Source organism: Vitis riparia, chromosome 13 (genome assembly GCF_004353265.1).
Source record: "Vitis riparia cultivar Riparia Gloire de Montpellier isolate 1030 chromosome 13, EGFV_Vit.rip_1.0, whole genome shotgun sequence".
Lineage (NCBI taxonomy): Eukaryota > Viridiplantae > Streptophyta > Magnoliopsida > Vitales > Vitaceae > Vitis > Vitis riparia.
The window spans coordinates 11,337,621-11,409,709 of record NC_048443.1 but is presented as its reverse complement, the minus strand read 5'-3'; the positions used below and the strand labels follow the sequence as shown (position 1 = coordinate 11,409,709).

General features: G+C 33.3%; 1 protein-coding gene across 1 annotated transcript; it reads left to right on the top strand.

The window, feature by feature from the left end:
- Positions 1 to 23,396: 23,396 nt before the first annotated feature.
- On the top strand, positions 23,397 to 48,522 carry LOC117929110 (3-hydroxyisobutyryl-CoA hydrolase 1-like). Its single transcript, XM_034849323.1, has 14 exons — positions 23,397 to 23,499; positions 24,559 to 24,639; positions 38,287 to 38,355; positions 38,754 to 38,817; positions 39,078 to 39,157; positions 39,251 to 39,334; positions 43,615 to 43,699; positions 43,889 to 43,974; positions 44,092 to 44,213; positions 44,332 to 44,392; positions 44,508 to 44,606; positions 44,747 to 44,848; positions 44,933 to 44,974; positions 48,296 to 48,522. The coding sequence occupies exons 1-14, from the start codon at positions 23,461 to 23,463 to the stop codon at positions 48,431 to 48,433; spliced, it is 1,152 nt and encodes a 383-aa protein (XP_034705214.1). The 5' UTR covers positions 23,397 to 23,460; the 3' UTR covers positions 48,434 to 48,522.
- Positions 48,523 to 72,089: the final 23,567 nt, after the last annotated feature.

The window sequence follows — 72,089 nt, the reverse complement described above, 5'->3', positions numbered from 1 at the left end:
TCAAAGGATGGAATAGATTCAGGGTCAGTAGCCACAGGATCAACTGTGTACTTCCGTTTTAACCTGTGCAAAATGGTTCACCATATGGTCGTCAAAATCCATTCCTCCAAGATAGGCGTTTCTAACAGTGGCCTTCTCTTCAAAATGAATCAAGATGGGCGTCTTTTGAACCTTGCTGCCCAATAATTTGAATATTCCAGTCCCCAACATGGTATATGACATTGATAGGATTGAATTTTCGAATTTTCAACTGAAAGGCCTTGGGTGTTAGCTGGAAGTTATGAGGTGGCACACATGGACGGGTAGTGGATGAAATAATACTTGAATTTCTTTGAACTTTCCATTTCAATAGTTGGGGAGAATGTGTCTTCGAATAACTCTTTTGCACTATAGATCAACTCGGCCAATATTCTGTAAAGCTGAACATTTATCAATAACAGCATCGGACGCCTCTCAACACTCCACTGCATTGTCGAACAACCTGGTTATCTCGGTTCTCGTCATTGGCCATATCCAATCATTGAGACTCCCCGAATCACTATGCGTAGGAGAGCCAGCATGTGCTGAGGACAGCTTCGCACACTCAACAATAAAATTCCTTGCATTCAGATTCATGCATCCCTCTATAGGACTGATTAAAACTGTTACTGAAGGTGAATGGCCCAGGTTGCTTTCAGATGATGTTAAGAGAACCTCTTCTCACAGATCTGATGGAAATATCGCAATTATTGAGACAGTATCCATTTCAACTGGTTAACTTTCCAGTTCCTGTGATTGATGTAGCCTTTGTGCTTGAAAGTAGAGTACCACAATATTGCTCAAGTTGAACATTAGATAATGCAATAGGAACCCAATACTCAACAAATCTAGAAGAGTCTGACTTGCAATCATATGCAAAAAACTGTGACAACCTCTCCTTTAATTTACTAACACGGTCATTGTAGTCAATTTTCAAAACATTGCCCCTATTTACATTATTGCCAGAGTCAAGAAATGACAGGAGATTCACAAACTCCAACGTACTCTCCTTTATCTAACCATTATAAAGAAGAAGCCTTAAATCAGCCACAAACATCCTATATTCTGCAAAATGTGATGAAATTCTGGGGCGTTGACATTCATCAATTATGACAGCTTCCCATTTTGATTCATATTTCCATTCACTCTATCATTGACATTGAAAATTGGGTGTGTAATCTTTACAAGGGTAGCAGGTGGCACATTGGCAAAATGGTCATAGTGAAGGTGGTCAGCTGCCACTTCTCTAAAACCTCTCCCCTCAACCCTCACTGAACCTTTCAGGCCTGATTGCCCAAGGGTTTTCCCCACCCAACTCTTTGGGTTATTTGGGGAAAAAGGCTCCTCATCTGTTGGCTTCACAATGGTGACATTCTCACCATTACAGTTTCTAAAATAGTATGAACTTCCAAACCCACCACAAACAGGAATTGGATCAACACCATTCTCTATTGCCTTACACAATGTTCTTCACCGGTAACTTTGTTGGAGCAAAGTAATTTGAGCACCCCGATATTTCAATTGTACCACTCTTTCATCGTCATTATCACCAACAGAGTTTGCATTAATACTGAATCTTCCACTTGAATCTGTTCCAATTCTGAGTTGTCGGGTTCAATTACTTCAGCCTACAGAGTCAACCCAACTTCTTCAAATTCTGGATTAATCTGTGAAGCCTTTCCGATTGTAAATCCCGAAAGCATCATGCGTAATCTACATTTCTGGAAGCTCTTGGGGAATATTTTCTTCACTGAGCCTTTGTCGTTTCTTCTTCACTGATTTCAAAGTGATTCAATTTGAGGAGTCAGCTTAGCATGCTACATTGCCACTTCTCGGACAGGTGCTCAGCTCATTTCAATAGCAGGAATGTTTCTCAAACATTTTGGGAAGTCATAAAGAGATTTCTCATTAATCGATTCACTGTCCTCCATCAAAGTCATCGTATATGCAGCAGCATGACTACCAAAGATACACTTGCGGTGAACATCGGCTTCAATTTGTTTGCTATCCTTATTGAATTCAGCAAAGTCTTGTCACAACTATATGAGTGCCATGGTTCCATCCTCAGAATCATCAGGTTTAAGCTTTGGGTCCGTGCCTGAGCTGCTCAGTTAAGTTTCTAGAAATACTCTAGTCAGGGGCTTCCCTAGCTTGTCGAGTGAATGCTTGGTGGCTCCCCTGCTGCTGTGGATTTCCAGAGTTTGAAAATCACTCCGCAATCTGAAATTCTACTTCATTTGCAGTCTCTCTATCGTCTTTGGATATAACTTCCCATTGAAGAATAAATAGCACTCAGAAATCATTTTTTATGCTTCATTGAACCGTGTCCTTCTCTCTTCGGGCGCATTGGAAATCCGTATTCTGGTTGCTGGCATAGTACAATAATTCACCAAAATTTCTCATGAGCACGCTGAGCAAGATTCATAGAGGCGGCCTTATTGAGAGTTTTGGGATTTTTACGGTCTTTATATTTCAACTCCAGAAAATTATCTATAATGGACATTACTTCAGCACACTGGAAAGAGTTCAAGACGAATCTGCATGTCCACTCCTGAGTGGCTCAAAGATGGTCCCATCCGAAATTCAAAGCCTGTAGAATTCTCCAGCAGCATGCTCTGCTTTCTCAACTGCTATGAGAGGAGATATTGTCCTGGACAAACGCTTCCAGCTTCAGAACTGCAATCTCCTTGGTCAGATTCTTAGAAGGCCAGGCACTAAGCTTGCATTTTTTATAGCATTTTCATAATTATGATCTGTGAAAGACCTGACAGTATTCAGCTCATTTTCTGACTTCTCCATTGAGTCTTCAGGACGAAAATTCCTGATTTCTGCCATTCCCAAACCTCAACAAAAATTGGATAAACATAACGCTTTGATTCTGATTGGATACCGACATTATGAATGATCTACCTTCACCTTTCATATCATTCTTTCTTCTCCTAATACTCTGCTTGGAAGTAACAGTGACTTCATTTCTACTACCTTGTTTAGACCCTCCTGGACCAATATCTACTTCATCTCTCACAAATTCTGGTTCTTCAATATGGTGTCTTGATTCAAGTGCTTTCATGCCAATCAACAATGAACTGCATAAAACCAGGTTTATTTACTCATTTTCAACAAGAACTTTCCTTCCGTTCTTTCTTTCAATAGAGCAAATACGAGAAGATTTCCAACAGACTGCTGGCCAGCAAGCGTCCCAAAATTCCTTTTTTGTGTCTTGCTTTGAATTCCAATCATCAATCTCCATAAGTGAAGCACGAGCCCTACTGACTGTAAAGCAGTTTTCTGGTAGCTGTAAATGAAGTCAAAACTGATAGGAATACCCCATGTCCGTAGAAGCAGTTCATCAGAACAAGGTTATGAGAATATAATCATATTACAACATGGACAACACAAGGACATCTACTTTTATATTCAGTCTTTGAAGGCCAATAGCACGGCCAAGGTCATAAAACTGATTTTGAGGATCAAGGATTTGGGGTTTGATACTCCATCCTGATATTCTCTTTCTCAACAGCGGGTCAAGAAGCTGCACAGAGGAGTTGGGTCTTTGCTCTTCATTGGCGTACAATTCTGATTCGTTGTGACTCATCAAATGAACTAGCATCATCACCTTCTGCCGGTTGACTATCATTGGACAGAGGAGCATCCAATTATTGATTATGCTGAAGTCCTGAACTCTGGGTTTGCCATTTAGCATGAGCGTTTGCTGGAGCAATACTGCGTAATTGTGATATGAAATGCTCCTCTACTGCTTGTGCGATAATGGTAGCCTGACGCCCATCATCAAAATCAACATCCGAGATTGGCCTTCTCATTTTGCAGCCTGTATCGGAACATTCATTTCACGGGATGGATTGTAATAAAAACTAATCTCAATCCCAGCCATGGCAGCGTCCTCACTTGATACCCTTTTCTCCATATTCTAGAACAAAGCAATGAACCCTCAAAGGCTCCTTGGGATCAGACTTTAGGGACTGTCCTTCAAGAACACGAACGACATCAATTCTGATAAGCTGTGACATTGCATCTGAGCCTTTTGAAGAGTGATTTTAGAAAGGACTTCAAAGCAGAATTCTGAACTGCAATGTAATGAGCGTGACAGCCTTGGAAGTCCTACCAGGAAAAACTCAAATTTCCTCCATTGGAAGCCTCAAATTCAACAACACTCCTACGATAAGGAACACCAGACTGTATTTTCTGAGATGTAAGCAATGCCCTTAGGTAAGCTTTCTGAAGTATGGGAAAATCTGTACAAGAACTATCCAAGCATTCCTGGCCCATGGTTACTAGGTGCATTAACATTCAAAGACTGAGATCCCTTTTAATCAAACTGTAAGAGAGCGTCTGTATCTTTAGACTTGATATTCCGTCTTGCATCAACTGGACAATATTCACTGACAATATTGACTCCTGCCTAGATGTCTTAGTGGTCTTCTTCGTAACTGAAGGTCTTGTACCAATTTTCTGGGATTGATGATGTTACATGTCATAAATCACTCTGACAGAACCACTTTAAGCGGGGTTCACAAGCAATGGGATATTCTTTCCATAGAACTTCAGCATGCCATCTAGTTGCTTGTCCCATTTCCAAACACACCTCACACAATCGATCCAGATTCATAAAATAAGCTCCAGTTATGGAGTGTCGGCGGGGCCCAAAGCTGAAAAAACTCAAACCACATATTCACCACTTTTCTGGTAACCCGTGTCTCAATCAGTGTAAAGCAATTTTTTTTTTTCGTGGAACAGCAATCAGATCAATAACTACCGAGCCCGCTCTCTTCTTCCAAGCTTTGGTATCAAGTTTCAGCAGGCATTATCAATTGGTGAAGCATATATGATTATGCACCCAAAATTCCTCAAAGAAAACAGAGGGAGACAACCAAGTTATGATCTTAAGTTATTTTAATACATATGTTTAATCTACTTAATGACTTAAATTAAGTCTTAAATTAATTCATTAACTCATCATATTAAATTATTAAGTTGATTTATCAAACACCCTTTAAGTCTTATGAATAAGAGTAATTCTACTTTCTATATATGATTCCCTACGTGACTTCTTGGGAAAAACAAAGAATAAACATCTTTGGTCTTGCAAAATTATAAAGCATGTCCTTATTATTGTAGGGTAAGCCATCTAAAACCCATTTGGAGTAAGTTTTCATTGAATGGGCTTGATAAGGTATTTCGGTTATCTGATACATAGGAAAATATTTATTAACATTATGCACTGTCAACTAGATTTTTCCATGTCAGATGGCATTCATGTACATCTTCAACCAAAATTAACGTCAGGAGGAGGTGGTATATGTATGGGATTGATGGCTAGGAGGAAAAAACTTCCACTTGGATGAAACTATTTCATCTTTCTCTCTACACTTCAAAGATATTTTTATGTATGACCTTAAAATGATATATTTATCGATATAGGACCTTGTCATTTTAAGTTAACCTAACATTCTTCCAGGATAAGGCCTTTATTATACCATAGGGAAAATCTATATATTTTTATTTAGAATCATCTTTGTTTACACTGCTTGAAAGTAACATTATTTTAGCTTGTTCTTTGCCTGATTTCTGACAGTGTGAGCCTTCAAAACTAGAGCTGGTTAGTGATGAATTCGTGGATCAGTATTTTGAAAAAGTTGATGATGTTGATTGGGAATATCTGCAACTTCCTGCTAGAGCAAACCTTGCCAAAACATGGGAATCAAAACTCTAGCTAGCTGGATTGTGAAAGATGGTAAAGGAATATAAGGAGCTATAACTCCAATTAACATTTACAAACTTTAAACTTAAATTAATATCATACTATAGTTTAATTGTATCATATTATTAAGCTACTTGACTGTTCTACAATAATTGTATTATTAATCATCATGTAATGGGAATTTCAATTTATTTAAGTGGTTTTACCAACTGAAAAAAGTTCCCTGATTTGTTGTTTGAAAATATATATATATATAGCTAATAATCTTACCCTGGTTTTATCAATCTGTTTATATGAGAACTGAGAACCAAAGAGTACTGAAGGGGGTTAACATGAGAATCATAGGGCAATTTATCTATTGGTGCTACTGTGATACCAAAATAATGGAGAAAACAAAGGGTAAGATTACAATGAACTCCATTGGGATACATAAATCACCACCCTTTGAGTCAATTGAAAACTTGAAACTCATCACTCAATGGAATCCATCAAAGTGATAGAGTTTTTTGAGAAAATTACTCTCTACTAAACTGAAGATATCTTCTTTCCAAATGGCAAGAAAAAGCTCATTCGATGTATGTCAAGACTTATATAGCCTACACTTGGAACAAACCTCTAAGAATAGGCTTCCAAAGTACTTGATTTACATTCTCAGCACAAACTAAGTGAAGTCCCAAAAGTTTTGTAACCGAAAATAAATGATGTCTTAAAGGACCTACAGAAGGAATGAAATTTCACCTAAGAAATTGAAAAAAGTAAGAAAATGAGGTAAAACTACTTAAATGAAGCAGATCCATTTTACCAAAAATCTGCTAGATTTTCATTTAAAGAATTCTGAATGAAGTATTGACTTTTAGAGATTTTCTAAGTTATAGAATAATTTTGGCCAGATCAACACCAGCTTTGCTATAAAGATTTCTTAAAATCTGGTTCTAATTTTACTTAATTGTATGAATTTAATGTGGAAATCTGAAACCCATTTGATTCGAATTCTTGAGCAATGGAGAAGGACACTCTAGTGTTATATTGATATGTGAAAACCAAAGGGAAATTTATCTATTTCTGCTACTGATATGAGGATTGAAGGGAACAGAGGGGTTGACAAGAGAACCAAATTGTGGACCCACATTTTTCATGTGTTCCTACTTGATGGTGAGACTCGCTTTTTATTTACGATAAACTTAATTATTTTTAAATGTTTGAGTCGCCACTTATTTTTGTTTAGTTTTAAAAAGGAAAACAAAATAAGAAAGAAAATCCTAAGTGTATCTGCTTTAAAGGAAAAGCATGTCTGCAAAAAACGAAGTTTAGGTTTGGGGGTTACTCATCAGGAAGGAACCATATGGTAGCACGACTCTAAGCTCAAATTGAGGTAACTATGGAAATTGATCAATCAAACATGGATACCAAGAAGCTAAGTGTATATCAAAGCAAAGCATAGCAAAAGGCTACTTAAACAAGGCATGCATATCAAAGAATCAAATAAATGAGAAGGAAATGAAACATACCTCAACAACAAACCAAACGTTTTCATAAAACAATTGGGTTGGCTCACAAATAATAATAATGAATAAGAAATCATAGGCTAGGTCTCACAATGAATATAGAATATGCATATTTCAAATATGAGAAGTCATCCTCCCAAGCGATATTTGCTTGGCTTCCAACTCTCTTTTCTTCCTTCTCAAAACCAGAAAAATCCATTGAGCTCCACTCTTCTCATCTCCTTGGTTCTTTTCTTCATCCTCAAGTTTTCTTTTTCTCTCTAACAACTCCAACGACAAAGTATTCCTTCTACCTTCCTTTTCTCTTTCTATCTACCATAACAATCCAAAATGTCTCCAAAACTTGAAAATAGCCCCCATAAAACAAAAGGCTAAAAAGACCTTTAAAATGAGGAGAGAACAAATGAGATGAGGAAATTAAAAAGGTTCTCTAAAACCCTAACCCTAACTAAAACCAAACTAAGACTCGGGCAAGAAGCCTAAACCAAGGCTCACCAACAAAATCCAACCTAGGCTAAACCTAAGGGGCCTTTAAACGTCATGCTTTTTTACCATAATAACTTCCTAATTTTCTCCAAAATATGGCTCAAAAATCAATAGTGAGTCAAGTAACTACAGACCAATAAGGAATGTGATGAATGACTAAGCAAAGGGATCCTAGGCATGCACTATAAAGGAACACAAGGTGGGGGGAAAATGAATATGATATGATATGTGCTAGAGGGAAAAATGGTCTACAAATGTGCCTTTTTGGGTGTAGATCGCGAGGATAATGAATGCGAAAAGTGAAACATGAGTGATGAATGGAATGAAGTGAACTACATTGAAGAATAAAAAGACCAAGAATTTTATCCTAGCATATGACAACATAAGCTTTAAGGTTAGTCAAATAGGAAAAGAGGGACTTTGGATGAGTATGATGACAACATGAGGAGCATTTATGCAATGAAATGGGAAGAAAGGCAAATGTGAAATTGTGAGGAAGAGGTATGCAAAACTGGTAACCATGAATGTTGAAAGCCATGAATCTGAATGCTAAGACTAGGTATAAGTGTGAATCTGGATGCCAAGACTAAACAAAGAATGACTCTAAATTCCAAAACTAACAAAGAATGGCTTTGAATGCCAAAACTAAAAAATAATGGCTCTAAAAGTCAAAACTAAAAAATAATAGCTCTAAACGCAAAAATCTACAGGTTTGAATGCCAAAAAAAAGCGACTCTAAATATGAGAGCTAAAGTTCATTTCTAAATTTATTCTCAAGGATTTAAAATATTTTTATTAAACTTATTTTTAGTATTCTTGAAGAATTAAATCTTTCCTAATTGGATAAGGTGCTCTTAAGTTTTCAAAATTTTATAAATTGGAATTTTCCTTATTACATTAGAGTTTCTAATTTAGAAAATAAATATTGTGTAAATTTTCATTAGAAATAATTTATCATTAAAGGTTATTACCAAAAGGATTAGTAATTTGATGGAGATAAATTTCTTTAAAAATATTTCCTAGATAAAATATTTATTAATTGGAATTGTGTGAAGAAGAAGAATATTTATACAAATAAATTTTAAAATTTGAAAAGGGAACATTTTTTCAAATTTCATTTTTGGATAAAATACTCTCATTGAAATTTTAAAATTTTCATATGAACATTCTCTTATAACATTAGGTTTCCAATTAGGAAATAAATATTTTTGGAAATTCTCAAAGAAAATAATTTATTCATCAAGATAATTACTAAAGTTTTAAAAAGGTTCTTATTTAATTCAAAAGATCAAGTGGGAAAGGGCCATAAATAAGCCTGTAGACTCCAAGATCGAGCCCATCTTGATTTTGGGCACATCACCATCTTGAAGATGGGGTGGCCTAAGGAATCAAGGGATATGGACTATCCTATATGGACAAGACTATATATATTTTCTAATGGGAGTGGCTATTCCTAAAGATGAACTCTTCACTTGGTAACATTGATGTCAAGGATCTTGTTTATACACTTAACTTAGACATGAAGTAGAATCACCTTAAGTAGTCTTGCTTGCATGGATAAAGGGCTAAATTAAAATGTATGTTAATCATTCATTGCCTTAGGATAACCTTTTAAGGTTTAAGGAAGGTCTATTAATCAGAGAAGGTATCTACCCCAATAATTAATAAGAATCATGACATATTGGAAGTAGGCTTGATTCTTATGATACTAGGATACCTTGCAAAAAGACATGTTGTTTGAGAACACTACTAGGTTAGTTCATAAGAAATAGCTAGCTTGGGTCTTTGGATAATGTGTTGCAATAGCAACACATTTTTATTGTCATGGTTAAAGATATTCTCTTTAAGGTTGCAAGGACTATTGGTGACAAAGGCGAGTCCACTAGATAAGTTGCCCTTAGAACTATTATAAACACCATGGTCTATGTGATCTTAGAGATCTTACCATATTGGAAGGGTGTTCATATGAGAATCATGGGTTCTACAAGCTTTTCCACCAAAGAGAAGAAGAACAATACCAAATAAGGAAAGTTCAAGAAAGGAAATAAAAGAGCAAGCTAAAATGTAGGTGATTCCTTTATGACCTTTTAGGACATCAGAAAAGGAATGCCTAGATTGCTTAAAGATAGGCAAGTACACATCATATTCTCATTTTTGAATAAATAATGATAGATTCATAGTAAGAAGGTTAAATGATTTAATAATACTTACCTTAGCTTTAGTTTACAAGGATAGTTGTGAAGGTTAGTGGAAGGTATTACATCTTTTATGTGAGACTCCATTATCACTTCGTTAAGGAATGAAAATAGTTAGTCTCACTAAAAAAGAGAACCTAGCTAGAACTAATTAAATATTTGAATTCTAAAGCCTAGGTTATTTTAACCTAAACATGATCCAAAGATTGGTTAAGTCTGGGCATTATGATTCCAGAGGATCTTCCAGTTTGCAAATCCTATATAGATGGTAAAATGACAAAGAAGTCTTTTATTACAAAAAGACATAGATCTAAGGAATGTTTGGAATTAATGCATATTGATGTGTATGAAACTTTTGGAGTTCATACATGGTGTGGCTCATTAGGTTTCCTCAATGAAACTTTTTCAAAAATATTAACATCTCTAACTATTAAAATCTCTTCAATCTCTTTCCTTAGAAGGGTTATAATGAGGTATTTATGGACAAATATTTTGAAGAGGTTCAGTATCATAAGGTTTCAAATAAGATTTGTGTGAAAGTCTTAAAAATATCTTCCAAATCTCAGTAGAACAGTCATGAGCACTCGAACTCTTGAGCGATGCTACCCACTTGAGCACTCCCAACACTTGAGCATTGTTGCCCACTTGAGCATCTCCTATTTCTTTTAGCAATTATAAAATATCAATTTTCATTTATTAAAAAAGTACCATTCTTTTTTATTCCTCTTAGGAGTCTAACTTGCCACAAGTCAAACCTTCTTAGATGTACTTGTGACTTCCCTGTTAGACAAACAACAACCCTTGATCTTTAATGGAAAGTAAGTCACTATCTAAAAAGACTTTTATGACCAAACATTAATTGGACAAAATTGCCAACATAAGGATAAGACTCAATGTCCTAATAGTGCTCATAGCAGAACAACTGAAATGGGTAACTTAAGAGATTGCTCCACCCATTCCTAATAAACTTTCCACATAGGAAGAAAAAAAAGTGGTAAAAAGCAAATGAGAAGGCCTTGTTGTATTATACTTAGGTCTCTCAATAATGTGTTGCAGCAAAAACACATGGGCATTCCCACTGCCTATGAGATTTTGTTGAACCTATAGGAGATGTTTGGTTATAAAGGTAGGTTAGCTAGGTAAGCTACCCCAAGGTCCATTATTAATATCAAGTAACTCTCATTAGAGATCATATGATTCGTATGATTGTCCTCTTTAATGAAATGTAGATTCTTGGTGCTGAGATTAATGGAGAAACCTAGATCAATATGATCCTAAAGACCTTATCAAATTCCTTTAAGCAGTTTAAGCTCAATTACACTATGAATAAGTTAATGATGAGCTTCCTTGAACTCATAAGGAAACTCAGATAGCTAAGGGGATTCTCAAGGTTGCTAGAGGTGTTCACATGGAAGTAAAAGATTCTTTAGGTTTTTCCCACAATAATAAGAAGAAAAATATTTTCAAGAAAACCAAACAATGAAATATTAAGGCTAGGAAAGAAAGGTTTGCCTTATTTACTTTTAGTTGAATCATGCTTGGTAGTGGATTCCACTAATTCATGGTGAATAGATTCTGGGGACACTGACCATATCTGTAATTCTTTACAAGGGTTTTAACTAGGGAGAAGTATGAATGAGAAAGAGATGTATTTGACTCTAGCATCTGTTATGAGGGTAGTTGTGCAAGTAGTGTGAAATGTTCCATAGTATTTGAAAATAATACACATCTAGAACCCAAGGATTGTCTTTATGTATTTGAGTCTAGAAAAAAATTGATTTCATTTTCTAGTTTAAATAAATCATATTAGTCAATTTATTTCAATAGAAATGTTAGGACATTAAGTCTTGTTTATATGTTGAAAATTTTATTCCTTTTTATGTTTGGCCATAGAAGTCTTTTTGGATAGTGACTTACTCTCTATTAAAGATCAGGGGTTGTTTGTCCAACCGAGAAGTCATAGGTATGCTTAAAGAGGTTTGACTTGTGGCATATTAGGCTAATTTGAGGTACAAAAAAATTCGGTATCATTTTTAGACTTAGCATGTTTTAAAATGATTTTTCAAAAGAAGTAGGGGCCATTCAAGCAACTAATCCCGCTCCAGTGGATCGCTCAAGCAGCGTAAGTCTGCTCAAGCGGTCATGTCGGTCATGTTGAGATTAGAAATGAATTTCACTCAAACTCTATTTTGGAAACTAAGAATACCAAAACTCTTTATGGTATTACCTATAAATACCTCATTATAACCCCTAAAGGGTTAGAGATCAAAGATTGAAGATATATAGTTGAGAGATCTTTTATTCCTTATACAGGATCTCTTTGAGAAAGCCTAACATGCCACATCTTTCTCAATCTCTCATTCAAGGATTTGATCTTTGGTTATTGGATTGAAGACCATCCCTTCAAGGTGGTTGAAGGATCTACTAAGAAGCAACAAGAGGTTGCAGACGTAAATCAAGTTATAGGTACTAAAGAGTAAGCCTTTAAGGTAAAACAGTTAAGTAAATTTGTGTAACTTGGTTTCGAATAGTGGATTTAGATTAGCGGTCTTATACCTCGTGGTTTTTTTATCTCCATAGTTAGTGTGGGGTTTTCTACGTAAAAATCTTGTGTCTTATTGAATATCTTTATATTCCTGTTTATATTATGATTAATTATATTGATTTCCTTTTATTGTTTTGTTGGGTCGTTATTGAGTTTGTTAGGGTGGTTATTATTATCCCTAACATTTCTTAGCATATATTTTAAATATTAATAATTATATTATTTTATCCCTAACTAATCATAGGATATTTCTAAAAGGTAAAAATCAGTTCTTTATATATCTAAAGAATTTAGGTGTAACTCATTTAGTTATTTGAGATATCCTTGATATCTATTTGGTTAAAAGAATTGGGTATAATATATAAATATTTATTGAAAATTTTTAATCACCCATGCACCTTCTCCCATCCCCTTTAAATGTTCCCTATTTAGCTTTTGATGGTTTTCCAAGAAATATTTTTATTAAAAAGAATGATTTTTTTATTTGCTCAATTCCATTAGTTGACAATCTCTTTTGTCTCACTACTATTTCTATCTTGTTTATTGTTGAAAATCATCATATCTCATTAGAGAGGAAGACACATAGCACTGATTAAACATATTTATGGCATCTATGCCTAGGTCATGTTAATCTAAAAAGGATCCAAAGAGTAGTTAAATCTGGAACATTACACTCACTAGTTTCGGAAGACCTTCTAATATTTGAATCTTGTATAAAATGTAAAATGACTAAGAGACCCTTTAATGTTAAAGGGGTTAGAGCCAAAGAATGTTTGGAGTTAGTGCATATTGATGTGTGTGAACCTTTTATTGTCCAAGCATGTGAAGGGTATAAGTATTTCACCACTTTTACATATGATTACTCTAGCTATGATTATGTTTACCTTATGCACAGGAAATCCAATGTCTTAGATAAATTCAAGGAATTTAAGGCAAAATTAGAGAACTAACTGAGTAAATGCCTCAAGCTACTTCAATTTGATTGATGTGAAGAGTATATGTTAGTAGAGTTGATTCTTTCGTTAAGAGCACTACATGCGACTCACATCATAGCGCAAAAAATTATGGATCCAATGGCAACTATTCTCATTTCTAGTACATTGATGCCTTGTCATAGTGGAAGTTATACAACTAAATCGATTCATGTACTTGAGAGAGACTTTCAAGGTCATTGTAAAGGAACATGAGATCAATCCCACAAATTATGATGAAGTGATAAATGATGTAGATAGACATCTTTGATAAATAGCTATCGAGGCAAAGTTAGAATCTATGTATTCTAACGAAGTTTGGGAACTTATAGTAGCACTTGAAAGGATAAAAAACCATAAGGTACAAGTGGTTTTACAAGAGGAGAAGGGGTGTAGATGGAAAGGTTGAGACCTATAAGACTAGGCTTTAGTGAAGGGTTATAGTAAAAAACTTAGTTTTAACTATGAGGAGACTTTCTCATCAGTAGCCATGCTCAAGTCCATCAGAATACTCCTATCTAGTATAACATATCTCAATTATGAGATATGGAAAATGGATATCAAGATTGCATTCTTGAATGGCTATCTTGATGAGATCATCTATATGATGCAACCAAATGGTTTCATAGAAAAAGGCTAAGAGCCTATGGTACGCTAATTATATAAATCTACTTATGAATTAAAGTAAGCATCACACTCATGGAACAAAGGTTTCAATCAAACAGTCAAGGCCTTTGACTTTGATCAAAATAAGGATGAACCTTGTGTGTACAAAAAGGTGCAAGGAAGGATGGTGGTCTTTATGATCTTGTACGTAGATGACATTCTACTCATTATTAATAGTGTAGGGCCATTGTCATTAGTCAAGATCTGGTTGTCTACTAATTTTAGGTAAAGGATCTAAGAGAAGTATAGTGTATTCTTGGGATTAAGGTCCTAAGAGACCATAAGAATAGGAAGCCAACACTGTCTCAAGCCACCTACATTGACAAGTTTTTGGTCAAGTATGTAATGTGGAATTCCAAGAAGGGTTTGTTATCTTTCATGCATGGAATTCCTTTTTTCCCATATCAATGTCCTAAGACACTTGTGGAGAAAGAGTGCATGCAAGCAATACCTTATGCCTCAGCAATGTAAGACATGTATGCGATGTTATGTACTAGATCAAATATTTTCTTTCCAACAGACATGGTAAGTATATATCAGTCAAATCTGGGTCTAGAATATTGAACAATTGTCAAGCATATTCTTATTTATCTTAGGAGAACGATGGATTATATGATTATATTCCAGAGTAGTGAGTTAGTACTTAGAGGACACATGGATTCAAACCTTTTAGTGTAATAAGGATTCTTATTAGTCCACCTCTGGTTTTATATTTACTTCTGGTGGCATGATTGTTGATTGGAGAAGTATGGAACAATCTTATATTGTTGACTCTACTATGAAAGTCAAGTGCATTGCAACTTCTAAAGCAACGAAGGAAGTTGTTTGGCTTAAGAAGTTCCTCATAGGACTTGAGGTAGTACCCTTGGCTATACAACCCATTATATTGTTTTGTGACAATAATGGGGCTATGACATAATCTAAAGAATCAAGAAACCACTAGAAGGGTAAACACAGTGAAATGAAGTATCACTTCATTCGTGAGATAGTTCAAAAGGGTGATACAGTGGTTGAGAAGATACCTTTTTCAAAAAACCTAGAAAATCTCTTCACCAAAACATTGAAAGAGAGAGTTTTTAATGGTCACAATGATAGAATAGGTGTTAGATGTGTACCTGGTTTGCTATAGTAACATGATGCTTCAAGGACTAATGGGAGATTATTAGGATAAATCCCTTAAAAGCATGACATGATGTAACAAGTTTGGAGTTTATTATTTATTTATTGAAGTTCCTATTTTTCTTTAATCTATCCTTATTCTATATATTGTACCTTATGAGAATCCAGGGCTATATCTCTTGCATTATTCATAACTTAGGTGCATTAGGAGTTGCATAAAAGATCCAAGTCATGAGTTCCTTAAAAATAAATAATTTGTTCAAAGTCAGTCCATGGACTTAGGCAATCCATTGGAGGTTATAGTGCACTACCTCCTAATTGGAGGAATGGCTAGTCTTAGTCATCTGGATGGATTTCCTATGGTGAGTGTACTAGTCCATATGGTTACACATTGGATAGAATCTACGGTAAGTCATGATGTAAGGCTATCAGATAGTCATGACTTCGCCGAGCTACTATATTCTATTGTCCCTCAACCCTGAGAGAATATTGAGTTTTCCAAAGTTACCAATGATTTAACCTACAAATAAGATCTTAAAGTGATCATATATTCCATATGGATTGGGTCATTGTTGCTGGAAGCTAGTTGTAACAACATTTTCAATAGAGGAACCGTGATATTTCATGGGATTGACATAGTATGTCCCCTTAGGTGATCCTAAAGAAATGTGTTCAAGTAAACTATGACCATAATAGTTCCTTAAATGAAACCTGATATAAGATATTTATGAGTTGGAATATCTAAGTTGATCACACCATAGGAGGATCTAAAACTTAAGGATGATAAAGGTAATCTTGAGGGGTTGATAGCTTTCACCTTGTTAGATTATGAACACTACTTCATGGGGAGACTATGTACAATGGATAGTAGGTCACAAACCTAAACACTTAGTATCTCGTTGTTATTTACATAGGATGTTAAAGTGTAGTTGACTTTTTGTATTGGGATGATGAGTCAACTTCAGAATTGGATCCTTATTCTATGAGGGAGCCAATACTATCTTATGGGTCCTAATGGTCCCCACTTGAGGTCATATACCTTGATGACACAGTTTATGAGGGTTGGATCAACTTTTAGTTCACTTATGTGTATAAAGACATTTTGGTAATTTCATAAGGTTGCATAAGGGTTAGTGAATATGTGGACCGACATTTTTCATGTGTGCCACCATTAATTTTTATTTATTTTTAAAAGGAAAATAAAAAAAGAAATAAAACTCTAAAAATGACTCATTTTTTTGGAAAAGCATGTCTTTGAAAATCGAGTCTAAGTCCAAGGGTTAGGTTACCTATCAAGAATGTACCATAAGGTAGTACCCCTCTATGCCCTAAATAAAGGTATCTACTAATTAAATTAAGGTAATTGTAACAATTGATTTGTAAATCATTGATACCCAAGAATTAAGGGATGTAAAATCAAGACAATAATGAAATCATAATTTACATCACTAAAAAAAACCATGCATACTTAAAGAATCAATAATCAAGGAAAAGAAGGAACGCACCTTAATATCATGTTAAGCACTTTCATAAAACAATAGAGTTAGTGCACAAGCAATATATAACAAAAATCTCATATCATACATAGTATGCATTTCACCTAAATCAAGAAACAAAGAAATAATAGTATATGAAAAGACAAAGCAATAAGTAACAATCATAAGAACAAAGACTATATGTTAATGGAAACAAGTAAATAATGAAAAGAGGAAGCTTACTTTGATAGCATATAAGTGGCTTTCATAAACCATATGGTTAGTTCATAAACAAAATAAAGAACACAGAATCATGACAAGAATCTCATATAACATACAACATGTATGCAACTTGAATTAAGAAGCAAAGAAATGACAAGGTAGAAAAAATATGCAATAACCAAGATCAAAGATTCAACATTTCCAATAGATATACAATTTCAAAAAAAATCTAAATAAAATATCAAAAGAGGGTTTATGACATAAAGCAAGGTGCATCTATCATGTTCAATATGTTTACAATACATAACAAAGGTCAAAGAATTTTTTAAACAGGCTAAACCAAGTGAAATTTAAAAAAAACAAAAAAACCTACAGAACATGCGACATCAAGTTAGAACAGGTTCATGCACAAGATAAATCCAAATAAAATATGTAGACATGGTATTTCACTAAAATAAAAATTCAACACTATACTTAATAAGTCTAGAAGACATTCCAACTGACCAAATAGATTAATCATGTCTCATTTAATACCAGAATTAAAATAAATTAGCATCATTCAATCTATAGAACATTCAACATTGGTTAGAATAGAGACACTTGCAAAATAAATCCTAAAAAAAAAAAAAAAAATTAGAAATGGAATTGAAGCATGAAAAATATTGGAAAACATCTACTAGTGTATATATTACAAGCCAAAAAGCCAAATCATTAAATTATATCCCGTTTAATACTAGATTTAATCATAAGCACATTGGTAAGAAACACAACAAATTTCAATAGCATATCAATACGAATTAATTTGACTAATCTATAACCATGATAAAATCAAGAAAAAAATTATACAATACATTCAACATGTTTATATAACAGGAAAAATAGCAACATGATTAAATCACAAAAGGAGAATTTCTAAACTAAGCCAAACAACCTGACTATAGAATAGGGTTAGTGCAATAGGTGAAAGAAAAAACATTTTTTTAGTCCACCTGGGGAATCCATTTTCATTGAAGCAAGGTCCTAAAATTAAATTTAAGAAGGAAGTATCAAACAAAATTAAAGAAGTCGTGAAAGAATTTAGTTTTTCAAAATCGGCTCAGGTATCCCAAATTGGGTCAAAATGGGAAGTTTCATCTTCTTCTTTGTCATGATAAACTAGAATATCATGTTATAGTTTATGTCAAAGAAAGTTATAATATCACATGTTGGTGCAATAACTAAAGACAAAAAAAAAATAAATCATCCACAAAGGCATATAAAGTTTTAATGTGGTTTGATCAACCATGCCTTCATACACCAATGAAAGGACATAATTTCACTATACTATAAAGAATATTGTGGAAAATATATTATATATATATATATATATATATATATATATATATATATATATATATATATATATATAACCATTGAGTCCTAAAATGTATTATGTTTTTTTATTCTTTATATCTTTACCTTAAACCATGACCCTTCACTCTATCATGTATCTACCACTCTTCCTCACATCCTTATTCGGTTTACTCTTTACATGCCAATCTTTATGTCATAACTCCATCCCCTTCCCTCATCCCTACCTTCATATTCTAGAAGATACATAAATATAATTCTAACAACTTTCCTTATTCCATAAGGATATCTATTTAGAAGGAAATACCAATATCTAAAGAATATTTTACCAAAATATGCCAAATAGGAATTTGAGACACTTTTAACAATTTTCACCTTGGATCAAGTTCTATTAAGTCAATCTTTTGTCTCTCCGTGGTACATGACTTCATGTATATTTGCTTAATATCTTTTTTTTAAAAAAAAAAAACAAAAAACACACATTCATTCATAAGCATGATTGCTTTGGTATTTCACAATTAAGGTAGTCATATAATGTACTCTTCTTAGAAACTCATTTAAACCAAATTCTTATTCCACCCACAATTTCCATGCTATGATTTCTCTATGTGCTACAGTCGTCCTCATATTCCATAATCCTTTTCATGCATCTAAATCCAAACCGTTTAACCAATTCATTATTTCCACATTTCAAAATCTAATAAGTGTATAGAAGGGACTACTGGTATTTCGCATAATGAAGGACATCTTCCAAGCTTCATATTTTGATGAGAAAATAATTGAATTCATATTCAACTAAAATTTCTTTTGTAATCTTTTCACACATTTTGTCCTTGGCTTTTCTACAAATCTTCATCTTAAGCTTTGGTACCATTTATTGTGCCAGTAAAAAGCTTTGATATTAGATGTGGTGCAATAATATAAAACAAATCATTGACAAAAATGTACGAGCATTTAAAATGATTTAGCCAGCCATACCTTTATCAGTAGATATGAGAGAATAATTCCACTATACATTGAGAATATTAGGATAAAAAAATAGATATAATTATTAAGCTCCATAACATCTCATATTTTTTCATTCTTTATATCTACGCTCTGAACCTAGAGGTCTTCACTTTATTGGGTATTTCTTACACTTCGTCATATCTTTATTTGCTCAATATAGACTTTATATGCTAGGCTATATCTCATCACTTTTGTCTCTCATCAATGTAATTATAATTTTTAACCCCATTTTTTTTTTATAGGATATGGCTTTCTATATACGAAAAATTATCCAAAAGTGAGGTTGGACCTTCATAAGGACCCAAAAGGATCACTTACTTCATGAATTCTTACGGATGACCAGACTTATCATAAGACAATGTTGCCATTTGAATGATATATTTTATATTACTCATTAATGAACTTGATAGAAACAATCCAATAGTAGCAGTGGATACCTCATTTTCCAAGAAATTGATTTCCCATTTTAAATAATAGAACCTACTATCTAATAAAGTTTCTTTCATTATGTCTATTTCTAAAAGAAAATTCAAATGTAATGATCATCATTAAAATTATTTTATTTACTTCCATGGACTTGCAAGTGATTAAGTCCAATAAAACACTAGAATTATCATGAAAATGATTAAATAAATTTACGTATATATCAATCTAGTGTTTTATTTTGTATCAACACCATAAATTATTTTATATCAAGATATCAATCCAATATATAGGTAAAGAACAATTTAATAAATTTGTTCTATCCTAAGATATTAAAGAACTTATGAAAATGGTGTTGAGAAAATTGAATGTAGGTAATTGAATGAAATAATAACTTTAAAAATGTCTTTTTATACCTTATTGGCATCCAACACATCATACAAGTGTATTAACATCAACAACTCGATGCATTGAAATTACTAATTGATTTATATATATATAAACCTACAATCATTATCAATTTTGCTGCTTTATTTATCTTTTAATATTGGTTTATGACATTGAGCATGCTAGGGATATAGTATGCAACCTATAACTTCTAGTTTCATAATGAAGTTTAAAATATTTTAAATTAGGTCTTCTTGTAACATATTATAATGTTAGTGTACTTGTATTATGTGTAATGCATTTGTATCGTACCTATATTTTAGAATAAAAGTAATAGTTTTAGAGATGCCTTTTTATATCCAATTGACATCAAACATATCATACCAATGTATTAGTATTTAGGATGACAACAAGGTAGGTTTGAGATGTGTCGCCCTATCCCGACCCTATCCCATTTATACAAAGTAATTCTCATCCCCATCCTAATAAAAAAAAAAAATTAAATTGAGTAGGGCAGGTATGAGAATTTCTCTTACTCACCCCACCTTGTCTAATTATTTTTGAAAATAATTTAATTTTTTTAAATACATTAAAAATATATATATACTTTTATAAATAAATAAAATTTTAAATACTCTTTTAATCGTTGTTCTCTAAAAATAGTTTTTAAAAACAAAGTGAAATAGAGAACAATTTTTAGAGAACAAGTAAAAGTTGTTTTCATCAGTTTTGTAAAACAAAAGGAAAACATAACATTTTTTTAAAAAAAAACATAAAAATAAATAAAATTGAATATGATATCATTCACTTTCTCTCTTCACGATCTAATATCAATATTGAAAATCTTCAAATGTGATATTCCTTTAAATTACACTTGTTTTTCTAAATCACTTTTAACTTCTCTAAAAAATTTTATTAAGTAAATAAACTTCAAATCAAATTGTACTTAATACATAAAATTTATTCATTTTAAAAAATAATTCAAATTCAAAAACCAATTTAATTAATACTAAAAAGTCATGAAAAAGTTATAGACCAAAATTTATTTTAAATGTCTGGGTTAGTTATTATATATATACACTATTTTTATAAATTTTTTATTAGGTAAATAAATTTGAAATTAAGCAAGACCTAATGTGTTGGATTCATTAACGAGTCTAGTAATTTTTACAAATAACTTAAAACTCAAATAGTAAAGCAATTATTACAAAAATTAGTCTAGAATAACTTTATTATTTCTCTTCTATATCAAATTATTATTTTTTTGATTTTTTTTCACTAGGCAAATGAACTCTACATTAAATAAAACCCAATGCGTTGGATTTATTAATAAGTCTAGTAAATTTTAAAATTATTTTAAAATTCAAATAGTGAACCAATTAATACAAAAAAAAAATTATGGACAAACTTTAGTTTAGAATGACTTTATTATTTCTTTTCTACACAAAATCATTATTATTTTTTTATTATGCAAATAAACTCCAAATTAAACAAGACATAATGTGTTGGATTCATTATGAGTCTAGTAATTTTTAAAAGAAACTTAAAATTGAAATAATAATTCAATCAATACTAGAAATTTATGAACTAAAATTGGTTTAGATTGACTGTATTATTTATATTTTACATACAATCATTATTTCTAGTTTGTTTCACCATGCAAATAAATTCTAAATTAAATAAGACTTGATCTATTAAATTCATTAGCAAGTTTAACAAGTTTTAAAAATAATTTGAAACTCAAATAATAAACTAATTAATACTAAAAATTTATAGATAAAAATTGGTTAATAATGATTATTATTTTTTTTCACACAATTATATTTTTATAAATTTTCTCATTATAAAAATGAACTTCAAATCAAGTGACACTTTGTATAGAATTTATTAACGGGTTTAATAATTTTTAAAAATAATTTGATGCTAAAAAAATATATCTAATCATTAATAAAAATAACAAATCAAAACTGATTTATTATGAGCTATATTGTTTTTCCTGTACACACAACTATATTTTTTGAATTTAAGTAAAAAAAGAGTTATAAATTAAAACATAATCAATAATTTATTTATTTTTAATGAATTAAAATTTTTTAAGAATAATATTGAATTCAAAAAACCATATTAAATAAAAACATTTTAAAATATTCATGTTCATACTTTAGTACTAAATATGTACATGAAATGGAAAGCTAAGATGTTAATAAAACATTTCAGATTCATTTATCTATTAGTCAAACTTTATTCATTATTCATTTTAAATAAAATATTATTAAAATTATTATTATTAATTTTTAACCAAAAAATATTTACAAAGTTAATATCTTATGTTTCTAACATCTACTAAAATAGTTTTTTTTTTCTTTTTATAAATAAATGTAATTTATGATTTTATTATAATATTATTATTTATATTTTACCAAAACCTATTTTTTTAATTTATTTATAATTAAAAAACTAATTTTATTTTTAATAAGACTTGAATTAAACACCCTTATTTTTATAAAATACTAGCAAATTGTTTTTAGTTTAACTTAAAAATAGGTTTTAAGAACAAGTTTTAAAAAATATGACCAAACGAACTTTTATATTTTCAATAGTTTTTGCATGTTTGAATAGTAAAATGGAATATACATATAATTTCTTTTCTTATTCATTCTTTATGTTTGAATAATTTAAATAATGATAAAAATAAGATAAAAAGTAATTTCTATAAAAATAAAATTCCACTCATAATTGGGATTTTAATTCATTTTTAATAAAATGTTATATTAAATTGATAGACCTCTTCAAACTTGTCATTGAAAAATAAATTAAACTAAAAAACCATTTGTTAAATTCAATTGGAAGCAAACGACAAAAACAATGTTGTTGGTTTTGTCATCCTTTGTCGTGGGAATATGACGTGGACTTGCATTTCTTCAAACCGCATCAATGACGTTGTTTCAATGACGTTGTTTATGGTCAATGCCAACGTTTAAAACGCTAGCAAGTAAATTTGCGCCGACATTGTCGGTTTTCCAATATTTTTCTTTTCTTTTTGTATAAAAGTAAAATTTTAAAATAATTTATAAATTTTTTATTATCTTTGATTTTTGTCTGCTTCTTATCAAAGAAAATATACTCCAAGTACACTTGTTTTTTCTTCGTCTTGGTCTTTTTTTTTTTTTTTTTTTTTTCTTTTTCTTTTTTAATATGAAAGTATTGCCAACCCCAAACCATTCACTACTAACCCTCGTCATCATAGGTTTATGTCTACCTCATTCTTCTAATATATATATATATATATATATATATGTATGATTGGTTTATCTCTCTACCTCATTCTTCTTAGTCATCAAGCAAGCTTAAACTTGTTGCCCTTGTCTGTCATGGCTTCCCTCTTCTTGTCCAACCCTGAGACTAACCAGGTAAGTGGTTCTTGTTAATCCATGGAAGCTTTTTCCTTATGAGATTGTTTCTATTTCTTTAGGTTTGATTTTTTTCTTAGTGAGTGCATTTTTACGTTGTATGATAAAGAAATTAAAAGGTCATAGTATTTGATATCTCTATCCTTGGTAAAGGATGTAATTAAGGCTTTGTTTGTATTTCCTTCTAATGTTTTTTGTTTTTAAAAACTATAAACTTTTGTATAAAAAGTTAAATATATATATATATATATATATATATATATATATATATATATATATATATTAAAAAAGTATGGACTTACTTTATATTTTTAAAATTTAAGGTACTAAAGTTTTTTTTAATGTCTCTATTTTTTAAATAGGTTTTTAAAAAGAATTATTTTTTTACTTTCCAGATTTCCAATAAATAAAACAATTAATTTATAATTAACCATGAAGTTTAATTAGCTAGAATTATATTAATTAGAGATTTGATTTCAATCAAGGACATAATATGGGGAGACCAGAAATTTAATACACTTTTATCAAAATTTTGAGAAAGGTGTTGGTCCCAAAACAGTATTATCATAAAATTTTAAGATAAAATTCTCTCAAACAAAATCTTCTTCAATGATTATAAATAATAATAATGATAATAATAGAACAAGATATATTTTATGGGTACAAATTCTAAGTGTTTAAATTAATTTTTAGAAGAGCAGTTTTTCTTTTCTTTTTCTCTTTTTATTTTTTTATTTTATCCTTTTGTGATTTTTTCCTTTTTGTATGTTTCTCTTTTTATATGCAAAAGAAATATACATTAAAAAACAAAGCATGTGATAACTAGAATAACCTACTCCTAGAATTACATTATATGCTTTTGTTTTCTTCAATTTATTTGACTTCATCTTGCAAATAAAGATAAATAAATAAGAAGGGAAAGTTTTGATCAAATTAAGTCAATAAATCGTTTTTAAAGAAATATTATTATATAGCTACAAGATGTTGTATTCATCTCACAAACTTATATTTGTATTGCTTGGTGCCATTACTTACCCAATGATCTATTTGAATCTTAAGGTCCTTTTCGAAGAAAGTTCATATGCACGAAAGATGATATTAAACCGACCTCACAAACTAAATAGTCTCACCTATGAAATGGTACGATGTTATTTTGCTTATGTCTGTAAAACATTTGATATTTAAACTCTTAAATTAAGTTTCATTATTTCATGGGTCTTATGTTTTGTAATAGTTATTTTTTTATCTCATTTTGCTTCATTTGGTTCTCCTTGCTAAAGTCTATGTATTTTGGAAGTTTAATATCGATGTTTAAGAATTCTTTTCTTTTCCTCTATAAATTGATTACACACTCAACTACATACAAATAGAAGATAAGGTGTGCCAAGGGGTTAGTCTAAGTGCAACTAAGTGGACATAAAGTGTGTATGGACCATGTCTACATATGTAGACCCAATTGTTGCATTAAAGTATTGAGTTTGGATCTTTATCACCAAAGAGGCTTGTGCGCAAATAATGTTCGATCCAAAGCATAAGAACCATCAAAATAGTATGGACAAGAACTATCAAAATAGTACCCTTGTTGAATATGTAGGTTGAACTCACAAGATCTAATGATTTCAATATTAGATGTATGGAAAATAGGTCTTTAAGGTGAATGACTTACAAATAAAGGTAGCTTTAAATCTCAATGGAAATTAAGGAAATCATCAAAGACTGATTTGTCAAATTTTCAAATAACAAAGCAATGAGAAAATCAAGCACCAAACATAAAGATCCACTAAGGAAATCACCTTAAGCCTAAATCCTCCTCAACTAGATGCTTAAGGGAGAAACAATGGTATTAAACCAATGCTTTTAGTCTTTGGCTCAAACCTTGAATCTACACTAGAAATACAAGTTCTTAGTCCAAGTGAATCCAGATCAAGTTAGCTCATGCGTGTGCCTAGGATTGCTCAACTTTTAACTTTTACAACTAGTGAAGTATGCACTTATGATTATTAGAATTCCCTTGAACTTTACACAAACAATTAACTTGGCTTCACTCACCCCTTGGTGCCTTAATGGATTGAGCTACTTATGTTCTAATAAAAAGAGGCAAGCAAAACAATTAGATAAAAGGGCAAAGGCATGAAGTTTTAATTGAGAATGAAAACTAGAATTTTATTGATAAGCTAGGAAAGCGAAATGAACTATGCTAAAAGATTATAGAGAAAAATTAAAATTGTTTTTCAACACAAAACTAAAAATAAAATATTTTTTTTTTTTAACCTAGATCTTAGAAATAAAATAAAAAAGAAAACAAGATTAAATACTTAGTGTTGAAGGTAGAAGAAGATGTAATGACAATGATGAATAGTTGATCAAAGAAGAATATTCCTCCCTCTAAAACATTGTTTCATGATGAATTGACTAATTTTTATCCTTAGGAATCTCTCCTAAATTAGATTTGATTTTGCTCACTAATAAAATTAATAAATGACAACTCTTTAGTCATTTTGGTATAATTGTTTTTTTAGCTCCAAATACCATGTGGAGATGTTGTCTTAAAGTGAGGAAGAAGTGTCCCTTAAGACTTGCTAGCTTGACATTGAGCACTATGCCTATAATTCAATGCCTTATAAGTTTACATATAGTTTTGCTTATATTTATGTAAGTCTGTATACATAGACTCATTCTTGGCAATGGAGAGCTTTAGATGTGGGCATTCATTGTATTGAAGTGCCTTATGCAAAGGGTTTCCTTAGTGTGTTGATTACTTGTGCATAAAGGGTTGCTTTAGTGTGTAAAGGCCTCTTCATATGTAGAATCTTGAGTTTGGCTATATGCATAATCTTGTGATTGCACAAAATTAATGCACCAGCTTAAGTATGTGTACATAGAGCTTCTATGCAGCCCATTTTAGCCAATTTTCCTTCAACTCTTCACTAATTTCCTCAAGTCCTTTTTCCCTCCAACCTTATCATCAATGGAGAAGCTAAAACCACCTCAAACATACTTAAACGAGCTTAATTTGAAGTCTTAAGTTTGGGTCCTTATTACAAGGCATCACTTGTGTTAGGATAGAGCTCTTAAAAGCATGACATAATGTAACAAATTTGGAATTCATTATTTAATGATATTCCAAATTCACTTTTATCTATCCCTATTTCATGCATTTCACTTTATGAACATTCTCGCCTAGCATCTTTTGCATTGTACATGATTTGGGGGCTTTGGAGTTGTATGAAATATCCAAGTCATGGGTTCCTTGCAAGTAGATGATTTGTTCATAGTCAGTCCATGGGCTTAGGCAATCCATTTAAGGCTTTAGTGTACTACCTCCTAATTGAAGAGATGGTTGGTCTTGGCCATCAGGATAGATTTGTCATAGTGAGTGCACTAGTATATATGGTTATACATTAGACAGGATCTATGATAAGTCATGACATAAGGTTATCAAGTAGTCATGACTTCACCAAGTTGCTTCATTATATTATCTCTCAACCTTGAGAGAATACTAAACTTGTGCTAAAGTTAGTCGTGGCTTTGACTTACAGATGAGATTGTAAACTGATCATATATTCCCTATGAATTGGTTCATTGTTGATGGAAGTCGATAACAATAGATATTCTCAATATAGGCACCATAATATCTCATGGGATTGAGATAGAGTATCCCTTTGGGTGATCTTAAGGATTTGTGTTTATGTAACTATGACCATAGTAGTTTCTTAAGTGGAACTTGACATAAGCTCTTTATGAGCTAAGACATGTTAGTTAAACACACAATAGGAGGATTTATAACTCAAGGATAGTAGAAGTAGTCTTGGAAGGCTGATAGCTTTCACCTTCTAGACTTCAAAGACCAATTCATGAAGAGACTGAATGCAATAGATAGTAGGTCATGAACCCGAACACTTAGTGTTTCATTTCTATTTATATAGGATATTGGAGTTCAATTGATTTTATGTGGTGGAAAGTTGAATCAATTTCATAATTGGATTCTAAAGAAGCTATTCCTATTCTATGGGTCCCAATGGTCACCGTTCAAGCTCATGTACCTTGTTGGCATAATTTATGAGGTTTGGAATTGCTCTAGGTTCTTTTTTTTTTTTACATAAGGGTGTTTTGGTAATTACATAAGGTTGCACAAGGGTAAGTGAACAAGGCCTTTGAATTGATCTAATTGATCAATTAATAGGCCTTGTTGGGTTAATTAATCAATCATGTCCACCCATTTTGGGCTAGATTAAGTGACCCAAGCCCTTAGTGGACTCAAGTCACTTAAGCCTAATAGGGAACCCTATAAATTCTCTCTTAGGGGTTAAGGTTTTTATAGATTTTCTATAAAGTTGCCTTCCACCTCTAAAGAAAGAGAACCAACCTCGACATTCTCTTTCATTCCCATCAGAAGTATGTTAAGATCAAGATTCGAGTCATCGGGTAGAAGGCTTTGAGTTTATGAGACTTTTGAATGACATTGATTTGATTCTTCAACACTTAGAATTTAAGGTTTGGGAACATCCAAACCTAAAAGTCGGTACTTCAACCCTAAAGATTATTTTTTTTCTAAGAATGGTATTATTTCTATTGCTTAGATCTAAGATGTCAACAATTGGTATTAAAGCTTTATGTTATCCATTGCTTAGATCTTTGTTTGGGGTGTGCTAACCTCTTTTTTGAATCCTTGATATTATCCCATGGCCAAGGGACGCAAGCATGTTATTTTTTTTTTATTGTATGTGATAATTGAATGGGATAATTATTTTGTTTCTTGATTTCTTCATAGATATGGTTGTGAGCTCTGTTAAAGAAGCATAGATTTTCAAGTTTTCTTATAAAGTTTTAATCTTTTCCATATATTGAGATGAAGCTCCATTATAGGAGTATAGGATTTAATTTTATGATGTGAAGTTATGTTTTTTTATCATCTATGGAGGGCTATAAGAAAAGAATTCCTCAATGATGTCGATAAAGATTTGATTTTTATTAGAGAATCATCTATGAAGTATCAAGGAGTTTAATGGCTATGGAAAAGATAAATATTTCCTTTGAATAAAAAAAACAAATAAAAAAACAAAAAAACAAAAAAACAAAAACAAAAAGAGAAAAAGTTTCTTGAAAGTTTCTTTTCTTTTTGAGATTGATGACAACATAACATTCACTTCGACTCAAAATTGGGGTTGTCTCCCATGATTTTCGTAGGGAAAGCCACATATTGTTTTGAAGCTTAATAAATTAGGAATCCAATGCTTCAAACGTTTATAAATCAAAGTTGAAATGAGGGAGATATGAACATTTGAAGCAAGGTTGTGCAAAGGACAACCTATTTCAGGATCAAGTTCAAGCCAAATTCCTTTTGGTTGTTTGAGCTCATTTTTTGGGCCACTTGTTAGGCTCAATTTGTGGTGGAAATTGGCTTATCATGGACTAGTATTGGGGCCGAAATAAGTGTTGAACTTCAATGGAGAAAGTTAATATTTTATGGTAGCAAAAGTTCATATTTTCTTAAATTGAGAAGTTTTCTATTTTATGGTGCATAATGGGCAACCATATGGGCTAACTTTGGGCACACTCACAATTTCCATTTGGGCTACATCTAGGCACACTAATCGTTCTATACTAGCTGATTTGGGCACACTCACAACTGGAAATACAAACTATACTTCAAGGCATTTTTTTAGCAAGTTTTCCATGCCAAAAATATAGTGCTAAATCATGTTTATTGGTAATGCAATCTACCACACTTGCATAGACAATTGTATAGAAGCATTATTTTGGCAAGTTTTGTTGTCAAATATTGGTGCCAAGTTATGGTGAGTTAAAGACCAATGACTCTTATTCACAACTGGAAGGTTGCTTGTGAAAAAATATCCCTTGGCCATGGGAACTCTTTTTTAATATTTTCTTTTTATGTATATTATTTATATTTTATATGATGAGAAGTATTTTCAAAGTTGGTAATTTTGGATTTTCGTATGAAAAATGAATTTTCATGAGAAGATTATTTCCAAAATAATGTTTTATTCAAAATTGGAATTGTGCTACTCTTAAGGAATTTTTTTATATGGAAAGATTTTTTAAAATTGTGAGAGAATCTAGTTTCCTTTTCTATAAAATCCTTAGAAGATTCCTTCTTCAAAGTTTCTAATTTTGAGATCTTCAAGGACATGAGTTTTTATATTAAGGAAAGATTCTCTTATTTTAAAATATTTATAAATTAGATATTCCTTATAAGCACAAGTATTTTTATTTAGTGAATAGATAAAGTTTTTGAAAATTCTCATGATGGATAATTTATTTTAAGAAAATTACCAAAATTATTGAAAGCCTCTTATTTAAATAATATGAAATTTTTAGTAATTTAATGGATATAATTTTTCTTGAAAATTAGATTCCAAAGCATATTATTTACTTTTCTAAATTATTCTAAAGGATTCTAAACTAGTTTCTTTAAAATTATTTTGATGAGAACCCTTGTAGAATAAAAGTTTCCTTTTTGGATAAAGTGATCTCTAGTTTTTTATTTAAGTTTTTAGAAATTTTCTTATTACACTAATCCCTAATTTGGAGGTAAATAATTTTTGAAAAATTTCAAGATGGATAATTTATCATTAAGGGAATTTTTAAAAGATTTATTTTTGGTAATTTTAATGGAATAAATTAATGTGAAAATTATATTGCATATTTAAGAATATTTTTTAAATTTGAAAGGTGTAGGAATAAGAAAATTAATATTATGGAGAATTTTGAGTATGAGTGCTAAAGTTCCTTTCTAAGTTTGTTCTTAAGGATTTAAAATATTTTTATTAAATTTATTTTTTGAGAATCCTTGAAGAATTAAATATTTTCTAATTGGATTAGGTGCTCTCATGTTTTCCAAATTTTATAAATTGGAAGTTTCCTTATTACACTAGAGTTTCCAATTTGGAAAATAAATATCTTATGGAAACTTTCACTAGAAATAATTTATCATTAAAAGTTATTACCAAAAGGATATTTTTGTAATTTGATGGAAATAAATTTCTTTGAAAACATTTTCTAGGCAAAATATTTATTGATTGGAATTATGTGAGAAAATAGATTTTTTTTTTTTTTTTATGAAAATGGATTTTAAAATTTGAGAGTGGACATTTTATCAAAATTCATTTTTGGATCAAATACTCTTATGAAAATTTTAAAAGTTTCATATGGATATTCTCCTATTACACTAGGTTTCCAATTAGGAAATAAATATTTTTGGAAATTCTTAAATAAGATAATTTATTCATCAAGGTAATTATTAATGTTTTAAAAGTTCTTAATTATTTCAAAATATTAAGTGGAAGAGGATGATAGACAAGCCCATAACCTCCAAGATCAAGTCTATCTTGATTTTGGGTGCATTACCATCCTAAAGATGGGATGACCTAAGGAATCAAGGGATATGGACTATCCTTTATGGACGAAACTATATATGTTTGTAGCAGGAGTGGCAATCCTAAAGATGAAACTCTTCATTTGGTAACATTGAAGTCAGGAATCTTAGTTATACACTTAACTAGGACATGAAGTGGTAGAATCACCTAAAGTGGTCCCACTTGGATGGGTTAAGGACTAAATTAAAAGGTATGTTAATTATTACCTTAGGATAACCTTTTACAGTTTAAGGCAAGTTGGTTAATTAGAAAGGGTCTCTCCCTAGTAATAAGAATCATGACTTGCTTGAAGTAGGTTTGATACTTATGATACTAGGATACCTTGCAAAAGGACATATAGTTTGAGAGCATTACATTTTTGCTAAATTAATTACCAACTTACCTTGAATGCTCAATTCTCTTAATAAATGCATGGAATTATTTTATTTGCTATAGATATCATGTCCTTAACTTGATCACCTCTTATCTCTTGTTTAAATTGGACCTAGTTATAGATTGAAATTCAATCTAGATATAATAATTAGTTGCATAGAAGATAATTTTAAGTAGTGTTTATTATTTTCTTTGACCAAACATAATAGAAACAAAGAAAGGCACATCAAAGATGGCATAAGACATATCAGAAGACCAAGTGTCTCATACTTGGGTTTTTGGATAATGTGTTGCAAAAGTAACACATGTCTATTGTCATGGTTTATGATATTCTCTTTAAAATTGCAAGGGTTATTTGATGGTAAGGGCAAGTCAATTAGAAAAGTTTCCCTTAGGATTATTATGAACACTGGGATTCATGTGATATTAGAGATCTTACTAGATTTCATTGAGCTAGATAATAGGATTCTCAAAGATTAGAAGGGTGTTCATATGATAGTTAAGGTTTTTTTGGCTCTTCTACTAAGAAGAAAAAAAAAACACCAAATAAGGAAAGTTCAAGAAAATGAAATAAGAGAGTAAACTCAAGGGCAATGATTCATTTGTAACCCTTTAAGATACACAAAAGGAATGCTCGGTTTACCTAAAGAAAAAGAAAAGTACACATCATGTTCTTGTTATTGAATACGTAGTAGTGGATTTCACCAATTGTGGTGAGTATATTCCAAGCCCACTATTTGTAGTTCTTTATAAGGCTTTCAACTAGTGAGAAGGCATGATGGAATTGTACTTGCCTTAGTTTTTTTTTACAAAGTCAATTGTGTTGGCTAGTGAGAGGTATTACCTTTCTTTTATTTGCAACTTCATTATTATTTTGCCAAGTAATGGGAATTGTTGGCTTTTATTAATAGGAATGAACCTAACACTAATAAAACATTTGGTGTCTAAACGTAGATCATATTAATCTAAATAGAATCCAAAGACTGGTCATATCTAGAGCTTTTGATTCTAGATGATCTTCTAGTTTGTGAATCCTATATAGATGGTAAAAATGACCAAGAGACCCTTTACTTTTAAAGGATTAGAGCCATAGAATGCTTGGGGTTAGTGCATATTGACATGTATGAACCTTTTAGTATTCATGCATTGGGAGGTATGCGTACTTCATCACTTGTTGATGTATACTCTAGGTTTAGATATGTACATAAGAAATTCGATGCTTTGGATTCATTCAAGGCATAATTAGATAACCTATTGAGTAAACATATCAAGGCACTTCAATTAGATTGAGGTAATGTGTCTAGTATGTTCAATTCTTTCTATAAAGATCATAAGACAATATATCAATTGTGTACACTAGGGACTCTATTACAAAATGGAGTGATGGAAAGAAAATATTGAACTTTGATAGACATAGTGAGATTGATGATTGGTTTCTCATCACTTCCCACATCCGTTTGAGATATTTCTTGAAGGTTATACCTTACCTCCATTACTAGATTGGTACTTTTAACTTCTAGATAGATGTGAACACATTATAGACTTAGTTTGTTACAAATTCACATATGAGAGTAGCACTCGTGTGAAACACAAAAGTAGACAAATTGGAAGTAAGGTAAAGGGTATATTAGATTATAAGATATCTAAGAGGACTTTAAGATTATTACTTTATAGTCAAGATTATCAAAAGATGTTTGTTGCTACAAATACCTGATTTATGATAAAGACTAATTGATATGGAATAAGGCAAATAGTGATATAGACTGGAGAACACTAGAAGATAATCCCATTATACACAAGATACTATGGATCAAGAGGTATAGAGACATACCATTCATATTACTTCTAGTACATGAGTACCTCATCATAGTGGGAGGTTTATACCTCACAGATTATGATGAAGTGATGAGTGTGTTATTGCTCATAACTCGACAAGGGGCTATGAAAGGATAGTTAAAATCCTTGTGATTCTAATGTAATCTAGATTCTTGTAGAAGCACCTAAAAAGATAAAACCCATAAATGTAAGTTGATTTACAAGAGGAATAAAGGAGTAGATTGAAATGTTGAGATTTATGTGGTTAGGTTGTAGCTAAAGGCTATAATTCAAAACATTGTTTCTACTATAGGAAACCTTTATACCAAAGTCATGTGTTCCTTACAAGTAAATGATTTGTTCACAGTCGATTATGGACTTAGGCAATCTATTTGAGATTGTAGTGGACTACATCGTAATTGGAGGAATGGTTGGTCTTGGCCATTGGAATGGGTTTCCCATGGTGAGTTCATTAGTGTGTATTGTTACACATTATAGGACCTATAGTGAGTCATAACATAGAGCTATCAAGTAGCCATCACTTCACCAAGCTGGTTCATTGTGTGGTCTCTCAACCTTAAGAGAATATTAAGTTTATACTAAGTTAACAATAGCTTTGACCTATTGGCGAGATCATAAGCTAATAATATATTCCCTATGGATTGAGTCATTGTGATGAAAGTTAATAGCAATAGGTATTCTCAATAGAGACAACATGATATCTCATGAGATTGAGACAAAGTGTCCTTTTGGATGATCTTAAGGAGGCGTGTTCATGTAAACTATGGTCATAGTAGTTCTTTAAGTGGAACTTGATATAAGCACTTTGTGAGCTAAAACATGTCAGTTGAACACACAATTGCAGGATTTGTAACTCAAGGATAGTAAAGGTAGTCTTGAAAGACTAATAGTTTTTTCCTTGTTTGATTATAGAGATGGGAGATTGAAAACAAAGGATAACAAGTCATGGACCCAAGCACTCAATGTCTCATTGTTATTTACATACTAGAGTTCAGTTAATTCTTTGTAGTGAGATGTTGAATCAACTTTAGAATTGGATTCTAAGGGAGTCATTTACTACTAAGTGATACAAATCCAAGGAACGTTTGTAGTTATTGCATACTGATTCCAAATGTTTGATTAATATAACTTAGGCTTAGATTTCAAATGTTTGATTGGTACTAGGTTCTTTCCTTTTTAGTGAAATCTGACTATTTTCATTGCTTGGCAAACACACTAAATGTAATATGAATCTTGATGGAAATTGCTAAATGTAACTTATCCATCCATGTTAGGATTACATAATAGGGATAACACTAAAGCAAATATTATAATACTAAAAGTAATAATAATAATGACAATAATAATAATATTTCATCCATCCATCAATGTCAAGAAGATAAGATTACACAACAATAACAAACAACAACAACAACAAGAATAATAATAATAATAATAATAATAATAATAATAATAGTAAAAGTTTACCAAAATGTTTGCTCAAATTATGAAAAAGTTACGATCATTTAGGTGGTGTCATGTGTGCAATTTGGATCTCATTATTTTATATTTAAGTTCCATTACATTATACCTCATATATGGATCTATTGTTTTGTACATTATTCATTTCTTTGTTTTTTTTGTTGCATTTGTTTGTATCCCAATTTAATGGATTAAATTTTACTTTGTTATACAAGCATCATTGCTTTTAAAGGTAAAAAAAATATAAATGATTTTGTAATTATGATTTTAATTTCATAAATATTAAATATTTAAAAAATCACAAAAGTTTAGGCTTTACTTCTTTTAAAAGTAAATAAGTAATTTTGCAATTATGTTTAAATATTCATAAATGTTAAATATTTATATAAATAATTTTCATTTGCATAAATATTAAATATTTTTATTAACTCTAATTTTTATTTTTTGTTTTTGAAACAAAAAATAAGTAGAAATTTATTATAATTATTTTTATAATTTTGTGTGCATTTAAATTTCTTTCCATGTTCATATGTAAAAGATGTTGTTTGATAAAAAAGAATAACATGTGGATGAGTTGTGGATTGTCTTTCCACTTTAAAACTTGTTTTTAAAAAATTTGAAATTAAAAAAGGTTGATAACTATGTTATTTTCATTTTTATTATGAAATTTAAAAATAAAAGGTAAGGAAATTATGATTTTCGTAATTATAATATATAAGTACAATTAAAAGGTTATTTACTCTTTGAAATATTGTTCCAATTCTTTTACATTGCTTGATATAAAACATTTCTTTGAATGTTCTATTTAATACAAAAAACACATTTCAAAAACTATATATGATATCTTGCCTTAGATATTGAATCAACAACTTTTAAGATGTGTTGTTCTTAATTTGGATCCCTAAGTGAAGTAAGGGCTAAGACATTGGTTGTAGAAAACAAGGTGTGGTTTTTGGTTGACAAAGAATGCATGCTTAATTATATTTCCAGTTTTGAAGCAAAAATGTTAACTTTGCACTTTTGAGGTTGGTTGAGTGGAACTATGGTAGAATTGATGAATTATTCATCTTAGCATATGTCCATCAATGCAAGGGACTGCTTCCCAAAGCTCCTATGCAATATTCCAAGTAGGCTGTGATTAGGTTATAACCTAATGAGGTAGTATTGAACATGAGGGGTGAACTAAATGTTGAGTAGGACAAAAACTCTTTGATTGATTTTTTCAAGTAAGAATTGGAAGAAAACAGGGGAGGTTAGAATCTCTTAGAATTTTGGAAATTTGAGAAAAATTATAAACTAAAACTTGCTAAAATTAATAGGAGAGGATCGTTATTCATTGTTACAAATGGGAACACTGAAGGGTGATATAATCAAAACATTTTCGAGAAATGCATCGAACACTCATCATAGGTGGTTGTAAATAGTCCTTAAATGTGCTAAGTGGTGGGGCATTGTTAGCTTCGTTATCCCCATGACTGCAAGGCTCCTTGGTTATCTCTAGTTGGGTATGTTAGGTAAGAGAGGCTCTAATTAATCAATCCTGACAATCTCTATTCTAATTAGGCCTTCCTAAATATACCACATACATGTACGACCATTTCTCCACTAAGGAACAATAAATGCTAAGTCCAAAAAGAAACAATCTACAAGCCATTACATTAAAATTACTACTTATAATCTACAAAACTAAAAAATAAATGAGAGTGGAATGAATTCACAAAGTTGTGATACTGATCACAGCCAAATAAACCCTCACAAAAATTCTTTGCCACACCCTTTTGAATGCTCTCTTTCATAATGATGCCAAAAGCTTCACCAAATGCCAAAATTCCTATGCGGTATCCCTATGTATAGGGTTGTGATTGTAGCTTTAAAACCCATGAGCCAAGTGTTGAATCTTAGGAAGAGGTGGTGAAGGTACAAGGGAGTTATACAATTTTAAAAAGTCATTCTTATATAATAATTATGAATTGAGGGAAAAACTATTTGACTGATTTTTTGAAGTGATATTTGGAAAAAATAGAGAAGTTTAGCATCTTCTAGGATTTTGAAAAAAAATTAGAATAAGACATGCTAAAATTAATTAGACCAAAAAAGTTGAGGATTAGGGTTCATTTAGACTTTCCCTAAGGCACAAATGTATACTCTCCCATTACTGCACTTGGTAACACCAAAAGATGCTCCACTTAGATGATTTTCAGTAAGAAAACTAAATATTTTTCTTTCCAAAAGCCTCAACATTGGATCATTTGTCATTTTTTCACATTAACATTCTCTTAGATCTCCCATTTTCCAAAATTCAAACTTAAGGGTTCGATAGGAGGAATATCAATGTGAAATGATCCAAAACCACTAAGAACTTAAAAACCCATAAAAGCAACCCTTAAACCTTAATTTCTAAGGACATGGATTTTCTTGCTTAAAAATAGGGTACCAAGTTGCAAAATAATGTTTTACAATCAACCTAACATAAGAGATGCATTTAATACCCTAAGTGTCCCATGGACTCTTTCTCGTTAGCTCATAAAACTACTCACTTACTACTATCATAAGTATAAAAACTCATAAATATAAGATTGAAATTGATAATGCCATTAATAACCTTGACACGTGTACCAAAGATGTATAAATTTATAACAAGATAAACTAGAGTACTTAGAACCAACAAAAATACATTGAAGTTAATAAAAGATAAACAAACACTAATGGAATCGATGGATTATACGGAAATCAATAGTTAGAAGCTTAAAGAAGCCTAACTCCCAAAGGCACCAAAAATCCTCTTCATAGTTGCAAAATGGGCCCATATTGGTCCTCAATTGTTTCCCTAAGTGTTTGGCTAGGTGGAGGGAAAATAAAATGGCTTACTACATCCAAGAGTAGAGGAGAAAAAGCAAAAAAGATGTGGTCTCGAGCAAAATCAAGAAAGATAATACCTCAAACAACATGCATATGCAGTAAGAGACAAGTCATCCTCATTGCCACCTAAAAAGGAAGTGTATAAAGTAAGGTGCCATCCACTAGGGGACATGGGCCATGTTGCCTTACTATGTCACCCAAAATGCTAGTGTTGACTTGTTTGTATGTTTTAATGCATCTCCTTGTTTCCTTGATTGCCTTGTTTAATACACCTTAGGTATTCCTTTGAGTTTTTTTTTTTCAAAAATATGGATTCAAAATTATATCAACACAATGGAATAGTGAGAGAATCGACCAGACAAAATTAGGTATTGGAAAGTATGTTTGATACTAAAAAGGTGCTAAGGATATTACTTATGACAAAAAAAAAAAAAAAAAAAAATACAATAGATGATCTCAACTAACGTGTGGAGGATATGACACCTACATAGAAAGAATGCGGCAAATGAATCTTGAATTCCTAATGATGAGGAACTATTGATTTATGGAGTTTTCTCACATTGTATGTATGTATGGAATTGATTTTCGACTATTTTGTAAGATTTTGAAGTATTCTTTACTTTCATAGCATCATAATTTTCATTTTATGTACAAAGATAAAAGGTATTAATTTACATTTTTTTATATTAAAGATACATATTCTATTAGAACATCTTCTTGATCTTTCTACCACCCTCTTCTTACACATGTACACTCTTCTTCTCGTATAATTATGTATATGATGTGGACAAATTAATGAGATGTTGAATTAAAAGTGATAATGAATTGATGATTCTACTGATTATTATTTTACGTGCAGATTTCTCAAATTTTAAGGAATTTGGAAGTGTATGAGAAAGATCCCATGATCAAACTTTTGATTGTAAAGGTAAAGAAGAATTGTATCAAGAAACATTTAATCTCAGATTTGATGAAACTACAAGCATACTATAACATGTGGTAGTGAATGAAAACTAAATATTTAGAATTGATAGTCTTAACTAGTTACACATGCAACCTTTTCTCTGTAATAATTTAGTATGCTTATGTTAGGGACTTCATTAAAGGCCTCAATTCTTTAGTGAAAATGAAAGGTAATGCTCATTATTAGTCAAAAACTTAGGCAACAATTTGGAGTCATTTTAGTAAACTATCTAACATAATAAAATCTTACCATTCTCTTAACATATAGTAAAATTATATTATGGTTCAACACATGCATGGCTAATTGCTTTTTGATTTCAAAAGTTATTTAATATTATCTTCTCACTAAATTTCCTTTTATAGGGACAAGGAAAAGCATTTTGCGCTGGTGGAGATGTTGTAAGAGTAGTTCTTTCTATAAATGAAGGTGAGATTTTTCATTTTCTTTCTTGCATTATCCTTATCCTCCTTATCATCTTATTTCAATTCATCTTCTTTGATAAGATAAGCAAGGTACATATTGTTGCTTATTTCTCTAACCCTTGAACAGACTCTCATATTCTGTACATAAAATAGAGATGACAAACAATGACAAAGTGTGGCTTTTAAAATGAAGATTGTAATCTTTTATTAATTGAGGTGTCAATGGATATATGTTATTTCCTAATATATATTTCAAATGAATAGGACATTGGAGCTTTGGTGCAAGCTTTTACAAGAAGCAACTCACCTTAGACTATTTACTTGCAACGTGTACAAAACCTTTGGTGAGACTTTATATTCATTTACATGTTGGTGATAAACAGTTGTATTTTTTCTCCTTGCAACAATGTGTTAATTTATAATTAATTTCCTTAAAGGTTTCACTTATTAATGGAATTGTAATGGGTGGAGGTGCTGGACTGTCTATGAACTCAATGTTTCGAGTTGTCACTGAAAACACTGTACTTATCTATCCCCTTTTTATTATTCTTTTAATAACTCTCATATTAGTATTATCTTGTAAAAATATGTTAATTTTGTGAAATGTTGTAACCATTTCCTATTTATTTTCCTTTTCATTTTTAGTTTCCATGACATATGTGCCTATCAATTAAATTTTGTTTATTAATTGATTAGATAAAATAGAGACTATCAAGTATCTTCCTATCTCACTAGGTAGTTTCTAAATATGGTGATTATTCTTCTTTGTGATTAGATAACTTGCATGATGATAATCAAACACAAATGATCTAAAAAAAATTAAATCAAGTATAAGGTTTTATTAAAAAAAAAACAAATATGTCATTAATAATAAGTTAAGTAAATGATTCTTTTTTCCATATTAGTTGAACTTATGTTTGTATTGTTGTGGAATCTTGTTCATATGCATTCAATATTTGCAATCAAAGTGAAATATATATATATAATATATTGAAAAAAAAAAAGAAATTTAATGTGGCTTGAAACATAAGTGTACTCTTTTTGTAGAAAAAAAGAAGTTAAAAATACAATAATTAGAACTCTTACCAAATCACTCTAGCAATTCAATGTTTTGGACCTAAACCCTTAGAATTAAAGTATGTTCAAACTATCTAATGTACTTTTTTATAATGTTTTGAATAAATATAAGAAATAGATTAATAATAACTCAAGTACCCATAAAAGTTTTAGTTTGAATCATGTGTATAATTATTAAGAAACATTGACTTGGACGTAGTAGCATTATGCAAGTCAGAGATTTACTACATAGTGTTCTTGTACAAGTTTAGGTCTCTTAACATTCTATCTCTAGCTTGAAGACTTATTTTTTCTACTAACAAGAAAATACTCCAAAGTTACTATGTGAACTTCACCAAGTATTAGGTAACCACAAACGTCCTAAGAAAAGTCTTATGTTGAATGTACTCTCTTGTATGAGTTTCTTTACTATGATATACTTAGATTTACATATTTGATACATTATCATCATTAGTAAATCTTTTATAGTAGGATTTGACCATTTTCCACTATTTCTCCTAATAAGTGATACTTAGTCTTTATGTTTTGCGTTATTTAGTGAAATATTAGGCTTTTAGCCAAATATATTACACTTTGACTAGTGCAATGTATCACAATTACCTCTTTTATGGTACTTGAAATTAGTAAACAATACCTATATTCAAATAGCTTCTTCACTACTTCTATGATTTCTTTATACCTAACTTCTATTATAAATAACACAAATTTTGATTGTAGCTTATACATCTAACTAAAGCACCACCCACTATAGAGAACATATGATTAGTGGTAGAATCATGAAATATATATATATATATATATATATATATGTTCTAAATCTTGATCTCTTGCATAGTCTCATTGACAATTCTAACCAACTATATATCTTGACAACTATAAAAAAAATTAACACTTTGAAGTACTTGTCAAACAATGAAGAGTCCATTGCATATCATAGGAAACACTAGGCTCCCTATTACTCATGACTAAGATACTTCATACAAATCATGTATCTCCTCAACTTTTATGTTCTAGGAGATTGTTTTGAAGATAACTAGCAAGTAGTAGGAAGCAAAGTGTTGACTAGTTTAGCATCTTTATTGAAGTAAGGTTACATTCTATGAATAAAATTTTTGTGTTATCCAAAGTTCTCTATTTTTCTTGTCCTTGAATATAGTCATCCTAAGAATTTGATTGGGAACTCTTAAATCCTTCATTTCAAAATTTTTAGACACAATGACTTTCATATTTGCATTTTCATCTAGAACTAACATGTCATTTACATAGAATAAGATTATAAGGCTAACACTACAATAACTATAAAAAGTATACACAATGGCTAGAATCACATATCTAGGATTTTTAGCTCATAAAAGACTCAAATTGCTTATAAAAATACCCTAATGCCTTTTCCAAACCATATGGAATCCTAAGTTCGTAAAAGACCCAAAACCAATGCCTTTATCATCATCATCTTCTTCTTCTTTAGACATAATGACCAAATCACATATCTAGAATCCTAGGCTCGTAAAGGATATAGATTTCTTATAAAAACACTACAATGTCTTTGTCAAACCATTTAGAATTTTAAGCTCATAAAGGACTCAAATATAACCAAATTCTTTTTCTTTTTTCTTATTTTTCAAACTATATGGAATCCGAAACTCATAAATGACTTAAATCAAAACCAAATATTCTTCTTCTTCCTATTTCTATTCAAGATTAGCATTGAAAAAATTTACAATTTTTACATCTAGTTGCTTAAGTTCCAAATCAAGTGTAGCTACTAAACTCAATAAAATACATATTGTACCTAAACGAAGGAAAAATGCAAATTTTACATCTAGTTGATTAAGCTTCAAATCACGTGCAACTACAAAACCCAATAATATATATGATACCCAAACTATGGAAAAATGCAATTTTTACATCTAGCTGCTGAAGTTCCAAATCAAATGTAGCTACTAAACAAAATATATCTAATACTCAAACTTAATAAAGGAGAAAGTTTATCAAAGTAATGTCTGATTTTTTTAAAATAAATTTTACTATAAGGCAAGCTTCAGATATATATATATTTTCATATTTCAATTAGCATTGCTTTCAACTTAATTTAAACCCATTTGAACTAATATTCTTCTCTATTGATGATTGAATCAAGTCCCACATATCGTTCGAATATAAAGCCTCCATCTCCTTCTTTATAGATGCTCCCTATGAGTTGGCTTTTTTAGAATGATAAGACTCTTTACATGAATGAACACACACCATTTTTCTTTCCTATGCAAAGTATTTACTATCTTACACTAGTTGACTTTGATGGCTCCTAAGTTTAAAATCTTCTACCTTATTATGTTGGTCACTATTAGCATTATCTTTAACTTATCATTATGTTGAATGAAATCAACATGTTGGTTGCAAACTTCATTAAAGTTTTAAAATTGATCATCTTCATTATTTGCAAGTTACTTTGTCTTTTACCATTCTATAAGGAATCTTTGTTGAAAACATCCTAACTAACATTAAGCTTATAGGCAATATGGTCCTCAAATCTTTATATATTTGTTCCATCTATATAGCTAAGAAAAATAAAATTTCTAGATCATCTATATATTTTAAGGCTAAAACACATATATAACAATTACACAAAGAGAGATAACTAATAGGAGAGTGATTTCATTTCATGGCTTCTTCTAACCTCTACAATTTCCAATGTATGGTAAGAGTCGAGTAAAGACTTCATTTTTCTATTGTACCTGTCTTAATTGTTTTTGTTGAGTATTTTTCTTATGAATCTTGTACTAATTTCTTGGAGTAAAAAGGTTAAAAACAAACACAAATAATCATATAAAAGAGATATGACTAATACTAGAAAAAATTAAGAGAAACTCATAGTGTCTTCAATCATTCTTATTCAATTAGTTCAAAATTTCATATTTATTATTAATATCTATACCTAACAAAACAAAAAATATAGAGATATTTTAGGAATTAATCACTTTAATTTAGAAACATCAATCAAATAAAAATATTCTTATTAACTTTTAGATATCAAATTAAATTACTTATTTTAAACGGTCTGTAATTTAAGTTTACTTTTCAATCATTTTGATTTCTTTTTATCATAAATACAATAGCTAGGATATAAAGGAAATGACTTTCATAATGTTTTACATGGAAAAAAAAACCAAAAACCAAAAACCAAAAAAAAAAACAAAAACAAATAAGAACGATACAAAGACATATAGCATGCCTTAGTTACTAATTAACTAAACCAAAATTCAAATTGATTTCAATAGTACATTTTTTTTAGCGCTTACATTCAAGCTAAAATCTAGGATTAAATGACTAATGAGGAAGATGTGTGTTAAGAAACCACTTAATCATATTATGAAGTCATAAAATATACATAAAATAGAAATAAACATAAGCAAATGGGATGAAGAGTAAACTTTGTTGGCTAGCTCGCAAAACCTAAACATGCATCTATATGAGAGGAGTTAGGTATATAGTCCTAGCCTCTTGAAATTATTTCATGATAGCAAATAATAGGTAAACTTCATACAATGTGAATTGATCTTTCAGTAGTGCGCATAGGTTAGCTTATGATTTCTTAATTAATTTGAGTTACAATCAGTTCCTGTTTGGTTCAAAAGTAGAGCCGGATTGGAACTAAGGGCCTACTATCAAATATATGTGTTCTTTCTTGGTAGCATTAATTCATTGGTTTATTGAAATTGTGTAGGTATTTGCTATGCCAGAAGGACAAATAGGATTTTTCCCAGATGTCGGTGCATCATATTTCCTTTCTAGGCTCCCGGGATCTTTTGGTAAAGTTATCAATTCTTCTTAAGACTTTATAAAATTCACCATAGTTTTTTTATCAAAAAATTTGGTATGTAGTTCCCAATTCCCTTTCTCCTTTTTAAATAAATAGAATTTTATATGCATGTAAAATTTATGTTAGGTTCATGTGGTTTTGTCTCATTTTCCTTTAATTTATGTTAACCGATGTGAAGGAGAATATTTAGGACTTACCGGTGCACGACTAGATGGAAATGAAATGCTTGCTTGTGGTCTTGCAACCCATTTTGTCCTCTCAAAGGTACTTTCTCTCAGAGATAATTCAAAGTCATCATAAAAGGTACTTTCTAAGTTCAATTCCCATAAATGAATAAATGGTAAGAGTTAAAAAATTATTGCATATTCTTCGTTGTTATAGGATCTTCTTTTACTGGAAAGTGCACTATCCGGGGTGGCTTCTTCGGATGCATCAACCATTTCTAGGGTTATCAGTGGATTCTCAAGCAAAATATCCTTAAAGAAAGATAGCGCCTATAGGAGGTGATTCTCATGCAAATTGATTGTATGAATTCCTAAGCATTTGTATTGAGTTTGCAACACTGTAACTATGCATATGAAACCCATGACTTTAGTGATGACTTGATCCATTGATAAATAGATTAGAGACAATCAACAAATGTTTCTCAAGGAGGACAGTCGAAGAAATCCTATCAATACTGGTGACTATGATTGAAAAATTGTTTCTTTCATTATGTATTCTATCTTTTGTACAACAAAAGCAGCAATGTTGACTGTGATATTTCTCATAATTAATTATAATTTCACTTGTTTTAGGAAAATGAGGCTGCAAATGGAGATAACAAGTGGATAATGCAAGCAATAAGTTCCATGAAATCAGCTTCTCCAACAAGCCTTAAAATTTTTCTTAAATCAGTAAGAACATTATAAATGCTTATTTCATTTTCAAAGGAAAGTTCCTTTTAACAAAAATTTGTTTTTACTAAAAATAAATTTCCTTAGTTAACAATTGAATTCTACTCTATTAATAGAATATTTATTTGATTCATACTTAGATTAGAGAAGGGCGGACAAAGGAACTTAAAGACTGTCTAATCCAAGACTATACAATCGCTTGTCATATGTTTCGAAGGTCATTCAATCCTGATTTCATTGAGGTACTATAGATTGGATGGCTATATTTTTTTTTTTTCAGTTGTTTTGATACCTATTACTCATATAGCAAAAACCTATGCATTCAGGGTTCAAGAGCAAAATTATTTGAGAAACGCAAACAACCCAAGGTACTTATAATGCCATCTCTTCATGAATTGGCAGCAGTCATATTCATATCATGGACTCTTATAATCTTTTTCTTTTTCCTTTTTTTTTTTTTTTTTCATTATGCAAATAGAGACTTTATTTATTTCTAAGGTGATTGTAGATCTAGATTATGACACACCTAGAGGGGAATGAATAGGTGTTTACTTGTTTTAGCCTAAAATTATTTTATTTTTAATTTGTTTTTAAATATTAGGGAGTGAAAAGAAGAATCAATTACACATGACATAATAATTTTTACATAGAAAACCACTCATACAATCTCTCAAAAATTACACAAATATAAAAACAGAGAGGTTAGAAACTATAAAACACAAATCCACTATTGAAAGAACAATAGATAGTTTTACTTCACAAATGTTATCCTAAGTCTTACTCCCCACTCAGCCCCTAAGACGATAAAGATACCTCTCAATGCCTAAGGGAATGAGGGCACAATCTTTTGAGAGTTTTGGGATGTAGGAAAGGCTATTTAGGTTTTTCACAATTTGTATCATCAAACAAAAACCTTTTTGACATGCTATTTATAGAATAAAAACCCTAAAGGACAAAATCTAGAATTTTCCCAAAATAAAATATTGAAAATATGGAAAGAAAAAAAAGAGATATCTTAGAATTCCACAAAATTCTGGTGTGTTAAGAGTGCTTGAGCGCTCAACAAATTTTTAAAAATATTTTAAAAATACTTCCTCTTAATTTTAAACCTAATATCCACTTTATGCCATAATTGAATCCTATTAACCTTTCTTGGACCTTTCTATATTTACCTATTCCCGATATATTATGCAACCTTAAATCTTCCGTAGAGGAGAGACACGTAAAATTAGAAAAGTCCTATGCTAAGATGAATGAAACAAAATTGTCAATTCAAACTATGTAGCCTACCGTAGTAACACAGGGAAAAAAAATAAAGAACTTATTGAAGCTTTCAACATCCACACATTAAAAGTTCAATTTAATAGAGGAACGCAATGTTCAATCATCATTATCTCTTGAATTTATTACAATGAAACATAGAGCACTAAAGAAGAGAGAGAAATGAAAGCATTAAAATGAAAATGACAATGTGGTATACTCCCTTTAAGAAGGGTTTATGTAAAAATATTCTGATCTTCTTATACCATCTAAATAGCAGGTTGATATGTCTCAGTATATCAACTAGTGTCATTTCTTCCTTGTTCAAAGCATTTATTCAAAATAGGATTGTGATCGCCAAAATAAACAAATTAAAAAATATATATTTTTTAAAAAAAAAAAAAAAAAAAACAGATCAATGCAGTCAAACATCTTCAGTCATTCTTCCATCGATCAAGTTGGAGAACAGGGGTGCAACTGCACAACTGCCCATCAAATCTTGGATCCCATGAGAAAAGCCCGTCGCATTGATTTGCACCAGGTGGTGCTATCTTCCCGTCATTCCAAAATCTTTCTAGAATACAACTTCAGTGCCCTAAATAACCAAAGAGTAGTAATAAGGGCCGGAACATAAAAGTAGTACTCTGTCCGAATCCTGAAATTTCCCTAGAAAAGAACTGTTTGCCATTGAAGTTGAGGCCAAAATGTTAGCCTAACTGCAGTTGAATTCAATGCAACCTATTGGGTATTTAATGTGTTTTGAGCTTGAAATCAAATGGGCTCATTTCCATATGATTTCATCCAATTACTGAAGGTAATGAATAGAATCTTAATATGGTAGAATAAGTTTTTCAATATGAAGTAGTTTGACTGCAGTAATCTTTAAGAGGATGAGCAAAAAATAGAGAGGAACATTTTTACTTCCTTTTCAGTAAGAGCTTTGTCTCCTTCTACAATTCTCCTAGCATGGATTTCTTATTCATTAATAATTGTCGAAGATTCTAAAATGATGAAAAAACCTAAATGCCAAATTTTCATATTCACCAATTAATTTCTAACACCTCTTTTTGCATTATTTTTTTTCTGATAGCGTGCAATTATGCTCTATATCTTTTTTGCATGCACTCTAAAATAAACAAGAAATTGGATGGGAGTAAGTGGGTGTTTGATCAAACTTAATACTTATCATTTAATTACTTAAGTTCACTTTAAGTTAAATTATTTTTAAGTCGTTAATTTAAAACTTATTACTTATTTTTTATTTGAAATATTAATGTTGTTTAGTAAACATAACTTAAAATTCATTATTGATCATCAAATTGACATATTTACCCTCATTAATTTCAATTAATATTTATATTTTTACTAATCTTAAAGCAATAAAGTTACATGTTAAGCATTCACATTTAAAATATTATAGATATATAAGATAATTACAAAAATATTTATTATAAAAGATGAGTTATGAATATAGAGTCAATTTTATAAAACATACTCTCATTAAACATAAGTAAATGAGGTAAAGGAGATTTGAAATTAAAAACAAATTAACTATTTTCACTTGATACTTCAAGTTATTTTTTTTATTTAAGTTGTAATATTAAGTTATTTTAATAAACATGTTTAATTTATTTAGTGACTTAAATTAATTAAGTTATTAAGTTATACTATGTTATTAAGATCGATGGTGGCTTTTTTTGCCTTCATTCTAAATAGAACTTAAAACTAAGTAGTACTTAATAGTGTTAAGTATTAAATTGTTTGTTTTTTAATATTTTATTTTTTGTTAGTATCAAGAAGTAAAGAAAAACCAACATGTTACTTTTAACATTTAGAAAAAACCAAATATTTTAACTTTTTTTTTTTATTCAATCAAAAATTTTAAAAATAAGTAATAAATTACCAAAAAAACAAACTACACCTAAGTTGATTTATTAAACACCTTCCAAGTGTTTTGAATAAGAGTAATTTTGTTTTCTATAAATGATTCTCTACGTGACTTCTTGGGAAAGACAAAGAATAAACATCTTTAGTTTTGGAAAATTATAAAGCATGTCCTTATTATTGTAGGACATTATGCACTATCAACCATGTCAGATAGCATTCATGTACATCTTCAACCAAAATAAAGGTCAGGAGGAGATGGTATATGTGTAGGATTGATGTTTAGGAGGGGAGAAAACCTCCACTTGGAAAACACTATTTCCTCTATCTCTCTCTACACTTCAAAGATATTTTTATGTATGACCTTAAAATGATATATTTAAAGATATAAGACCTTGTCATTTTAAGTTAACCTAACATTCTTTCAGGATAAGGCCTTTATTATACCATATGGAAAATCTATATATTTTTATTTAGAATCATCTTTGTTTACACTACTTGAAAGTAACATTATTTTAGCTTGTTCTTTGCTTGATTTCTGACAGTGGGAGCCTTCAAAATTGGAGCTAGTTAGTGATGAATTCGTCGATCAGTATTTTGAAAAAGTTGATGATGATGATTGGGAATATCTTCAACTTCCTCCTCGAGCAAACCTTGCCAAAACATGGGAATCAAAACTCTAGCTAGTTGGATTGTGAAAGATGGTAAAGGAAAATAAGGAGCTATAACTCCAATTAACTTTTATGAACTTTAAACTAAAATTAATATCATATTGTACCATATTATTAAGCTACTAGACTGTTCTACAATAATTGCATTGTTAGTCATCATGTGATGGGAATTGCAATTTATTTCAAATGGTTTTATCAACTGAAAAAAGTTCCTTGATATGTTGTTTGAAAAGCTATATATATATAGTCTTATCTTTGCCAGTTATCATCTATATGCATGGGGGTTCCCCTCTACGTGTCTCTTTCAAGCTCAAGACCCCTTGGTCGTCTAGGACAAATATGTAACCCGTTTAGGATCATTCCATCCAAACCAAGATAAGTTCCATCTAGCATTAGAAGTGAGTGGGTTCCCTTCTTTCACAAGGCTAGATGAAATCGGCAACCTGGGCTCGTTGGACTCTCAAATGGGAAGATATCTCCAGTCAAGTCTTTAAGACTTTTGACATGTGTGATCAATCACGCCTAATGTCTGAACACTGGCTTAGACACCTAACATCCTAGCAACGGACAAGACTTCATTTACGTCCAAAAGTCAATGTCAATTAATTGTTGCACACAATCCCAGACATTGGTAGGCTAAATGGACAATCACTAGCAAGATCTGAGACTTTGGCATGTCATCAGATGGCACCTGCCAGCTGCCCTGATTTGTGATGGTTGTTGACCGAAATTCTCTATTGTACCAAAATACTTAGCCTTTTTACGTAGTAACTTTGGTCAAGAAAAACTAGAGAAAGAGTCACTATGGCTTGTGTAGTATTTCGGGTATCGTTCTCAAGGATTGGCTTATGAAAATTGCCAATACTAGAATAAATGAATTGTTTTTGTTTAAATCCTTAAATGAAAAAACAATATGTGAATAATGTGAAACTAAGTAAAAGAAATTAAATTAATAAGAAAAAAATGAATATTGATTTTAAATTCAATTGATTCAAGTTTGGGGTTTTCCACAATCCAACCTAGGGTATAGAAATTAGAGAAAACAAGGGTATTTTAAGTAATATGATCTTAGGGTTTTAGGATCCTTGGCCGTTCGCGATCAAGTTGAGTTCTATAACTCAAGATTGCATCCGAAACCTAATTTTTCCTTTTTAAAACAGATTCCTAAAACCATCAAATGAATGAGATTGATTATCGATTTAAGATTTGGCTTTTTAACCCTTCCTACTCCTTATAGCTTTGTTTAGGGGCAAATAATGGTAGGGAAGACGAGGATAACTAATGATCAAGAATTACCAAGAATCACTGGTATCAAGTAATAACCTACCGTATCATTCCCTAAACAAACTCACAAGGATAAGTTAAAAAAAAATGATAAATCGTCACCCAACCAATAATTAATCTCATTGTTATAGTAATTTACCCATTGTCCCTATAGGTTTCCTAGCCCTTAGGTTTTCATGCTTCAAGCCCCAAGTTGGCTCTTAGCCTCTCATGGGGGTGATGTCACATTCACAATCCGTAATAGGGTAAAAATCCATAATTTGAATCAAAAGAAACTAAAAACAATATATTCAATAGAGAAAAAAGAAAACAAACCAAAGTTCTTGTCTTCTTCCACCCTCAATGTCAAACTCTCCAGAAAAAATCCCAAGATCCCTCAAACCTAGAATTGAGAGAGTTTATATAATATCATCAATTACCTAACATGTGGCGCACTCTCATTGGTCACTTATTACAAAATAATTTCCTAAAAATGATTAAAAAAATAATAAAATGGTGATTTCTAGTCGTGTGGGGTCCACCTAGGGCGGATGGAGTGCTCTAGATGCAATTCCCGAGGTAGAGGAGGCAGAACATCAAAGTGGTAGTGGGTGAATTCGAAATTGGTGTCATTTCGAAGTGGATTTCGAATTCATAAGTTGAATAGATGCAATTCCTGAGGTAGAGGAGGTGGAACATCAAAGTGGCAGTGGGTGAATTCGAAATTGGTGTTATTTCGAAGTGGATTTTGAATTCATAAGTTGAATTTCTAAATCATAAGTTGAATTTCGAAATCATTTCGAAATGACCCTCCAGCTTGGTGTAGTTGTCTTCAAATGGCCATAACTTCTTCATTTTAGCTCCGATTTGCAAACCGTTTAAAGCATTGGAATTCTGACTTCCCGAGCTTCGAAACGATATATAGTATGTATATAATGGACTCCAGAAAGTTCTCCAAATTTGTCCTCAAAGTCAGAGTATATAATGCCATCAGATTTTTGAGTTCTAAATTTCCATGCAGCTAAATCTTGGTTCATGCCTCATTTCCCATGCTTTCTTACATTATTTATTACTCCATAATGGTCATTTATCATCTTCCAACCTCATGATATCCTCTTTTTGCCTTTTCTTACGTTCAATGAGTCTTGACTCACTTATTTCCTCATTTAGCCCTTTCTTGATCTTTCAAAATCTAAAGTCATTCAATTTGCACAATTTTCTTCCCTTGAACCTGAGATAAGTCTCCAAAGTATAGATTAAACTCATCGCTAGGGCCTTAGCATTGATTTAGGTCAAGGTAGGTGATTTGAATGTCCTTTGGTGCACAAATCATATCGAATATGTGCCATTAGAGCACATATTTTGGCTCCAATCATCCCCCTCAACCTAAACTTTGCTAGTCCCTAGCAAACGAAAAGAGTAAAAAAGAATGAAAAATATGTAATGAGATTCATGAAACCATATTAACTCAACATAACATGTTTCACACACAAGATACCCAAGTAGACAAATTTCCTAGAATTGAGCAAGATGACACAAGATATGCAATTTCTTAGTTTTCTCACCTTATCTTCGTATACATAAATGTGCATCCATGTTTAGCATTCCCCTTAGTGTCTCTTGGTTTTCCCTTGATTGGTTCTTTCCACCTAAACCTCATGTGCTTAATTTTGGTGTCCCCTCATAGTATTTTTCTTAAGACTTTTCTTAAACTCAAATTTCATCATTCTTCAAGTTAAAGAGGGAGGAAAATTTATTTTGATTTTTCTTCTTAGTTTAGGAAATCTCCTTCTGTATGGCTTAATAGGGATCCACCGGTAACTCCCGAGTTTTCACCCAAGGTACCAGGTATTGAGGACCTTTATAGGCCACTTACCTCTCAGGTATCACCCTAGCTCAAGGTAGAACAAGGTCGAATTTCCCAAACATTTTTTTTTTCATTTATCTTTTTTTTTTTTTTTTTTTTCAAATCTGAGTTTATCTTATGTAACGAGCAAGATACCGATGACTCCTAACCAGTTGGTTTCGGGCACTAGGGCTTGAAGACACAAGGCCATTACCCCCCTGAGATAATTGCTCAAGCTTAAATCAGTCATTTTCAATTTCTTTTTTTTTTTTCATTTCCTCATTTTATTGCTTAAGAACAACTCTTTTTAAGCTAAAGAAATTATCTTAATCAAGATACCATAAGGGTACATGTGCTTTGTGTGTGCTTTGAGTCTTAAATAGAAAATAACCATCAAAGAAAAATTGAAGGTATTCCAAGGATTCAACCTAACTATTTTTGCACTTAAAGGTATATAAAGATAAGGTAAGTGAACTAATACTCTTGCTCTAACTGCATTTTTTTTCTCAAATTCTAAAGAAATAATATTACTTAAAGCATTCTCATGCCAAATAAACCATGAGTTACCAAGGCAAATCAAGAATCTCATTAGCTAACCAAAGATGACATGCAAACTTTTGGAAAAAAAAAAATTAGGGCTAATAGGCTAATAGGCCTTCCCCCCTCAACCTAAATTACACATTGTCCCCAATGTATAGGATAATGGGTCAAAAGAAAGGAAAAATGAATATGCTACGTCAAGATCATCAAGTGAGAAGTTTGTTATGAGGACTTCATATAAACTGTAGGAGCTTTGTCACCTTGAACACATGTGAGGCTTACCTTTTCACTCCTTTGAAGTTCGCATTTACCTATATCACTCGGATGTCTGCAAGCTAAGTTGCTACAACTCATAAACTCATTAGTAAGTTAAAAACAAAATAAAAAATAAAAAATGCTAACCATATTGCTAATCACTAATTGAAAATGCAAAACTAAATAAAGGAAAATAAATAAATAAAATAAAATAAAATAAAAGAGAAATTAAATGAATAAAAGTTTTACCTAAATCTAATTTTTACCTACTAGATTTTCAGAAAATGCTTCAACCCTTTTGAACATCCCCATCAAGAAAATGGAGATTCTCCTCTTGTGTCTCAAATCTTTCAATGAAATGCTTTAAGCGCTTACCATTAACTTTGAATTCATTACATGTCCTTGGATTTCGAATGATCACAATGCCATAAGGGAAGACTTCTTTTACCACATAAGGCCCATTCCACCTTGACCTAAGCTTTCTTGGAAAAATGTGAAGCTTGGAGTCGTACAACAACACATTTTCATCTTGCTTGAACTCCCTTCGTAAAATAAGCTTGTCATGGTAGAATTTTTGTTTTTCACTTGCATTACGTAAGCATTCATAACTCTCATTTCGATGTGCCTCAAGTTCATTCAGATCATATTTCCTTTTAGCTCCAGCTTGATCCGAATCAAAGTTCATCTTCTTTATAGCCCAATATGCACGATGTTCGAGTTCTACAAGCAAATGACATGCTTTACCAAAAACAATCCGGTATGGTGACATGCCAAGGACAGTCTTATAAGTTGTCCTATATGCCCAAAGTGCATCACTCAACTTGGTAGACCAATCTTTTCTTGTAGTATTGACTACTTTGGTGAGAATTCTCTTAATTTCCCGATTTGCTAGCTCATCTTGCCCATTCATTTGAGGGTGATATGGGGTAGACATTTTATGCCTCACTCCATATTTCTGCAAAAGAGTGAAAAAGGGATTATTACAAAAGTGTGAACCTCCATCATTAATGATTGCTCTCGAAATGCCAAACCTAGAGAAAATATTCTCCTTTAAAAATTTGAGCACCACTTTGTGATCATTGCTCTTGCATGCCACTGCTTCTACCCATTTAAAGACATAATCCACTCCCACCAAAATATAGAGATTACCAAAAGAAGGAGGGAATGGTCCCATAAAGTCAAGGCCCTAACAATCAAAGACTTCAACAACACAAATATGATTTTGAGGCATTTGATACCTTGTGTTGATTTTCCCCAGTTGTTGACATTATGGACAACTTTTGCAGTGAGTGTTACAATTCTTAAACATAGTTGGCCAATAGAATCCACTCTGTAGATTTTTGCTGAAGTCTTCCTTGAAGCAAAATGACCTCCACAAGCTCCTTCATGGCACATTTGCAATATGTCTTGTTGTTCATCCTTTGGAACACATCTCCGCTTAATTTGATATGGGCAAAACTTATACAAATATGGATCACCCCAAGCATAGTGTTTTGCCCCCGAAAGAAAATACTTCTTTGTTTCCATGTTCCATTATGATGGAAGCTCTCCGGTTGCCAAGTAATTGACTATATTTGCAAACCAAGGCAACTTCTCCACTGCACAAAGTGTATCATCAGGAAACTCATCATTAATTTGTGCTTCCTCGAAATGTGACTCTACTTTAACTCGGGAAAGATGATCAGCAACCAAATTCTCTACCCCTTGCTTATCCTTGATTTAAATGTTAAATGCTTGAAGGAGAAGGATCCATCTGATAAGTCTTGCTTTGGCATCTTTTTTGTTGAGTAGATATTTCAAGGCCGAATGATCAGTAAAAATTACTATTGAAGTTCCCAAAAGGTAGTTCCTAAATTTATCAAGTGCGAACACCACTACAAGGAGCTCCTTTTCAGTAGTTGTGTAGTTCTTCTGAGCATCATTAAGGGTTTTACTAGCATAGTACACCACATATGGCTTTCCATCCTCCCTTTGACCTAGTACGGCTCTCACTGCATAGTCACTAGCATCACACATCAACTCAAATGGGAGAGACCAATTGGGAGGTCTCACAATTGGTGCAGTAGTGAGGAGTAACTTTAACCTCTTGAAAGCTTCTTGGCATGCTTTAGTCCATATGAATTCTGCATCCTTAAGTAGTAAAGCACAAAGAGGTTGAGAGATTTTTGAGAAGTCTTGTATTAACCTTCTATAAAAACCTGCATGTCCCAAAAATTGTCTTACCTCTTTAACAATAGTAGGCGAAGGTAGCTTTGAGATGAGCTCAATTTTTGTTGGATCTACCTGAATGCCCTCTTTAGAGATGATATGACCAAGCACTACCCCTGAGGTTGCCATGAAGTGACACTTTTCCCAATTTAGGACCAAATCTTTTTCAATGCACCTTTTCAAAACTTTTTTCAAATTTAAGAGACAATCATCAAAGGTCTTCCCATAAACATTCAGATCATCCATGAAAACTTCCATGATTATCTCTACCATGTCATTGAAAATACTAAGCATGCACCTTTGAAATGTGGCCGGTGCATTACAAAGACCAAAAGGCATGCGCCTATAAGCATAGGTGCCAAATGGGCATGTGAATGTGGTTTTCTCCTGATCCTCCAATGCAATGGAAATTTGAAAATAGACTGAATAGCCATCCAAGAAGCAATAATAGTCATGACCAGCTACCCTCTTCAAAACCTTATCTAAGAAAGGTAATGGAAAATGATCTTTCTTGGTGACTGCATTCAACTTCCCAAAATCAATGCATACTCGCCAACCTGTAGTCAACCTTGTAGGAATGAGCTCTCCTTCATCATTCTTCATCACAGTTATCTCGCTTTTCTTAGGTACTACTTGAGTGGGGCTCACCCAACTACTGTCAGAGATAGGATAAACAATACCTGCATCTAAAAGCTTCAATACCTCATTTCTGACTACATCTTGCATAAGGGGATTTAGCCTTCTTTGTGGTTGCCTTATTGGTTTTGCATTCTCTTCCAAATAAATATGATGCATGCAAATCAAGGGATTTATCCCTTTCAAATTTGAAATGGACCAACCAATTGCTCTTTTATTCTCTTTAAGCACCTTCAAAAGTTTAATTTCTTGCTCTTCAGTTAATGTAGCTGAAATTACCATAGGTTTTTCTTCATTTTTTTCTAAATAAACATACTTTAAACCATGTGGTAGGGGCTTTAACTCTAGTTTGCTGATCTCAACCTCTTCCTTTTTGCTTTCTTCATCATTCTCAACACTGTTCAAAGATTGAATCGTATATTTTTCTTTCCATTCTGTAGCAACTTGAACACATTCTTCCTTAACGATTGTAGAGAAAAATTCATCTATGTTTTCTTCCATTAACTTTTCTGTGTTCTTGCACCAAGGCCTCTATAAGGCATGCTTCCTCATTCTCCACATCATGGTCCATTGGTTGCTTGCATAAATTGAAGACATTCATTTCCACTGTCATGTTCCCAAAAGATAACTGCATCAATCCATTTCGACAGTTAATGAGAGCATTGGCTGTAGTAAGGAAGGGTCTCCCAAGAATAATTGGAACAGAATTCATACCCTTTTTCAATGGTTCTGTATCTAACACCCCAAAGTCCACTGGGTAGTAGAACTTTTCAACTTGCACCAAAACATCTTTGACTACTCCTCTAGGTACTTTAATCGAACGGTCCACTAAAGAGAGTGTAATGGTAGTAGCCTTAAGCTCTCCCAATCCCAATTGCTTATAGATTGAATATGGAAGCAAATTCACACTAGCTCCCAAATCTAACAAAGCCCTTTCCACGAATGAATCTCCAATCTAGACTGATATGGTAGGACAACTTGGATCTTTATACTTCACCATTGCCTTATTCTCAATGATGGCACTGACTTGCTCGGTGAGGAATGCTTTCTTGCTTAATTTAATCCTTCTCTTCACAATGCATAAGTCTTTGAGGAACTTTGCATAAGCAGGAACTTGCTTGATCATATCAAGGAGTGGAATGTTGATCTTCACTTGCTTCAAAACTTCCAAAATCTCTAAAGTCTTATCTCCCACTTTGTGTCTCTACACAGCTGAAGGAAAAGGCAAATGATTGGAAACAGTCATTTTATTTTTGCTCACAATGACTTCCTCATATTTTTCAAACGCTTTCTCATTTCTAACATTTTTCTCCATAGTTGGTTCATCTCTAGTAGGAAAATCTTCACTTACAGGTAACTTGGGCCCTTCATATTCTTTCCCATTTCTAAGTGTGATAACGGCATTGCAATCTTCCTTTTGCACTTCAAAAACTTCATTTACTCCTCTTGGATTTTTCTATGGTTGAGCTGGGAATTTTCCTTTCTCTTGAGATAAACTTACAACAAGGTGGCTCAAAGTGGTTCGAATATCTACTAGTTCTTGAGATGTTTGAGCATTTATCCTATTTTGATCTTCATTACGCTTGTCTTGCTTCTGTATAAACTCTCTCATCATGTCTTCCAGACTTGAATTAGATGATGAGGTTTGATGTTGCTGTTGAAAATTCTGAGATGGCATACCTTGTGGTTGAAAACCTTGCTGCCCATTAGTTACCCTGAAATCGGTTTCCTTGCTGTTGAAACTGGCCATTGTTACCTCCCCTCCATGATAGATTTGGATGATTCCTCAAACCTGGATTATAAGTGTTGGAATATGGAGAATTGCTAGAATATTGCTTGTATGTCCCTAAGATATTGGCTTGCTTCGTAAACATGTCTTGCACTACAGGTAGAGTGGGACAAGATTGCACACCATGTTCCGTAGACTTACATATCAAGCACAATTGAGTTACCCCCTCATTGACTATTTCTACCTCTTGAACTCCCTTGGCTTCCAAATCATCCAACCTTCTCATAACGGTTGCTAACTTTGCTTGGACATCTAAACCCTCTGGTAAGGTATACACTCCACTAGCTCTTGCCCTGTTCATTGTTCTATCTCTAGATAGTTCCTTGACGATTGGTTCATCCCAACTTCTAGATACCTCGGCAACATAATCAAGGAATTGAAATGCTTCATCGGGGTTTTTATTCATGAAATCTCCTCCACACATAGTCTCGAGAAGTTGTTTCATTGGTGGTGCCATGCCTTCATAGAAATATGAAACTAGCATCCAATTGTCAAATCCATGATGGGGGCAAGCTGCAACAATCTCTCTAAATCTTTCCCAACATGCAAAAAATTTCTCATCCTCCATAGCATTGAAATTCTAGATCTCCTTTTTCAATGCACTGGTTCTATGCGTTGGAAAGAATTTATGCAAAAACACTGATTGTAGATCACCCCAATTTCTGATACTATAGGGTCTAAGACTATTTAACCAAGTCTTAGCTTTATCCTTCAATGACAAGGGGAATAACTTCATGCGAAAGATCTCCAAAGGAGTGTTGGCTTCTCGAAAAATTGAAACGATGTCCTCAAATTCCTTGATGTGAGAGTATGGATTTTCATTTTCTGCCCCCCTAAAAATGGGTAGTTAAGACACCACTTGAGGCCGAATGGTAACATGATCATGATTTGGAGGTAGCATAAAACACAATGGTGTGCTCAACTTGGGAGGATTTAGAAGCTCTCTCATAGTTCTTTGGTCTTGCACAGGTGGTTGTGGCCTGTTGTTATTACTGTTGAATTCTTCAGTGTCCTCCATATTTGGTTGAGATTCCTTAGTTGTTCTTTGAAGTCTACTTGAAAGATCTCTTTCTTAACCAAGCATAAAATAGAAGAAAAATATGTATAAAGATAAAAAATAAAAGAATTAAAACAAAGTAATGCACTATATCCTAGTTATGACGATTGTTAATCCCCAGCAACAGCGCCAATTTCTTGACCGAAATTCTCTATTGTACCAAAATACTTAGCCTTTTTACGTAGTAACTCTGGTAAAGAAAAACTAGAGAAAGAGTCACTATGGATTTTGTAGTATTCCGGGTATCGTTCTCAAGGACTGGCTTATGAAAATTGTCAATACTAGAATAAATGAATTGTTTTTGTTTAAATCCTTAAATGAAAAAACAATATGTGAATAATGTGAAACTAAGTAAAAGAAATTAAATTAATAGGAAAAAAATGAATATTGATTTTAAATTCAATTGATTCAAGTTTGGGGTTTTCCACAATCCAATCTAGGGTATAGAAATTAGAGAAAACAAGGGTATTTTAAGTAATATGATCTTAGGGTTTTAAGATCCTTGGCCGTTCGCGATCAAGTTGAGTTCTATAACTCAAGATTGCATCCGAAACCTAATTTTTCCTTTTTAAAACAGATTCCTAAAACCATCAAATGAATGAGATTGATTATCAATTTAAGATTTGGCATTTTAACCCTTCCTACTCCTTATAGCTTTGTTTAGGGGCAAATAACGGTAGGGAAGACGAGGATAACTAATGATCAAGAATTACCAAGAATCACTAGTATCAAGTAATAACCTACCGTATCATTCCCTAAACAAACTCACAAGGATAGGATAAAAAAAAAAATTATAAATCGTCACCCAACCAATAATTAATCTCATTGTTATAGTAATTTACCCATTGTCCCTATAGGTTTCCTAGCCCTTAGGTTTTCATGCTTCAAGCCCCAAGTTGGCTCTTAGCCTCTCATGGGGGTGATGTCACATTCACAATCCGTAATAGGGTAAAAATCCATAATTTGAATCAAAAGAAACTAAAAACAATATATTCAATAGAGAAAAAAGAAAACAAACCAAACTCTTCTTCTTCCACCCTCAATGTCAAACTCTCCAGAAAAAATCCCAAGATCCCTCAAACCTAGAATTGAGAGAGTTTATATAATATCATCAATTACCTAACATGTGGCACACTCTCATTGGCCACTTATTACAAAATAATTTCCTAAAAATGATTAAAAAAATAATAAAATGGTGATTTCTAGTCGTGTGGGGTCCACCTAGGGCGGATGGAGTGCTCTAGATGCAATTCCCGAGGTAGAGGAGCGAACATCAAAGTGGTAGTGGGTGAATTCGAAATTGGTATCATTTTAAAGTGGATTTCGAATTCATAAGTTGAATAGATTGCAATTCCCGGGTAGAGGAGGTGGAACATCAAAGTGCAGTGGGTGAATTCGAAATTGGTGTCATTTCGAAGTGGATTTGAATTCATAAATGAATTTCTAAATCATAAGTTGAATTCGAAATCATTTTGAAATGACCCTCCAGCTTGTGTAGTTGTCTTCAAATGGCCATACTTCTTCATTTCAGCTCCGATTTGCAAAACCGTTAAAGCGTTGGACTCCTGACTTCCCAAGCTTCGAAACGATATATAGTATGTATATAATGGACTCCAGAAAGTTCTCCAAATTTGTCCTCAAAGTCAGAGTATATAATGCTATTAGATTTTTGAGTTGTAAATTTCCATGCAGCTAAATCTTGCTTCATGCCTCATTTCCCATGCTTTCTTGCATTCTTTCTTACCCCATAATGGTCATTTATCATCTTCCAACCTCATGATGTCCTCTTTTTTCATTTTATTACATTCAATGAGTCTTGACTCACTTATTTCCTCATTTAGCCCTTTCTTGATATTTCAAAATCTAAAGTCATTCAATTTGCACAATTTTCTTCCCTTGAACCTGAGATAAGTCTCCAAAGTATAGATTAAACTCATCGCCAGGGCCTTAGCATTGATTTAGGTCATGTTGGGTGATTTGAATGTCCTTTGGTGCACAAATCATATCGAATATGTGCCATTAGAGCACATATTTTGGCTCCAATCAGTTGCCCAGCCACCCTAAGGGCTATCATCATTACCAGAAAGGTTAGAGTGCATAGTCAACACTACAGTGATAGTGTCATCAACTCTATATAGATCCCTCCAAAAAGCACGAACAAGGTATGCGCACACATATGCCCATTCTCTCCTACAAAATATTTAAAGCTACTCTTGTCTGACTTAACCTTCGAAGGGGCATGCCTGGACCAACCGTTCGGACATCATTTTGTGTAGAAAATGAGTTCGTCTAGCTCCAGTGTAGTTGATGGATTCTTCAAGAAGCACAAAGTAAGGAAGAAGTCCACTTGACTTAATCAAAGCTAGACGGACTTAGACCTTCCCACAGACGACGCCGTCTGTGGGAAGGTCTAAGGATGTCAACACACTCCAGAAGCCGATCATCAGCTATGGGTAGCAAATGCTACTTTGCCTGGCATGAAAGTATGAAGAGATGCTAGCAAGAGAGTGATCGAAAGATGCAATCTCTACTCCACCAAACGAGGTGACTCAAAGAAGAGAATGAAGAGTTGAGAGCCCAAATGTCATCATCGGGCCCTTCTCAAAGTCAACAACCTTAAAGCCAACGAATAGCCTCAAAACGGACTGATGGGGCATCTTTCCCTAGGAACGCGAAGTTCCCTTCTGGCAGCCACACGACACGGTCTAAGGAGGAGTTTTTGCCGGCTCACCAGGCACAACTGGACGAAAGCACCGACTCTACCCAGCTATCAACGAATAAGAGGCCTGACAGAAGGTCACGTCTATCAAATACGATGCAAGCCCGATTGGGACCTCAAGCATCAAGCATAGAGGGAAAATTAGGTATGGTAGAAACCCTGGAGGCCCATCTAAGTCCCTTAGTCATAGCAATTATGTTAGAGTGGTCCTCTCATCTACCAAGGTAGCAACAAGAAGGGGCCCCAGCAAATCGAGCTCCACCTGGTTCCATGAACTAACAGTTGGATGACATGTTTTCCACGTCGTTCAACCCCCATATTATTAACTATGAGCCCTCTAAAGGGTTCATAGTGCCAAAATTCACGACATATGATGAAACAAGCAATCTATTTTATCACATCATGCACTTTAGGTAACTTATGACCCTCGATATAAGGAATGATGCACTATTGTGCAAAGTCTTTCTAGCCAGCCTACACAGTCAGACTCTCTCTTAGTTCCACCATCTCCCAAATAATTTTGTGAACACTTTTCAGGATATATCGAAAGCCTTTGTGGGCCACTACTTATGTTCAACTCGCCATAAGCAAAACATAAGCACCTTGCAAAACATCAAGATGTAGGAGAACGAGTCACTCAGAGACTTCATGAGACAATTCAGACAAGTTGTGTTCCAGGTGGAATCTGGCAACATGGACGACATCTTGTAGATCTTCAAGTGAAACATTTGTCCAGGCATGTCATTCTTTGAGTCTCTTACAAAAAAGCCACTTGCAACAATGGACAACCTGTTTAGACGAGTAAACAAATACTCTATGCTCAAAGACGATGTCCGTGCAGTGACTCAGCAGGTCTTGGTCACCAATCGTTCGACCAAGCACAAGGCAAGAAACTCTAAACCCTCAAACCAATCGAGGCAAGCTAGCAAGAGGTGGGATAACCATCAATAGTAGAATTAGGTGAGGTTGACCCCCCTCAGTATCTCATATGAGAGCCGATCAAGATAGATCTGGCTAGCTGGGATCAAAATAGAAAGTGTGTCTATCATAAGGATCACAATCACACTATCGAGCAATGTAGGAGTCTTCATTACTTGGTGGAAAAGTTAATCCAAGCCAGACACTTAAAACAGTATGTTCGCACAACTGGTGGGCAAAGAGAAATGGCTCAAGATCTAGCCATCCAAGCCTCTGCATCTTTGGCAGCTCCTAGAGTTGTCATCAACTACATACACGGAGCCCTCATCGACAAAAGATACAGTTCTAAACGGAAAAGGAAAAAGTTGCTCCGCACGGCCTCTATAAGAGAATGAGTCAGCTCCATTCAACATAACTTTTCAGAAAGAAGTATGCGACTCGCTGACGACACAGTTACCTCCCCCCAATAAATGCTAGCAGAGTATTGCAACTGCACGAAGATGCCTTAGTCCTAACACTAGGAATAAGCGGATTCGACATAAGAAGGTTTTGGTTGATCCAGGTTGCTTGGCTGACCTCTTGGAAATGTCAGCATACATTTAGATGGGCTACTCACCATCCGTCCTAGAGAACCCAGGGTAATTATTGTCTAAATTCAATGGAGCCATGACGACTTTTTAGGGTGACGTTGTGTTACCTGTCCAAGCTGACTAGGTCACCCTAAGCATACAATTCTCAGCGGTCAAAGACTTATCCTCTTTCAATGCCATTATGGGACATGCATGGCTTCACAGAATGAAAGTCGTTCCCTCTACGTACCATCAGATGGTGAACTACCTCATTGAGGAAAGACAAATCGATCTCTTTGGTAGCCAGCTAGCCGTGTGCCAATACTATCAAGTGGCCTTAGATTCCGGACATCCATCCAGTGAAGAGGCACGTCCAGAATCGTCAAATGCAAGGGAACAATAGCATTACTGAACCCGACAAAGAAGGATCCACCTATAGCTTATCCACTCTAGCCACTATGCCTCTCACATGGTACAGATCAAATTACCTACACTAGCTTTCTACTCATGCAGGATGAATTGGAACTGCTTTGAAACATGCTTCAACGAAACAAGGACACCTTCGCTGGACTCACTTTTATATGCCAGGAATCTATCCATTTATGGCCTCTCACAAGCTTAATGTAACACCCTCCTCACGTCCTATCTAGAAAAAGGTTTGACATTTCCATCCAAATAGGCAGAGAATTATCTTAAAAAAATTGACAAGCTGCTAGCAGCCGGATTTATCAGAGAAGTCAAGTATCCGGACTAGTTGGCAAACATGGTGGTCATTCCAAAGAAGGATGGAAATGAGTTTGTGTTGATTACACCAACCTAAATGACACTTGTCCAAATAATAGTTTTCATTTACCCCAAATCAAATAGTTGACGCCATCGCCAGGCATGGGATGCTTTTCTTTCTAAACGCTTTCTCCATATACCACCAAATCCCCATGCTTCAGTCGGATGAAGATAAGACAACCTTTGTTACACCACATGGGTTGTATTGCTACAAAGTCATGTTGGTACTACTTATCATAGACTAATGACGAAGATCTTCAAGCCCTTGATCGGTCGGACCATGGAGGTCTACATTAATGACATTGTTGTAAAAAGCGAAACCTAAATTGATCACGTCTAGCACCTAGAAGAAACATTTCTCTTGATGCGGGCATACAATATGAAGCTCAACCCAGCTAAGTGCCCTTTCGGCATCAGTGCAGGACAGTTTCTAGGGTTTATGGTGACCCAAAGGGGAATTGAAGTTAATCCAGGTCAAATAAAGGTGGTCCTTGAAACACCTGCCCCAAATAGCAGAAAGGAGTTGCAACACCTCACAAGCCGTTTAGCAGCTTTAGGGCATTTCATAGCCCGTTTCATAGACAAGTTGAGACCTTTCTTGCTCAAGCTCAAGGGAGCAAGCACGTTCGGTTGGACAGATGAATGCAGGCAGACATTTGAAATAGTCAAGCACTACCTCACTGAACCGTCCATTCTAAGCAACCCCAAGTCTAGTGAACAACTCTACATGTATCTAGCTGTATCTGAATGTGCAGTTAGTATCGTCCTATTTCGGCATATACAAGACAAAGAACAAATGCCCGTCGACTATGTGAGCAAAGCAATGGTAGACATAAAGACTCGGTACTCCTGAATGGAGCAAACGGCCCTAACCCTGAGGAACGCCACTCAGAAGCTTTGCCTATACTTCTAGGCACATCAAGTGACCATACTCACAAACTAGCCACTCTGAGTTACCCTGCACAAGACAGATCTGTCCGGACATATGTTGAAATGGGCCATTGAGTTAAGTGAATACAGAATCAAGTACCAGCCTAGGTTATGATTGAAGGGACAAGTTATGGCCAACTTTATAGCTGAACTCCCTAAAAAACAAGAACATCTAGCTCATCCACCTGGAGAGCAATGGTGGACACTTCATGTAGACAAAACATCTAAAACATCCAGTTCCGAGATAGGTTTGATCATACAATCACCAATCGAAGAGCTACTAGAGCAAGTTATCCATCTCAACTTTTCTACCTCCAATAATGAGACAGAATTTGAAGTTGTCCTAGCCGGGCTAGACCTTGCCTTGACACTGGCTGCAACAAAATTATAAATCAAGAGCAACTTCCAGCTAGTTGTTGGGAAAATTCACTGAGAGTACAAAACAAAGGATGAACGCATGGCTCGTTTCCTCGCCATGGTCGAAGATCGTCTGAAAAAGTTGAATGAGTGGATTGTTAAACAGGTAACTTGAAAGAAGAACGTAAAGGCGGATGCCCTAGCCGGAATAGCTGCCACTCTCCTTATAAAAGAGGTAGTGATGCTACCCATCTACCTCCAAGTCACAACCTCAATCACACCCAAACCAATGTACAGTAGCAATGAAGAGAACCCCGGCTGATGCGTGACATCATTAAATACCTCTAGACGAGGGATTTACTAGAAGACAGGAAGCAGGCACACAAACTCTGCATGCAGGCAACCCATTTCACATTGATTAGTGATCGGCTCTATAAACGATCATTTGAAGGTCCATACCTAAAGTGTTTAAGCGAGCCAAAGGCCAATTAAGTCCTAGTTGAACTACATGAAGTCATAGGCGCCAATCATCCAAGAGGACAAACCTTGGCGCATCGGGCTTACACGCAGGGGGTACTATTGGCCAACCATGAAATAAGATGCTAAAAGCTATGTTAGAAGGTATGATTGGTGTCAACGACAAGCCCCCATTCCCCGTGCACCTTTAGGAATGCTCAACCTGGTCACCAGTCCTTGGTCGTTTGCATAGTGGGAGATGGACATAGTCGAACCTTTGCCTATTACAACGGTGCAAAAGAAATTTCTACTCCTAGCAACTGACTATTTCAGCAAGTGGGTAGAAGCAGAAGCCTATGCCAGCATCAAGGGCAAGGATGTCTCTAAGTTTGTATGGAAAAACATTTTGTGTATTTTTGGATTTCCACGAGCGATTATGGTAGACAATGGGCCACTGTTTGACAGAATTCTCTTTTGAACATTCTGCTCAAAATTAAACATCAAGAATCTGTATTCAACACCTCGCTATACTCAAAGCAATGAACAAGCGAATGCAACAAACAAAACCCTATTGAGTGCACTGAAGAAAATATTGAAAAACACCAAAGAAAAATGGGTAGATGAACTACATGGAGTCTTATGAGCTTACCGAACAACATCCAGATAGCCAATAAGGGCTACTCCTTTTGCCTTAGCTTATGGGATGGAAGCCATTATTCCAACTAAAATTGGCATGCCAACCGCTAGAAAGACCGTACAAAATCAAATGGGCAATGATGAAGAACTCATAAGATAGTTAGATTAGGTGAATGAAATACGAAGAGACGCAACTATCTGGATGGCTTCTTACCATCAGAGAACAATCACTCATTACAACAAAAAGGCACGACCACAGTTTTTTCGGACATAAACTTTACTCCTCAGAAGAGTCTTTGAGAACACAGTCGAAATAAGAGCTAGAAAGCTCTAAGCCATCTGGAAAAGGTCGTATGTTGTAACTAAGGCTAGAGACTCGGGGGCATATCATCTCCAAACACTGGACAATGGACGTCATACCCCTGCTCTGCCCGTGGAATGTATCCAATTTAAAACAAGACTTTCAATAAAGTTACGTAAGAAAAATAATATATGAGAAATGGATAAAGCAATTATATTCAAATAAATAAGGCAACCATTGTCTGTACAAGTTTAGCAGTCTAAGCCACATCCAACTAGAGTAAATAAATACAAGATCAAGCCTGCTCACTAAAAAGATTGGCTCCAGAACCATCTCCTCTTCCTTGGGCAAGGTCGTTTAGAACTTCATCCTCATCATCCGAAGAAAAGTTGGGAGTATCTTGGGTTTTTTTCATACAACATTGGTGGTCGTAGAAGAACATGTCATCTACTTGTTTTTGGTAGTCGGCCTCCAAAGCTTCCTTCTGCATGGTAAACCCCGCCTAAAGATCTTGCAGCTCCTGCCTCAATCGGGTAACCTTTTCTTCAGCTTTCTCCTTGTCGGCTACCATAGCGTCCTTCTTTTTAGCCAACTGACAAGGGTTAGTTTGAACTGCCTCCTTCTCCTCCTCGACCTTCCTTAACAGACCGGTTCCTTCCTCAACAAGCTTCCAATAAGCAACAACGCCACTCTTTGTCATCTCTAAATTGGTGCGAAGATCCTCACTCCCGTCCATGTTATAGGCAATGTATGCCCTCATGGTCTCGGTTGCTTCCAACTGGTAGAAAAGTTAAGCGTGATGCCATATAAGGTTGCAAACTCTGGCTATCACCTGATGAGGCAACAAGGAAATCATTATGAAACTAGAGGCTAAAGCAAAATAATCAAAAAATGGGAAGTGGCTTACCACTTCTGCCATCTAGAAAGTCGTGTATTACATGGGCATGATGCGGGAAATGGCAAAGTCCGGAGTGCCATACGAAAATCGTGTTGTAAAGGATCGACTGGGATCGTTGTCTATCTCGATTGGGATCCGTTGAGTACTCGAAAAAAGCACTCCCATGTCTTGCATTGGAGCCTCTTTTTCGATGAAGGAATGGATTTACCTCAGAAGCTCAGCTATCTTCTCCCGATTGGGGATGTAGGTTGGCTTTGGTTGGAAGGGAGAAGAAACCATGTATTCAAACGACTCTTTGCTGAAGTGATTTGAACTAACAAAGGGTTTTGGCTCGTGATGAGCAATGTCATCAGTAGAAGGAATTTTCTCATCCGACTCAGGAGTAACAACAACAACTGAAGGAACTGGCATGGGTGTAGGAGCTAGAGCAGGTTTTAGACAAGCCTTCTTGGAAGGAGTAGGATTGACAGTGATGGATTCGGACAAGCGTTTGCACTACCTCTCACGAAATCCGACCCTCAAGTTTGAAGCCATATATTCTTCTTCTTTTTCCTTGTCCTCACATGTAATAGGGGGCACTACCCGGTCAACCCTTACTTTTGGCTCACTATTAGAAGCTGAAGAAGATGAAGATGACAAGGAAGATGAAGTTGATGAGAAGAAAGAGATACAGGACGCGAAGTCCTTGCCTTCTAAACAGGCCGAGCAATAGGTTTTTTCATCTTCTTAGTGGGATGATGGACAAAAGAACTGGAGAATGGATAACCAGTAGTAGGAGCTTGCCTCAATGTCCTTCTAGACGTTTTTTATCTCATACCTCTAAACGGGTCTGGCATGCCTTTGAACCTGCCAAGCGAACGACCTTGTAAAAAGACAAGTCCTTCAGCACAAAGTGTTCACTGGCTACCAGAGATGGGAAAACCACATGAGAGAATACAAGGATAATGAACAACTTAGGATCGTTGATCAGCACCATCAAATTTTTGTCTGACAGAAGAACATTGTGATTTCATTCAGACACGTCTATTTTGAATAGCTTGTTGAGTTGGGTGAATGAATCTTTTTCCACCCACTCTACAATATGGCCCCGTCTTTTCTTGCCTGTATCACCCAAAGAAAATAATCAACAGTAAATTCACAGTGAGATATAAATAATTGCAAAGTATAGACAAAGTTATAGAGACGTATCCTACTTGGAATCTCAACAAGTGTAGACGAACAAGACTTCCAGCAATGAGAGATCCAACTGGAAGAGCATGTTTAGGACGGTACATCCCATTAGTACCCGGACAACGTTCTGATGAACAAAAGCTGAAGGGATTTTCGTAAAGTGAAAGAATTGCTTGAAGAGAAAGGGGAGGGGTAGACGGAGCCCTACAAAAAATTGTTCCTTAGTGAAATATATCGCCTTGTTGGGATGATCAGTAGATGATAGAGTCTCGTCGTCTATTAGGTGAATAGGAATATTTTTTGGAATATGGAAGCGAACCCAGAATTCCCGTTCAAATAGGAGACTAACCAGACACTTCGATATCAAATGCCCGACTCTAGTGTTCTGTCATCCACTTTTCTAAGGCCTACTGCTTCCACTGGTGAAAGCAACACCTCCTCTTACTATCATGCTAAGTGGTTATGGGTCATGTGGAAACTTGCATTGGATAATATAGTTATCAAAATCGGTCACCTGGCCTAACCACTGTTTAGCGATGCCTTAGCAATACAACAAGAAACCTAGATGGACCAAAAAATCAAGTTTAAATGGACCGTCTAGCGAAATTTACAAAGCAAGCCTCTTGACTAATAATTGGAAGAAGAATCACCCCCATTGTGCTAGCACAACAATAGCAAGACGAAGCGCCTGAACCGACCATTGAATGTACTGACAATAAAGTAGAAAGAGAAACCTTAAAAACCCTAAGTCCAACTGTCGGTACGATCTTCATCTCCAAAGTGTAAATACAAAAAAGCCCAGAATCTGGAAGCCAGGGCATCCATCTTCTATCCAACCAAACATCCGCTACCACGGCTAAAAAATAAACAGTAAATGGAAGAGAAGGTGAGAGGATGAAAAGTTATAGGAAACAGGTGTGAGCAATCTCTGGAGAAAAAGGAGTTCGTGGGAAGTAAGCCTGGAAATAGCAACAAGGAAAGCAGAGAAGGACCAACGACTAACACAACAGTGATGAAGTTGCAGAAGTGGAGAAAGAGAAAAACTCTAAAATGGGAAAGTCCAAAAAGTAACCCAAAGGGTGTGGAGGCCCCTTATTTATAGGAATCCAAGAACCTAAGTATCCCAAGAGACAAGCCGCCTGGAAATGCATCCCAAATATGCGCACCATCTAACAGCTAACATCGATGGATATGACCTATCATTGCCACTTCAAGTGACACGTGTTCCAAAGTGCCCAAGTGACCTGAGGAGACAGGTGACCTGTTCTACCTCTACCCATCGGCTATTCGGTCGGGTACATGTAGAGAAGTTAAAGGGGCATTATGGAGGGTTCCCCTCCACGTGTCCCTTTCAAACTCAAGACCTCTTGGTCTTCTAGAACAAGTATGTAACCCGTTTAGGATCATTATGTCTAGACCAAGATAAGTTTCGTCTAGCATCAGAAGTGAGAGGGTTTTCTTCTTCCATAAAGCCAGACGGAATTGGCAGCCTAGGCTCATTAGAATCTCAGACGGGAAAATCTGTCTAGTTAAGTCTTTAAGACTTCTAGAATGCATGATCAATCACGTCTGACGTCTAAAATCTAGCCCAAACACCTAACATTCGAGCAGTAGACAAGACTCCATTTACATCCAAAAGTCAATGTCAATTAATTGTTGCACAAATCCCAAACATTGACAGGCTAAATGGACGATCAACTACACGGTCCGAGACTTTGGCACGTCAGCAGATGGCATTTGCCAGCTGCCCTGATCTATGATGATTGCCCAACCGCCCTAAGGGCAATCATCATTGCCAGAAAGACTAGAGTGCATAGTCAACACTACAGTGACAGTGTCATCAATTCTATATAAACCCTTTCAAAAAGCATAAACGAGGTACGCACACATATATGCCCATTTTCTCTTGCAAAATAATTAGAGCTACTCTTGTCTGACTTAACCTTCGGAGGGGCGTGCCCAGATCACCTATCCAAACATTCTTTTGTCCAGAAAAGGAGTCCATTTGGCTATAATGTAGTTGGACAGACTCTTCAAGAAACACGAAGTAGGAAAGAAGTTCGTCTGACTTCAACGAAGTTAGACTAACCTGACTTCAGTTAGGAATAACCCCAACAATATGTATTTCCTAAATGGTTTAATGGGCAGGATTTATGTAGTATACACAATAGACCACACCATATGATTTAGGATGTTATCTTGATGAACATTGTGTGCCAAAGGGAACTAAAGCTTGGGCCAACAAACCACATAAATGTTGGTTTCAATCTGATTATATGAGAATTGAGAACTGAAGGGGTTTCGATACGAGAACTCAGAACCAAAGAGTATTGAAGAAGGTTGACGTGAGAACCAAAGGCAATTCATGCTACTGTGATACTAGAATAATGGAGAAAACAAAGGATAAGACTACAATGAATCCCACAAGGTTACAGAAATCACCACCCTTTGAGTCAACTGAAAAACTTGAAACTCGTCACTCAATGGAATCCATCAAAGTTATGCAAAGCTTTTTGAGAAAATGACTCTCTATTAAACTGAAGATATCTTATTTCCAAATGGCAAGAGAAAACCCATTCCACTGAAGACATCTTATTTCCAAATGAAAAGAGAAAACCCATTCAATGTAAGTTAAGACTTATATAGATTACAAGAACAACCCTTTAAGAATAGGCTTCCAAAGTACTTGACTTACATTCTCCGCACAAACTCAATGGGTGTTCGGTAAAATTTAATACTTATTACTTAATGAATTAAGTTGACTTTAAGTTAAATTATACTTAAGTTGTTGACTTAAAACTTACTAAGTAATTCTTATTTTAAATATTGAGGTTATTTGATAAATTAAACTTCAAATTTATTCTAAATCATCAAACTAACATATTTATCTTAATAAATTATAACTACGGCAAAGGAGATCGAGTAATAAAGAAGGTCATGGAGTAACAAAAGAGATCATAGACGTAACTAGGACAAATAAGAGTAAAAAGGTAAAATAAAAATGTTACTTAAGAATAAATTAATTATTTTTACTTTTTACTTAAAGTTGTTTTTGGCTTTAAGTTATACCATTAAGTTATTTTACTAAACATTTAATTTACTTAATGACTTAAATTAAGTTATTAAGTCACTTTAAGTTATTAAGTTGGTTTACTAAACACCCACTAAGTGAAGTCCCAAAATTTTTCTAGCTGAAAATAAATGACGTCTTAGAGGACTTATAGAAGGAATGAAATTTCACCTAAGAAATTGAGAAAAGTAAGAAAATGAGGTAAAACTGTCTTAAATGAAGCATAACTATTTTTCCAAAAATCTGCTAGACCTTCATTTAAAGAATTTTGGCCAAATCAACATGAGTTTTGCCATAAAGATTTCTCAAAGTCTGGTTCTAATTTTACTTAATTGTAAGAATTTAATATGAGAATCTAAAACCCCTTTGATTTTGATTCTTAAGCCATGGAGAAGGACACTCTAGAGTCACACTGATATGTGAACCAAAGGCATGCAATTGGTAATAGCAACAGGCAAATCACATAATTGTTATAAAAAATAATTAAATAGATAACTAATGGGTGAGGACTCCATATCTTCAGTTAATTACAAATGTAATATATATATATATATATCGTGAAACAAAGCACAATATGAGATCAAAATAGCACAATTAAATTTATGTGCTTCAGTTGCTAACAAAAACAACATATGTACAGAAGAGAAGAGAGAGGATTTTATTATTTTTTATTATGGAGAGATTGAAATAATGCAACTTATAGAAAAATTACATATACATGTATATGGCAAAGATAGATTTCAACTTCAATGGTATCGAAAGGAAAATTAGCATTCACTCACTTTTCTCTTCTCTATCAACACTCTTACTCAATATGGTGTGAAAATATTGATAGACCCCAACTTAGTTAACATGTAATGGAACATGATATGCATTGTTCCTTCAAATTAATATAACTTAAGCTTTTAAGAAAATTGTTTACTCAATATGGTATTAGAGCTTTTCTTATCCAGAGATCTTGGGTTCAAGTTCTCCCTCATCTACTCAATATGGTATTAGAGTTTTTCTTATCCAATGGTCTTGAGTTCAAGTTTTCCCCCATCTATTTATATTGGAGAAAATATGCAATATTAGATCAAATCCTAACAACTTAAACTTTAAGAAAAATTACTTTTCAAATAGTTAAGAGTTGAAGAGTAATATTCAAGTATGGGACCAAAGGGTTGATATAAGAATTAAAGGGTAATTTATCTATTGTGCCCCGCTTCTTATATGAGTAATAAAGAGAAGCTATATATGAATTGAATATATAGATTTATTACTTCTA

Bases quoted from the DNA above. Each gene is read 5' to 3' on its own strand.
- LOC117929110 (XM_034849323.1), top strand. From the start codon at position 23,461: ATGGCTTCCCTCTTCTTGTCCAACCCTGAGACTAACCAG. The intron at 24,640-38,286 runs GTACGATGTTAT...TTTTACGTGCAG, and splicing joins ATAGTCTCACCTATGAAATG to ATTTCTCAAATTTTAAGGAA. The intron at 44,214-44,331 runs GTGATTCTCATG...ATTGATAAATAG, and splicing joins AAAGATAGCGCCTATAGGAG to ATTAGAGACAATCAACAAAT.